This window comes from Carya illinoinensis, chromosome 11 (assembly GCF_018687715.1).
Source record: "Carya illinoinensis cultivar Pawnee chromosome 11, C.illinoinensisPawnee_v1, whole genome shotgun sequence".
Classification (NCBI taxonomy): domain Eukaryota; kingdom Viridiplantae; phylum Streptophyta; class Magnoliopsida; order Fagales; family Juglandaceae; genus Carya; species Carya illinoinensis.
The window spans coordinates 8356062-8428150 of NC_056762.1; the positions used below are offsets into that span (position 1 = coordinate 8356062).

The following is a 72089-nucleotide window of genomic DNA, read 5'->3' on the forward strand; positions in this document are numbered from 1 at the left end:
AAGAGAGATGTGATGACAAAAACTATCAATCCAATTATGAGAATGTCTTTCACAAGAAAATAATTTTTGATCTTTTAAGAAGAGTAATTTAATAGCCAATGATACAAGGCCTCTAAAACTTGAGAGGAAAAATGAATAAAAATATATTTGGTGATACCTAATGGGAAAGAAAGTCTGGCATATGAAGTCATACTTGAAATATCAATGCACAATGTTTCTTGTACATGTTGCATATTTGAGTTTATTGATTTTTTTGCAAGCACAACCTATATATTTCGGGAAAAAATCTAAAAGAAATAACAAGTTACAATCCTATGTTTTAAGGAGGTAGACAATAAATACAAAAAATAGCATAATACATGGGATATGCAGTGATGAGGCACTAGTGAAGACAAAAAATTTAGCAATCATAATAAAACATTGATTGGCAATGCAGTCTTATGGAGTTTCCAAGAGGGGGTAACATTCTATATAGAAATATCATCATGTTTATGCTAGCATAGAGAATATCTAGCAAGAGTTTCTTTTGATGAATGTTGTTTTAGAGCAAGAGAGGATTTCTATTGATGTGAGAAATACTAAGAGACATATGGTAAATAGCTAAATACTCTCGAACTTTTCATTTCAAGATCCTACTCGAGTTCCATCTAAAGGAATGGCAAAATTGTTAAGACAAAAGAACCTAAATGAAAGTGGACCGATGAAAAATTGGTGATGTAGCATTTTTAAGAAAGATGAGAATGTTAGAAGGAATTGTCCATCACATATGTATTTAGAATTTCAAGATTAATTTTCTAATTATATAAGCCTTTTAAATGTACATTTGAACTTTCTGAAGGATATTGTTTTATGAATATTGGGGATACTAGCTCAACTATATTTGACATATCTTCAGACTTAATTGCTCTCTCAACTACATTTGACATATTTGAATGTTATGCCACCATTTAACTATGATTGACATGTATTTTTATTTAAACATTTTGATTTAGTTATATTATTTGAAACATTTTTTCTCTTACTTTTAGGAATATGATGTGTTTGAACACAACTACACTTGACATGTCTTAAGACTTGGGTGCTTTATGAAATTTTCACATATATCAAAATTATTACTTATGAGCTGCTTCACATTTTAAGTTGAGAAGGCATTTTATAAATTTTGTTTTGTATGAAATGGTTGGTGTAATTGAAACAAAATTATGTCTATCATTACTTTCCATATTGCAAATAAATGAATTATGTAAGAACGGGTTGTGTATAAAATCATCAAGAAACTTTTTGTGAGATTTAACAGCATATAGAATAGTATTGTGCAAATGATCTACTAGCTCGTCTCAAATTTAAATTCTTAAATTGTTGCTTGAACATTATATGAAAAAATTATTACAAGTAATGACAAAGTTACTACTTGAACATGAAGGTCTTGCTTGGATGTTAAGATAAGTGAGATAAAAAAAATTGTAAATAGTAGTGAAAAATATGTGAATAGTAGTGAAATAGTTTGTGACTATTAGTGAAATGGTTTGAGTTATAACGTTTTATGAAGTTTTGGAAAATGAGAAATAAAAAGTTAAATAAAAATTTTATAAAGTTAAAATATGGTTATAATATGAATTTTTAATATTATTTTTTTGAAATATTTTTTGTGTTTTATTTAAAAATTTGAAAAAGTTATAATGATTAAATCGTGAAAAGTCCTATATATAAGAAGATTATGAAAACCAATATTTTTTAATTGGAGTTTCTAAATACATCCAATTATAGATATCCTAAAAGTGACAATGTCCCTCACCACAACCGCAGACAAAATATGTAACAATTAAGCAAGCAACTCATACATCAACAAGCATCATTGAAGCATTGTAATTGAAAAATTACAAATAATCGAAAATATAACTTATTAGATTAAGGAAGATTAGCAACTCGAAGGTCCCAAACTAAATAAGACTAAGCTTAAAATATGCAAGAAATATGAGGATATGTAGAATGTAATTGCATGAGGAGGTTGAGTAGAAAATAGAGAAATACATAGTCAAGGGTTTCAACCAAAGATTTGAATACAGTTTTGGTCGAGGCATTGAAACAAAATATTTTGATACCAATACCATTTCAATGAACCGTTTCGAAATAGTCTATATGGATAAACTAATTATATATATATATATATAAACTATATTCTAAAATAATGACAATATAAGAAGAAACCAAATAATACTTCTCAATACAAGTTATCAATAATTTTAATAGAATCAATTCAATCAACTACCAAGTTACAACTACCAATCTAGCATATTTTTAATGACTCATCAATCATTTTAATTTTTAATGACCCATACAGATTCTAAAATGTGAATATAATTTGAAAAAAATAAAAAATAAATCATCTCTTTTGTGTGCCTAATGGAACTGATACACAGTAGAGGAGAGATAGAGAGAGACTTGAGGAAGAATGAAGAAAACATGATTTGAGTGTTTGTCAACTTTACGAGGAAAACCTGTCAGGTTATATTTTGAAAAAATTAAAAATTAAAAAAGTCCCTCCTTTTGAGTTCAACTTTACGGAAAAACCTTTGTCAGCAAGTTTATTTACAAAATTGTCATGCCACTGATTCTTGCAACTGGGTTTTACATTCCGACTGAAATTCACATACCGGGTGAAAAATCGGAAACAGATCGGTATTAACCGAAATGGTTGATATTTGACTCGGTACGAAATGCAAACCTCCTACATGCTAGTTACTGTTTTAGCATGATAAATTTTGACTATTCCAGTCGATATGGTACGATTTTTAAAACTTTGGCTTTAACTAGAAAATAAGTCGTTCTATAGATGCAAGACAAAGTACATATTGCAAATTATTTCAATTTCAAAAGCCATGTATGACAACAACAAAAAAATCATTCCCAGCCACAAATAGAATACACCACACATGTGATAATACGAACAGCCAGATCGTGATAATTGCTCATGTATCCAAGCAAAATGTTCATTTTTCACAATTGTTTTTTAGTAATAGGGAAAAGTATTAGTCTATATGAAAAGTCTATGAATTTATAGTCTACCAACTTAGCTAAGTAGTTAATTCTACTTCTTGAAATTCTATTACCAGGATCAATCATCAAAACAAACCTAAGGTCCTCCACCCAAGTTTGTACTGTGTTAATTATTGGGATATGCTGAAAGTGAGACGATCCCTCACCAATCTATTGAGGCTCCATAGTGGGTTAGTTACAAATTCTAAATGTGATTTTTTGTCAAATGCTTAAGAAATTTAAACTCAACTTAGTGAATTGAAATTTTTTTCAAATGCTATTAATAGCTACTGAACATGAATTTGATAGTAATCAAGCAAATTTATTGAATACTCATTTTTTTAAAAGCATTATACTGGGATTATGAAGGAGAAACATCCATATAGCCAAATTATTTAAGGTACGTTACTATTAACAGACACGAGAGAGAGAGAGAGAGAGGTGCTAGATATCAATAGAGAGAGACAATTACATCGAATTTCAATAGAGTTGCACTGCGATAGAGATCAACTTGGTGAGTGACGGTGAGGATAGAGAGAGATCGATACACTTGATAGAAAGGAAAATGAATGGACTTAGTAAGAGAAAAAAAGACTTTTGTAACTTATATATGAATTTATGATAAGCATAATAGAACAATGATGTGTCACCCTCCATTTGAGGAGTGTAAAACTTAACAACGCACCGCGTCCAATTTTAAGGTTTTCCCTCCCATTTTTTATTGTATCCTCAAATTGCAACTATTCATCTATTAGTTGGACCACAATAAACTATTAACAATCACATCTTCATTAAGAAAAATTACTCCATATCATTTTACGCACTCCTTTTATTATTAGTATTAGTGTTTTTATAAGGTCCCTCGAAGGAGATGATGATATGCATCATCAGTTCACTTAGGGCTAGTTTGGGTAGTCAGAATACCTCAAAATTTTGAGATGAGTTCGTACAGTTGAAAGTAGCTAGGCTCCTAAATACGTTAGGGACATCTCAATGGGAACACTCCAAGTTAGAAATCATGTGACTTCATTACTGTAGGTCGAAATGACATTACTGAAATGAATAACTTCTCCTATCAACCTTTCTTCTCTCTCCCTCTCTATCTACGACCCGCAACTTGTTTTTATAATTTGTGAATTTTTAATTAAATAAGTTTCAGAGTGGCAAAAAATATTTTTTATGATAAAATATTTATTATCATTTGGAAATTTTTAATTAATAAAGTTTTGGAGTGAAAAAAATGTGAAATAACTCACTTGAGGGCTATGATCATAATATATAGCCAAAGTTTGGAACAAAATGGAGGCATGAGAATATTGTAGGAATAATTAGTAGATATTATATATTTTTACTAATTTTGATTTAAATAAATTTCTCTAAAAAAAAGCTTCTGCAAAATTTATTTTTAAAGGTGTTGGAAATCATTTATCATAATAATTGTGTTTATAACTACAACATATAAATAAAATCACTATTTCACCATCATTACTAATAAAATTAATCATTGATGGGACCCACACATTTTTTAACTTCCTACTCAAAAGTCAATGAAGAGGCTACCAAGTGTTAGACAAAATGACTCAAGGAAATAAAAGAAGTCTAGAGCAAGTTTGGAATACCATTTCTCTTATTCCATGCATATATCAGCATTACGCAAGTATTTATAGAGTATGAAAACTAGTCTTTTACATAAAACGATTATTTTAGAGAATTCGAGCATTTGGAATGTTGAATATTCGATTGACCTTGAGTAGGTGACGTGTCTTGAGCTCTTAGCTGGAGGTATCAACATAGTCGGTTATGGAGATGGGCTCCTCTGGTTGCACATGACCACTGTATACCTTAATATCCCCCCGTGATGCAAGCAACACTAGTAGAATACTGAGGCTTGATGGTAAGGTAGAAAACCTTACAATGGAAAAGGGTTTTGTAAGGATGTCGGCTAATTGGTCCTTGCTAGATACAAAGGCAACTTGAAGTGTCTTGTGGCACAAAATGATAATCAAGTTCAACATATTTAGTGCGAGAGGGTAAAACAAGATTTATTATTAAATATGTAGTTTCAATATTATCACACCATAATACAGGTGGATAAGCTAGAAAAATTACAAGTTCTTTCAACAACGATTGTAACTAAAGTAACTCACAAGCAGTATTTGCCATTGCTTTGTATTTGGCCTCAGTAGAGGACCGTGCAATCGTGGTTTGCTTTTTAGAACTCTAAGACACAAGGTGATTACCAAGATAAACACAAAAACCACCAATGAATTTTCTATCATCCAGGCATCCCTCCCAATTAGCATAAGAAAAAGCTTTAAGTATAAAAGATGAAGAGGCCAAAAAATGTAAACCATAATTGGAAGTAAGCTGAAGATAATGTAAAATCCTCTTGACAGCTTACAAATGAGGAATACGAGGACAATGTATGAATTGACAAACTTTATTAACAATAAGAGAAATATCTGGTCTAATAAAAGATAGGTGACGGAGGCTTCTTGCAGCACTATAGTAAAGTTGAGGATCTTCAAAAAAGTTACCACTCAAGGTAGTGAGTTTAGCTGAAGTGCACATGAGAGTGGAAACAAATTTGGACTAATGCATGTTTGTGCACAACAACAAATCAGAAATATATTTGTTTTGGAATATAAAAAAACTAGTAAATGTGCGAAGAACTTCAATTCCTAAAAAGTAATGCAAAGCACCAAGGTCTTTAATAAAAAATGATGAGCTAAGATCATTAACGAAAGCAGTGATGAGAATTGAGTGATTAGCAGTTACCACAATATCATCCACATATATGAAGACATAAACAAAAGCATGTGTAGTGGTAAAAACAAATAATGAAGAATCTAACTTGGAAGCTTGAAACCCTAGTGCTAGCATTTTAGTGCTAAGCTTAGAAAACCAAGCCTTAGGGTCTTGTTTCAAGCCATAAATTGATTTCCTCGGTTTACAAACATGAGTAGGAAAATTAGAATCAACAAACCCAATAGATTGTAGCATGTACACATCCTCTTCCAAATCTCCATGTAAGAAGACATTTTGGATATTGAGCTGGTGAAGTGGCCATCGGTTTTGTATTGTAATGGAGATGAGAAGTCAAATAGTGGCTGGTTTCACTACAGGACTGAAAATCTCTGTATAATCAAGTCCAGCTTTTTGATGGAATCATTGGCAACGAGGCGAGTCTTGCCCTACTCAAGGGACCCATCAACATGCATTTTGGTTTTAAGAACCCATTTAGAGCCTAAAACATTGAAGTTGGGAGAGGGAGGAACAAGGTCTCTGGTTTTATTATGGAGAAAAGCTTGAAATTCGAGATTCATGGCTTGATGCCATGCTTAGAATTTTGAGACTTGTGTCTAACAAGTAGGTTCCTCAAGAACACTAGATGAGACTGAAATAGTGAGGGAGGTTGAGGGTTTCGGGGGAGCCCATAGAATCGTGCCATCAGACCTCAAGATGGAGAAGTGTATATGGGATTTTGAATAGGTAATCATGGGATGTGAGGGTGCGGCAGGAGGTCAAGTTGAAGGTGATGCAGGGGAGGGAATAGAGAACGTCGGTGCAATGGGTGGAGAGTTAAGGTTAGGACCTAAGAGAGGATTTGTAATAAAGGAATTAGAGTTGGATGGCTTGGGTTGTGTAACATGTGAGTGCGATGGGGGGTAGGTCTCGAATATAGGTATGGACTGAGATGGATTGGGCCAAGTGACAAGTAAGGAGGGAATGTGAGGTCTTGAGTGGGACATGAGTGTAGCCGAAAGGTGTTGAGATGAGATGGGCCGTGTATTTAGAGAAGGAACAGAGAGGAGGGGGGGGGTGAGGCCTAGTGGACGAATCCGAGAGGGAGGTGGGTGTGGCAAAGGGAAAATGGGCCTCATTAAAATTGACATTACAGGAAATATAAGTCTGACTAGTGAGAATATGAAGACAATTGTATCCTTTGTGATCAAGAGTATAACCCATGAAAACACATAATTTTGAATGAAGATCCATTTTGTGATGATTAAAGGGACAAAGATTAGGCCAATATGCGGAGCCAAAAATGCGGAAAAAAAAAAGAATAATTAGGAGGATGACCAAAAAGTGCTTGGAAGGGGGAAATGTTTTTGAGAATTGGAGTAGGTATGCAGTTAATGAGAAAAAAGGCAATTTGCAAAGCCTCCATACAATATTTGAAGGGAACTAAAGCATGTGAGAGGAGAAAGACCAATCTTGACAATATGTCGATGGCATCTTTTGACACTTCCATTTTGAGCATATGAATATGGACATGTAATTCAGTTAGTGATGCAAAAAGACTTAAGAATGGAGGATAGGGACGGAATTCACCACCCCAATCTATTTGAATGGAAATGATATTGGAAGAAAAGGTGTTGCTAACATAACGTAAAAATGCTAATAAAATAATGGTGACATTATATTTTGCATGAAGAGGAAAATACCAAATAAACTTTATAAAAGTCATCAACAATAGAAATGTTAAATTTATGAATGAGGAGGATAGCACAGGCGTTGATCCCTAGACATCTAAAAACAATAATTGAAAAGTTTTAGTGGAGAGAGAAGGTGACGGTGGATAAGGAAGAGCATGTGACTTGGCTTGGCCACAGGCTAAGCATGGAGGTAACGCGGTATTTGTTGTGAGTGTAAGTTGATATTGATGAATGGTAAAGGAGGTAGTGTGCGAAGAGCGATGTCCAAGATGGGAGTGCCAGTTTTGTGAGAAGGTTTGTTCACCAATATATGCTGATGAAGAGATAGGCTTGGAATTAGTGGGGAGCTCATAGAGACCATTCCTAACGGGGCTTGGAGGAGCACCTGTTGTGTGTGTAGATCCTTCACAAGAAAACAAGAAGAGTGAAATTCAAAATAAGCTAAATTATCTAAACAAAATTGACGAATTGATAAAAGATTACGAGTAATTAAAGGAACATGTAAAAGCTTATGGAGAAAGAATTTGCCAGCAGATGTATGAAGTTGCGTTGTGCCAATATTGGAAATAGGTAGAGAGGACCCATCACCAATGTTGATATGATCTGGGCCTTGATAAGGAGTTGAGTCTAAATTAAAATTAGAAAAATCTGCATTAAAATGATTTGTAGTTGGAGTATCTAAAAACCATGAACTATGAGAGGTGGTGGATGGTGGAAGAGCTGTGTAGTGAGCAAAAAGAAAATGTGGGGGAGATGACTAATAGGACTGATTAAAATGATGGTAACATGAAATTGCAGTATGACCAATTTTTCGACAGACCTGAAATATGGGTCGTGTTCCAGAATGATTAGAAAAGAAATTGGGTAATTGAGAAGGGCCTTGACTCATGCCACATCCATGCCGAGGGGTGTGACCATGGCCACGACAAGGAGAAAAAGACATTTTGGTTAGAGTAGCATGTGCTTGAAGGGGACTTCCAGATAGAAGAGAATCAGTCTGGTGTGCTAACCTAGACTCATGGTTAAGAAAGTAGCCATAAACTTAGGAAGAAGAGAGGGGATTGGGTCTAGTGATGATCGAGGTTACAAGTTACTCATAATCGATGCCTAAACCAGCAAAAAGGTAAGTCATGAATTTTGATGATGAAAGTGGTTGGCTGGCGGCATTGAGAGAGGAAGTTAGAGAAGTGGTACGATGAAAATATTGAGAAATTGTTTCAGAACCTTTTTTTTAAAGTGGCCAATTTGTATTGTGTTTGCATAGTGTGTGTAGTGGTTTGGGCTGAAAACATAGAATGATGGGTAAACTAGATTTCTTTGGATGTAGAACACTCAAGAAATTGGGAAAGGATAGCATCGGTGAGGGAGGAGTTTATGGTGAAGATGATAAGCTGATCTTGTAAAATCTATTTAGTATACTTGGGATTGGGTTGGTTGTTAATGGTGGAAGGGGGGTTGGGATCGAGCCATCGACATATCCGAATAACTGGTGCCCTTTGAGAAATGGTAGGATTTGTGCTTTTCACAAGAGATAATTGTCAGTGAAAGGTTTTTGAGTAATGTAATGAGAAGCCAAGTAATAACAAATGGAGGTATGGTGGAATTGGTTTTGTTTGGTTCCATGATTCTATAACAAAGAAGACGAAGGGGTACAATAGTCCTTCAACCTTTCTGATACCATGAAGATGTTACCAAGTGTTTGACAAAATGATTCAAGGAAATAAAAGAAGACTAGTGCGATTTTGAAATACAATTTCTCTTCTTGCATGCATATATCAGCATTACACAAGTATTTATAGAGTATGAAAACTAGTCTTTTACAGGGAAAGATTGTTCTAGAGAATTCGAGCATTTGGAATTTTGAATATTCAGTTAGCCTTGAGTTGGTGACGTGTCTTGAGCTCTTAGCTGAAGGTATCAATGAAGTCGATTATGGAGATTTGCTCCTCTGGTTGTGCATGACCACTGTATGCCTTAATATTCTACAACTTAACATACTTCATACATCCAAATTAATTCCAATGAGACCTACAAACTCACTCAATCTCTACTCACGATTATTCACAACTCTTCTCCAACTATTTTCACTATCCAAACACAACTTTAGTATTTTCCCTTTTTATATGGGACAATCCATCCCTCCTTAGATCTCCTATTTTATTTAGAATTAGTTTGAGTCTAGTTTCTCATTGAAATCAAACCCGTTAAATTTAGCTCAAGTGCAAGAGTCTTGGACTTAATCTAGTGTCTTTTATTTAAAAATAATGCTATATACGGTTTTGGAATATGCAAGAGTTGTGTATTCTCTTTTTTAAAAAATTAATTTTTTATATAAGTTTTATATTTATAAATGTGCGGGATTTATACATCTAAATACAAATCATTTTAATTTTAATACTCGCTCGTTCACTTTTACAAAATTTTTTATCTCATCTCATCATTACAATTTTTTCAAATTTCACACAAAATAAAATAAACAATTTAACTTTTTCAAATCCTAAAACAAAAATAATATTAAAAAAATATATTCAAATAATATTTTATTCAACTTTTAATTTTTATCTCAACTCATTTTATCTCATCTGTAAAAACAAATGAAACTGAACTAATATCAACTTAGTTCAGTTTAATTTTAAGCTGAGTCTAACATCCAAACACTCAACTCTTAAATCATTAAACTCATATCAACTCAAAACCTCTTTACAAGTGTGACTAATAACCTTTTTTAATTCAATATCTCTTTACATATGGAATCCACAACCTTTTTTAACTTTTTATAAATACATCTAAACTCATTTTAAGTGGTCCCACAAAACTCACTTTACTATATTAACTAATTACTATTTATAAAAAATCTAACTTATTTCAACTTAGCCAATATCTAAACTCATATTAAGAATTAAAAGAAAATAATCTGCCGAGCCCATACAAAAAAACAAAAATAAAAAGGAAAGCAGACAACAACTTCAATTTCGATAGTTCAGATTTTGGACCTATAAATAGGGATGTAAAAAAAAAATATCAATAAACTGATAAACTGGACTGGACTGGACCAAACCGGTCCCAAGTTTAGTTTGGTCCGGTACCGATTTTATTTTTCTTAAAACTGGTCAAAATCAGTTCAGTTTCGATTTTTCTTTTTCTAAAACTGAACCGGTTTATATATATTGTAATTTTTTATATTGTATATAATATTTATATATAATATATAACTATATATAAAATAATTTTATATTATATGATAAATTAATAATTAATATAATATTAAATTTTAAAATATTATATCATTTTGTTTATTATATTAATAATTATACTAATATTATATAATACATATTAATAATTATATTAATATTATATCACTATATATTATAATTTAATATAATATATTATCATATTGTATATTATAATTATATTATAGATTATAATAATAAACTATAATAATATATTATAATATATAATATAATATATTAAAATCGAAATATCGATTTAAGAGAATAATTAATACGTAATTGATTTTAAAAAATACAAAATCGATACATATAGATTAAGTCTTAAATTTTGCCAAAAATCAGATAGAACCGGCCCGTTACACCCCTTCCTGTAACATAGCTTAGAGCCTTGAGTATAAAACTAAAACTAGGGTTTTTGAAGATAGTTAACTTCAGTCTCAAAACTAAAACTAGGGTTTTTGCGTATTTCAGTTCGCTCTATAGTTATGGCAGAAGAGACCGCACCTGAACTCGCCGAAGTCAACTCGGCTGCCCAAGAGATGGACCTCGAAACTGTTGGACCCGACCAGGACCTGAGGGACGACGACAAAAAGGGGGTCGAATCCGCGGAGACGAATGGCGACGCCCCGGGTTCGAAGCGTACGAGAGAAGAAGGGGCCGAAGAAGAAGTAGACAACGTCGTTTTGGAGAAGAAGCAGAGGGTGGAGAAGTCCGTGGAAGAAGAGCGGTTGGAGAAGCAGGGGGAAGAAGGGGAGGAGGAGGAGAAGGCGCCGGTTCGGGTCAGCTTGGGTCCAAAGATTTTCGAGTCGTCGCTGGAGATGTTCGACTACTTCTACAAGTTTCTCCATTACTGGCCACCGAATCTCAATATCAACAAGGTAATACCATTTTTTACACAATTTTTTTTTTTTTTTTTTTTTTAAATTTTGGTTGTAGAAAGTAATGCTCGGATCGGATGCTGATAAAGTGTAGGAAAAGGATAGAGAAGAGAAAATTGAATTTTTTTTCCCTTTCTATTTTTGCATAATTCCAATGCGTTACTGCAACCATTTTGATTGTTTGAGGTGAGTAAAACGATTTTTTAATTTTTTTTAAATATTGTTTGATTGCTTGAGTTATTTATTTATTTATTATTATTTTTTTTATCATAATCTCAAATAATGAGTAAATTCTTTTTCGAGATTCGTGTGTAATTATTTCAGGGTTCTTTTTAGCCCCCCTCCCCCCAATCTTCTTGTGGGAATGATACTCTCATCTTACGTTGGTCCAAAATTTTTATAGTTTTCAATATGCCTGATCCATTTTGTAATATTCTAAATTAAGTATAGGAAGATGGTGAATGAGATCCACATTGCTTGGGAGAGAGAAGTTCTTGCCCTCTTGATTCCAAGGGGCTCCAATTGTAACCTACTAGCCCTTTTGGGGTATGATCTTAGTTGTGGCTTTGGGCCTTCCTTGGGTCGTTACACATCTGTTGAGGAACAATGTATGTGTATCTACAAACGCCCTTAAGTTTACTTATACAAAATATATATATATATATATAAACCATTTGTTGAGCAACGATGTCTGTCTATGAAATTAATTGATTAATGAATATGGATTTGGTTTCATAATATTGATTAAAAGGCTTGACATTGACCTCTGGTTTCTTGTGGAGATAACGTAGGCCAAATCGACTTTTACCTTCTCCCCCTCTGGTGTGGGAGGGGGAGGATGATGCACAGATGTAAGTTTTGATGTACGTCTGGTCTGTGGAAAAAGTTGTCTAGTAGTTTGGCACTCAATTTTTCAGTAATTTCAGTTCTTTTGACAGATGGGGTTGGGGGGTATTACAACTTTGTTGGAGATCTTTGGCATGTTTAGCTGCTCTCGTTGATCGTAGGCTATTACCCCTGTAATGATTGCTAGTTTTGCATCAACTGCATTTTTAAACAAGATTCTATAGATATCACTTATCAATTGATGGAGCATCTTTTAGATTTTTACCATGTAGTCTTACCTGATTCTGATAGTTCGTTGAACTTCACTTCTTTCTTTTATTTGACATAGAGAAGCTAAAATAAGCGGTTTATGTTTGCCCTCAACTTCACAGAAAAGAAATTTTGTGTTTGGCCTCAAATATAATAATCTCACTGTTCTGAAATTTTTGTTTACGAAAAAAGATGAAAGTAAATTGTCTGCAACCTTACTTTACACATTGAATGTTGATTTCTGTACAGTAAGATTACTGTGCGTTTAAATAGGATATTTGGTTCTGATTCTTTGATTACTAGTCCTATACCAAACACTGAATTCCTGTTTCAGAACCACTGCATTGCATACATATATGACCATTAGCATGCTAGGCCCTTTAATTATTCCCCCTTCTCCCTTCTTTCTCTCCCTCTCTTCCCCATCTATTTATATTAACAAATTGCCACCTCAAGCCTGTTGCTTTGTATTCACGAATTAAATGTAAAGCAGGATTTTGATGGCCATACTTGAATTGTATAACACATTTGATTAGAACTGACTACTGTAAAACTCATATCCTTTCTAATCGTGTCACAGTATGAGCACATGGTGTTGATTGACCTACTTAGTAAGGGTCATCCAGAGCCAGGCACAAAGATTGGGGGAGGCATCAATTCTTTTCAAGTGCGATACCATCCATTATGGAAAAGTAGGTGCTTCTTCTTCATCAGAGAGGATGAATCTGTTGATGATTTTAGCTTCAGGAAGTGTGTGGATAATATACTTCCCCTACCAGAAGAGATGAAGATAAAGCCCAGTGTTGACAAGGCATTAAATGGTCGTGGTGGTAAGGGTCGCGGTGGCCATGGTGGAAGAGGTGGAGGCCGTGGACGTGGCCGTGGAAGAGGGGGTAAGCCGAGGAACTGAGGTATCATGTTTAATTTACTGGATTTGGGTTTTGTTGGTGGCATGAAGAGTTTTGTATTTCTTGGAGAAGAAACACCTTCTTTTTTTCAATTTTATCCTTCTGGCACGATTATACTTTTCTTTATAGTAGTTAATAATGATCTTAAAGTGGGTTTTGTTATATGTGGCTTTCACCCTAGGATGCTGAAAGGGCGCCTATAGAGAGTTGTGAAATTGCAAGATAGATTGCTGTGACACACTTGGGAACGTAACCAACTGTTATTAGGAGGTAACAAGTTGTCCCATGAAATGAGCCATTTTCTCTTCTACTGTTTGGCTAAGTTGAGCTTAATAATAAAAGAAACATATTCCTACCTTTCATCCTCAATAGGCTAATATTACGATTTGCACATTTGTTGGGAGGAATGCTAGGGTAGAAAAGAGTTATGAGATTGCATTGGGGGCCCTTGTAAAACGATTTTGAAGACAAAAGACTGAGTGGGGCGCTCAAGAGATATGTAGTTAATTAGTATTGTTTGTTTCAAATGTAAGGCTTAGAATTTACCCAATTGGGTGGTCTTCGACTGTTTTGGATGGTAAAATTGATAGGTTTTAACCTGTTGAGAATCGTGGTCTTGAAATCAAAATGTATCAGCACCGATAGAATCGTGGTCTTGAAATCAAAATGTATCAGCACCGATAAGTTGTTGGTCCTTACATAGCTTGTTTGGGTAATGAGATATTATCATGTATTCTCAAAACTTTTCACTATATCCTTTCTAAACCTCATTCAAATACAAAATGTTTTTCAATTTGAAATTTTCAACTTTTTCATCTAAGTGATGTTTGAGATTTGAAATTGAAAATTGTTTTGTGTCTGAGTAATGTTTGAGAAGTAAATTATAAGAAAGTTTGAGACATGATAATCTCATCTAACTTCCCAAACAATCCTCGTCACCTCATATTTCTAGTACAGGTGGTTCTAGGTACTCATTACAATCTAGAATGGTATCATATAATTTCAGATGATGTCCACAGTGTTTGCAAATATGTATAGAAAAGGTAAAGGTAGCTACAGTTTCTGAACAGGGCAAGCGTAGCTAGGAAATCGAGATTGAATAGAATAATAACACATTCTTGGGTAGGATAAGATTAGGAGGAATATAGACAATCTTGATGGTGCCAACGATGGAGGAAAGACGATGATGGTCAAAAACCCAGAGTGGTTATCGGAGGATGCCATCCTAGAGATATGAGGTAGGGATTGGGAGAATAAGGCTGAATACAAAATATGGACATGATCGTCAGTCATGCGTGTTGTTTATCAACTTTGAACCCTAATCGAGTTGCCTGTTACAAGGTTGTTGGATATTAACCCATATCAGTCGAATTTCACAAGGTACCGTTGGATCACGAATGGAGGTTTTCTCTAATTGTTTGACTACGCTGGTTTGAATTCAGGGATGAGAAATTAGATGTTCTAACTTTAGAATATATACGTTGTGTGGATCCTAAAGAATTTAATAGTGCTCACACAGGTTTCATGATAGAGTGAATTTTACGTTAGTATTTACTTTTAATAAATCCGTAAGCTGACATAGTTTATACTTTATATGATACACTGGCTCTAGTACTCTATGTTATGACAAAAGTAATTTTACAATCTAACGTATTATATCAAACTAAGTCCGTCTGTAAATTTATTTTTGTGATATCTTTTTGTGACTAAAACATTTATTAATGTTATCTTTTATCTGAATTGGAATTAGATTATCTAATTTTTGATAGATTGATTTTTTATAATTATTTTTTATTAAAAACACTTTCTATAATTTGGAGATGGGACTATAATTTTCTGATCCAACGAGTCATGCACTAGAATCCTGTGCAAATGCAAAACATGTACCATCTTTTAATAATATTGGGCGTCGATTCCACTACATCTAAATTCTTCCGTCATTTATAAGCGGCTAATAATTAATCATCCACCATTCGTTTGCATTGAGGACAAATAATCATTTTTGTGAAAGAGAAGAGTTTGAACTGTAAGACGTCCAAGTCAGTTTTCTTCAGCTCTAAAATTGAAAAGGCAAAAAAAGGTAAAAAAAAAAAAGAAAAAAAAGAAAAACAAAGGCCCCCCAAGTAATAATTAATTCAACAATCGGCCCACAATCTAGATATTTAAGAAGTTTGAGCCGCTGTGTCAAGACTGCTAGCTCTTCTACATCATCCAATAATGTTTTCTTCAACTCTAAGACATTAGAGGAAGCAATCTTTGATTGAGGAATTGAGGACAAGGCAGCGTGAATTAGAGGTTCAAGTAGGTATAGAGATGCGAATGGAACAATATGAACAATAACGAGAGGAGTTCTGAAAAGAGATGAAATTTTAAATGCAAATGCTTATGCAACAATTTAAACTTCCAAACAATTAATTTACATTATATATATATTTTATATCTGTTTCTGTATGATGAATACTAATATTATTTTATTTATTTTGTTTGCACTTATGACTTATGAGACTACTTTTATGTGTATTAACAAATTGTAATGTATTTTTTAAAATATTATGTGTATTTAGTTTTTTATTATTTGGTAAAATCAAATACCAACTATTCGAATGACCAATAATAATTCAAACAACAGCAATCAAACCATTTGAACAATGATATAGAACATTCGACCATAATCTGTAAAAGAAGTTTGAACAACACTCATAAACTGTTCAAACGTAACAATTGTTCGAATGCTTATTGATGACTTTGAACATGATATTAAATACGTTTAAACATATTTGTTTGTTCCACCACCAAAATTAACGTTTGAACAGTTTTCTGTCTGAACAAATTTATTTTGGTCAACTATTCACAAAGTATGCTTTTGGACATAATTCACAGTTGAACGTAATGGTTTTACAGTGTGACTGAAAATTTGGGACGAAACTAAATCGTCCCAAAAAATAATTTTTCGGACAAAATTAAAAATTTCATCCTAAAAAACTTTTTGGGATATTGATACTGGGATGACCTTAGGACATATATTTTTGTCACAATTCTTTAGGACGAAAATTTTCATTCCAAAAAACCTCTTCTGTTGTAGTGACTGAGCAAACCACACAGTTATTAAGAGTATCTTCTATAGATAAAAAAGTGTCTATGAAATGAAAAATTATTGTTTTAATAGAAAATCTTGTTTTCCATTAATTTCTATATTTCCCGTTAAGTCTCCGTTTAGTCTCCGTTTGTATTCTATTATAGTATGCTTTCTGCAAATTAAACTAGCTTCGTTTGAAGTCCCTACCGCCAGCAACCGTCACAAGCCTTTCTGTTTTGATGGAAATCATTTTGATGAAAATGAAGCGAAAATAAACCCTTTATGTTTTGATGGAAATCATTTTGATGAAAATGAAGCGAAAATAAACCCTTTATGTTCTGATTTAGGCATTAGTCAGAGTTAGAAGAGGAGAAAAATCAACTAGAAAAAGGAAAAAAGATGGTTAGAAACTTTGCAAGTGGAGTCCAGTGAAAGAACTTAGGCTAAACCTCACTTAGGACCCACAGATCTAATTTCTAAGAAAAAAAAAAAAAACACACACACACACACACACCCCTATCAAAACATGTATGAATGATTTTTTTTTTTTTAAAAAGATCATGAAGAAATACTAGAAGGAGACGAAGCCGGGTCTAGGTCTCACAAGGGGAATGAGTGATGGAAACAAGGGGGAGAGAGAGGCGTTGGGGTTGGGTCTCACAACTCCTGTAGTTTGGGTTTCAGCAAGACGAAGAGAAATCTAAGGTCGAGAGGTAGAGGGAGAGAGAAGAGAAGGGGTTTGAGTTGAGAGGGAGACGAAGCCGGGAATGAGAGATCGTATGGTCTAAAATTCTTTGGAGAAAATATCACTAATAAAATGTCATATCACAAGATATAAAGACTAAAATACTTGCACATAAACGGACACAAAATTGAAAACAGAAGGATATAGAAAACAAAACACACAAAATGCCCACGGTCAGACGAACGAAAAACAAGATTTATTATTATTATTTTCAAATATCAAGTGGACCAATAGAAGAATGCCAAGTGTCAGACTCAACAGTCGCCTATATTGCTATAATGCATCGATAAATATTAGAGAAATCCCCACCCTTCTTTTCATCAAGGCTTGCAAGGTGTTAATAAAGTTAGTTTCCTTAGCTGGTAAGCATTATTCCTCATTGTTATTGCAATGTTGCCCTTGTTCCTTTTTCAGTCCAGACTTTTGAATGATCCAATTTCAAAAATAAGGGTTCAATAAAATTAAAAAGCACAATAAAATAGATAAAAGATAAATAAAAACACTATAATTAAATATTAATAAAATAAAACTATAAAATCCAACAGTAAAATAATTTAAACTATAGAGCAATTTAAATAATAAAAAATGATTAATATAAATATATCTTCTATATATAAAAAATGTGTATGAAACGGAAAATCTTGTTTTAACGGTTTTTTTTGTTTTTTCGTTAAAGTTAACACCGTTTGTTTTAACGGTTTGGCACATAAAATAAAGACATAAATCTTAAGAGAGATAGCATTCAATGTTGTTATATGATTTATTAATCTTAATAATTATAATACTTAATAGTGTATATAATAATGAGTAATTAAAGATTAGTTATTATATTTTTCTCTTTCTCCTTAACATATACACGTGTATTAGGTGCATAAGACGTGAATCCCTAAATATAATATACGTGTATTATACGTTTCATTAACTCAAATTATTGAATATTCCAAATTTAAAAATCTCATATAATATATAATACAAGTGTGTTTAATTAAAATATTTTTTTTCCATGGTAGTAGGACGTAGCTTCCGCTAAGTTATATTCCATAAATGGGCTTGCTATGATAGGCACGTGACAAAGGCCGTGATCCTTGAGCTAATCAAGAAAGAGTAAATTCAGCCAACAATTTCAAAATATATTTTATGATTTATATATATGCTATATATAGAAAATATTATACCACAAATTTTATAAAAAGATTATGTTTTAACTTTATGTTGTCCCTGATCGACTCAACCAACAGCAAAATAAGAATTTCAATGTTGTCTCTATTGATTGTCTACATGATGACATAAATTGATGAATTATAATACAAATATCAAACGACACATATTTTGAACTACCGTTTGTGTTAGACTTTTATTAAATTTTTCGTATACATCTTTGTTAAAATTATAGATGTTATAAACATGTATTGGATTATATGATACTTTGAACTAAGTTTTTTATTTTCTCCAATATGCCTTAAATTATTAAGTGACATCAATAATTTTTATAAAATATATATTATTTTTTACAAATAATCATTTCATAAAATTAGACAAACGTGCTTTGCACGTTACTCCCACCTAGTATATATATATATATAGAGAGAGAGAGAGAGAGAGAGAGAGAGAGAGAGAGAGAGAGAGAGAGAGAGAGAGAGAGAGAGAGAGAGAGAGAGAGAGAGAGAGAGAGAGAGAGAGAGAGAGAGAGAGAGAGAGGGTGAAGAGGGCTGATTTCGGACATAGATGAATTGGGCAGTTTTTTTAGTGGTTTCAAATGAGAAAAAAACACATTGTTATTGGTTTGTGGACCTGGTTTCTAGCACATGGTTAATTTAATTTTTTTCACTTAGTATATGAATTGCACATAAAATTGTATTAAGAATTTAAAATATCAAAAAAATACAATTTACATTACACCCAAATATTTGCTAGAATTTATATATTTTTTTTCCCTATGCCTTCAAATATTCATTGAAATCAACCTTTGTTTATGAAATATATATTATTTTCTTAAAAATAATTATTTTACCTAACTAGATAAATATGCATTCCACGTTGATCCTGCCCTAGTATATATATATAATTAATTCTCATTAATTCCAATTATACTTTTATATTACCTAATTAAAGGGATTATAACTGTAGATCTTGAGTGGCCGCTTTATCGTAAACATCCCTAGGTGAGCGCTCTCTCTCTCTCTCTCTCTCTCTCTCTCTCTCTCTCACACACACACACACACATAAAAAGTCTCCATATCTGAGTTCCTCTTCCCCCTTTCTCCATCTACCCACTTTGCCTGTTAAGGTAGTTATCCTTTTTTTTTTTTTTTCCTTCTTCTTTCATTTGAGGTCGAGAGAGACAAAGCTACAATTTTTCGTTAACTCTCGTGACACACGCAGCATAAAAAGACTTCCAGGCTGCAACTTGTTAGGAGGATAGTGGCAATTTTGCAAAAATCACCACGTATGGTCCTCACGTGCCACCCCTTTCGGCTGATTTTCTCACCACACACACTAGATCATCGAAATCACCACCATAGGATTTTTCAAATCTAAATTTTGTGGCTTAAAAGAGATAAGCGTGGTGACTTCATGCGCAGTCATAGATTTTGAAGTCTACCAAAATTAGTCCAAACTGTAATTCATTTTTTTTGCATCTATTTTATTGCTTTCCTTATTGTTTAGCTAAAAAAAAAAAAAAGAGTTTGTCTTTTGGACGTTTGTTTATATAGGTTGAGTCCTCTCTTTATATTAAGGGTGAGGTTGAGTCTCTATTTAGGCAAAGTGCTATCTCTTAGATATTTGTTTATAGGGAATATCAACAGTAGTGAAAATTAAACTAGTCACAAAAAGAAATAGTGCACTGATGGAGCTCTACATGAATTAATTGATTTACAAGGTAATGGTTGATATGAGGATATCCATGTATATATTTGATCATGAATATAAATTTCTCTTATGAAGAAATTATGACAGCTTCCTTAAAAAAAATTAAAGAGATTATGAATCAAATTAACCAGTTAATTAAAAAACCATCTATATCAAAAGAATAATTGGATAAAAATAAAATTTTGTAGAATCTAAGTCCTATTTTAATATTTAACCCATGCAACTTTTTCTGTTTAAAATCCATTTTATTTTTTATTGAAAGGTTTTCAACCAATCATAATTAGGTTGGGTTAAATATTAAAAAATATGTACTTTTTTAGAAACCCATTATGCAATCATGAACTTTTCCCAAAGTTTGATATTCACCTTCTTAACGCCGTGTTTCATGTCTTTAGGCTCAGTTCTAACAATTCAGGTCTTGGCCTTTACATTTACACAATCAAGCAAACAATGGGGGATTGGGAGGGTAATGTAGTAGTTGGAGAGTCTTTGATGTTTAAATTAGTAAATCTTTTTAACAGTTTGTGTTATGGGTAGTGATAGGGTTATTATCTATCTACTACTCATCTATTACTCATGTATATTTTAATTTTTTTTTTTATTTTCTTTTAAGGATTTTTTTAACATCCTTAATTATTAATAAAAAATTAAAAAAAAATATAATTTTATTATTATCCACTTTTTTAATTATTAAGTAAAATAAAAAATAAAATAAAATAATAATAATAAAATAATAATGCTATCATTTTCCTTGTGCTATGATGTGAGAGGCTGAGAGCTTAAATGGCTTTTCTTACCCCTAGAGGGAGTATATATACCTAGTGGTGTGATCCCAAGTACTTGTTGGCAGTAGCGTGTTGGTGTCTAGGACGTGGCCTCAGCGGCAGGCAATTTTGTTATAGTCATGTTGCTTTGTACTCGGGTTGTGTTGGACTCCCAACTTTTTGTCAGGTGACAGGTGGGCCATGCTTGATAGTGGTCATCCAGATTGGTCTGTACCCATTCTCGTCATGGCGTGTTAACTTCTCCAGTCATTAAATGCAGCGTGCCTTTGCCCTGACGTGCCCTTCCTTGTCCTTCCTGCCATCAGTCATAAGAAGGTGGTAGTGGTTTTTTTTGACATTGGGTGCAAGGCTTGTCAACCATCAAACGTTCCAGGCCCTCCTGCTCGGAGCTCCCACGCTTTGTGTATATAACTTTGCCTTTTGCCCTCTGGGCCTCTCGGGCCGGGCCCATCTCTTAGGCTTGCCCATTCTATCCTTTATCTTTGTTCTCCTATTGTTGGGTTGTCCCGAGGCCCATCTCCATCCTGTGGGTGACTGAGAGTCTTGAGGTCCCACTGTGGGTTGGGATCTTGTGTTCCAGTCTTCTAGAGGGCATAACCTTCCTCGTAGTACCTTGTAAATTCCCACCACACATTATGACCACGCTGTGCTTGCAATATTCAATAGAAATGGGTGATAAAGTGGCGAGTCTCATCCGTCTCTATCATCTCTCCTTTCCAGGTGGGGTTTGTTTTAAGAATTGGTTTTACTTGCGGGCTGGGTATTCCAAGGAGGGGCACCCTCAAAGAAAGTTCCTAGGGTTGGGTTGGGCCGCTCGTGGGCCTGTCACATGGGCTTTGAGGAGGAAAAATGTCCCTACACACATAATTTGAATTTTGAACATGATATATTCATAAACTTCCATCAAGATCATGAGTAATATACAGTAGGATGGTAGGAGGAATTCAGTGTATTTTTTTCTTGATCAGTCATTAATTAAAGGAAATAATAGTCTTTAAAGCCGAATACTATATACTAATATTCAATCATTTCTACCACTCATTTGCATCGAGGAGAAATATTAAACATATATTAATGAGTTTCGTGGACTGTAGACAGTTTTCTTTATAATTAAGCTGATCTAATGAAATGACCCAAAAAAAAAGAAAAAGAAAAGTGATTTGAGCCATATATATATATATATATTCTCATGTGATAATTAATTCATCAATCCATAGGTACGTTATATATGCATGTATATATATATATTTATTTATATGATTAAACAAAGATTAAGGAAAGTAAAAAACCGAAATCTAATTTAATCATGCATGCATGTATATACATATATATTTATATAGGTACTAAGGAACGGTCCCGGATGCGTTGATACTTGGGTGCATTTGATATAATAATTTAAATAAAAAAATAAAAAAATTAGTAACTTATTTGTCTGGAAAAATAAAATAAAAAGTTAAAGAAAGGTAAAAAATTAAGATAAAAAAAATATAAACTTTGGCAAAGTATGAGTATTGGTCTGCATTATATTAAATTATCTATTTACTCTCTATATAATAAAACAATATTATTAATTTAATAATTTCTTTAATTTTAATTTTTATTACATTTTATAGTTCTACTAATTAAAATATTAATAATAATCATATTTAAATTAAATTAATAATTAATATTATATTTTGTGTGTTTTAAAGTATTTTATTAGTTAAATTTACTTAAAATTAAATTTTATAATGAGAATGTTCTAAAAAATTTCTGTTCTAAAGAGTAAAGTTATTTAAATTTTTTTATTTAAAAAATTGAAAAAAAAAGGAAAATAAATACACTATTAGAATAAAAAAGATATAAAAAAAAGATATCAAATTCATGATATAAGCCGCAGGCTAGGCTATTACGAGTCTTTAATTTGATAAAATATGATTATTTATTAAATTTTATAAGAAAGCTTCACGTTAAATGATAAAAAATTTTAAAGACTCTTTGATAAAATAACAGATTTAACAATAATAATAATAATAATAATAATAATAATAATAATAATTAGATAATCTTATTATAATAGGAGGGATATTATCGAAGTGCAATAATTAATGGAAAATTTTATGTGCAGTCATTTTTGCGGACTTCTTTGTACACTCCAGTGATATGATTAGTTGTGTATTAAAAAAAATTAATCCAGCCTATCATATCAGTGGAGTGTGCAAAAAATACGTAAAAATAACTGTATATAACATTACTCTTAATTAATTAAGCAGACCAGTCAGGAAAAGTCGGCTGCGGAGATAATCATTATGACTAGGAGGAGTCCGAGTTTAGTTTTTGTGGCTCAAAAAGATCAAATTGCAACTCCATTACGCGTATGTGTATCATCATATGTATGTATATGATCATCACGAATTTCGTTTCCAAGTAAGTTATATCTATCTATCCTAGAAGAAACGTACGTCATTAATAAACGTACGTGGCAGGCATGCAAGATTCTTGAAATTCTCACAATTAAAACACTTAAATATTATAATATCTCATCAGTTTATAAAACAGGTAATTAAGTGCATGGCCGGAAAATTAATTAGTACGTAGCCTCGTGTATTTTCTTATATATACATATATAAATGATATTTATAATCGTAACTATATAAATATCGTATAATATTTTAAAAAAATTAATACGAGATATATAAAAAAATTAAAATTTTTAATTATAAACTTTATTTTTTTAAATACTTGTGCGATATTTATATATTTTATAATTATATATAATATTACTCATATATAAAATGTAAGAAATCTGTCACCATGATTCATGCGTATATGCGCATGATCATTTATTTGTAATTCCCACTATGTTTTAACTCACACATGCGGTACTACGTACCACTGCACGTACATACAAGGCTACTACATCATGCATGGCCGGCGCACGTTCCTCAAATTCATTAATTATATAATCTTGCTTTTTATTAGTCATTATTATATATACATGAGTTCGTGATGATGCATGTATATAAGCTCCTGGCGGCCACAACGTTTCTGCATCTCATCCCATGCATGCAAGCATGCAAATCAATTAAGTTTCCAAACTGATATATAGATGCCATTACTCTCGCATCGAATATCCCATCTGAGAAACAAGAAAATCAAATTCCCTCGATCCGTCATTCTTTACCCTGTATTTTGCTTTCTGATCTCCTACTCTTTCGAAAATGGGGAGTCAGAGTAGTCCCAATGGTTGGTGGTCGAAGAATGAAATGGTCTATGGAGATGATCACGACCCTTTCCTATTTCAAAATCAAATGCCTTCAGTAGAGTACTTAAGGCAAGTACATATATATCAGGTTTGATCAGTGTATTATTCATCGATTTCTCCTCCCAGTACATGCGTTGTCTTCTCAAAAGAGTAATCAAATTGCAGAAGATTCATAATATATAAACTACTTCATTAGTTTCCTTTTTATATGACTAGCTATTTCATGTACGTTAATGCAGTACTGGGTATTCTCTATTAATGGATTGGCAGTATGAATTGCCTATGGTAGAGAGCTTTCTAGATGCCGTTCCCTTGACGAAGAGATTCCCTACTGATGATCCTCTGTATACACCTTTGGAACTTGAACCAATTGCCACAAGAATAATTCAAGGTGATCATAACCATATATATATATTATATGTATGTATATGTCAATGCATGCTTGAATACCTCAGATGCTTTTTTCATTCGAGTTTGAACTTTGATCAAAAGGTCCTCACTTATAATGCAGATGATGTTTGCTATGGTTATGGGAGTCGGTTAGGAGTTTGGCATGAGATGGATACTAAGATTGAACCTGAGAACCAAGATTTAATTTTGTGCGAAAATGATAAAAAGGACACGGACCGGAGTGAAGGGGAGGGGAAGATGAAGAGATATTGCAGGGAAGAGATATGCAGCAGTGGTTCAAGATTGTTGTCCAGAAAAACCATTTCTCAGTTCTTTTACATGCCCATAATGCAGGCAGCCAAAGAGCTTAACGTGGGTCTCACACTTTTGAAGAAAAGGTGTAGGGAGTTGGGTATTCGTAGGTGGCCCCATCGGAAGCTGGTGAGCCTTCAAACCCTAATAAAAAACATAGAGGTACTCTCTCTCTCTCTCTCTCTCTCTCTCTCTCTCTCTCTCTCTATATATATATATACATGTATGTATGTATGTATATATGTTATGATTTTTTATTAATTTCGGTTTATGTGTTCTGATTAAATTAGTGTGTGGGATCGATATCATGCAGGTGTTGGGTAAAGAGGAAGGAGAAGAGAGTGAATCAAAGTTGAGAAATGCAATAGAGATATTAGAGAGTGAGAAGAAGTGGTTGGAGGAAATCCCAGATATGCAACTTGAGGACAACACGAAGCGGCTAAGGCAAGCTTGTTTTAAAACTAGCTATAAGAAGAGAAAGCTCGGAAGGGATCGATGATGTAATTTCACAGTACTCTTGCTCTTCTGGCAGCACTTGTGGAAATGTGGATGCACGGTATCATGAGTAACGAGAGAAGGGAAGAAGAAGAAGAAGACGATGATGAAGATCGAATGAAAGATCTCTCTTTTTAAGATTCCTAGCTTTTCCATCCAGTTGCATCAATATGTTCTAACTATAACAAGGCTAATGTAAATTTCCTTCCAGAAACAAAACGAAAAAGGTCAATCCGAATTTTTTTCTTTCTTTTGTGTGACCAATCTTGGATTAGTTTCATGCAAAGAAAACAAAACTCATGCAAGTTAACTCTACAGCTTAATGGTTTAATGCCACTTTATTATTTGCTTGGTATTAGGTTATGACTCAAGTCTGTCTTGAGGGAGTGTCTGTAGCTCCTTGCCTTTCGAGTTCCAGCTTCCCAAGAATTCCCAAAATATAATATGACATACAAGAGATATGCTACTGTCTTCTCACCCAAGTTGAAATTATTATCTTTTCCTAATTAAGTACCCTATTTCCTCATCAAAAAGTAAACTTTGGTATTACATGTTTATCACTTCCTAATTAGTGACTCATGAACCTTCCTATTGATAGTAAAGGACGTGATAAGTGGTATAATAACATTATAAAAGTGAAAAGTGGTATAATAAGGTAGGTGATGACTGCTGTGTAGATGCATTACAATTAGCAGCAACCAGATTGAGTAGGACTATGAAATCACCCTCACTGAAAACCAATTACCATCCATTCATGAAACCAATTATCATCGATCACTACAATACCTTGATCAAGGCCTAGTCTATGAGGAATTCATCTCTGGAGGTTGGGGTTTTACATTTAACAGGAAATGAAACCGTGAGGCGTGCGTTTGAACCCTTTGTCGTCTTCGTTTGCTATTATGTTTTGTGTTAAGCTTTCTTCATTGTTAGGGGGAGTCCAGGTTCACACTAGGATTTTGAGAGATGGGCAACGATCGAACAGCCTATTGCTCACTACTTTGTGAGCTTGTACTCGTTTTGTGAGAGGCGTGGAGCATGTAAGGTGTTTGATGAGATAGGTGACAGAAATAATACGTTGGAATTTGGTGAAAGGATTCGTGGTTTCATTGAAGAGCATAATTATTTGAGTCAGTCTCTTATGGTGATTTACTCACACTGTGGGTGTTTGGATAAGGCTTATGGGGTATACAAGGGAATGCCTGACAAGAATACGGTTTCGTGGAGTACAATGATTTCTGGTTGAGCGATGAACCATTGAAACATTTTGTGGGATGCAATAAAAAAGAAAAAGAAAAAGAAAGATTTCTGGTTGAGTTATCAGACCTCTATTAGATTTCTTGCTCATTGTGGGATGGTTGACGAGGGAATGACTTTTTTGATCATATGAGCAGAGTTTGGGATAACACTAAACATTCATAATTATGGGGTGCATGGTAAATCTCTTGGGTTGTGCTGATTTGGAGGACTTTACGTGGGGCTTACAGAATTCATGGTCATGCTACCCTTGGGGAAAGAGTGATTGGACATTTTATTGAACTTGAAGATCAATAAGCAGGGGACTATGTTCTTTTCAACATTTATTCCTCGGATGGCATGCAAGGGGGACAAGCTGTGGAAGTGAGGAAAATAAGGCAGCAGACAGCATCCCACATGACCAACACTCACGACACCTGGCTATGGCACAATTGTTTTGAAAGGAGTACCACATGAGTTTGTTATGGATGATGGACGTTTCACATCTACCGTAAGGGTGAGATACATGAGATGCTGGATGAGATCAGTAAGTAACTGAAGACGTATAGTTGGTTATATTGCTGAAATCTACTCTGAATTGCACAATTTGTGAAGAAAAAAGGAATGTACTCTTTTACACAGTAAGAAATTTGCTATTGCTTTTGTGGTTCTTGGGCACAACAATCAGAATGGCCAAGAATATCCGTACCTGAGTTGATTGCCACAATTTTGCAAAGTTTCTTTCAGGGGTTTGTAGCCAAGAGGTGACTATTTGAGATCGGACCCGGTCTCACTGTTTCAAAAGATGCTGCTCCGGCAAAGACCATTGGTAAGAACCTTTGGGTTGGAGAATCACTTTATGCAAAGCTACCACAAATGAGTTTAATGTGTTTGCTACAGACGAAAGGGCAGGCTTGTGTTACACTAGTCCTATTGCGTGAGAATGAGACAGAAGGATTTCCCACTGCCGAAGCACACTGATCATTTATTCATTTAACATTTCAAGTACCAAAATGGCAATAATAGGTCGATCCATTCTCGCATACACACATTCTAACATTTGAATTAGATCATATCCTTCATCACTAATTGCATATATTTCATCCTATTCCGGGTCTGGAGTTCAAGTCACAGTTTGAGAGAAGCAGAACAGGATCCTGCACGGCAAAATGAATTCAACATGAATGGAGCGTATAACAGTTATATTATACAATTCGAGTGTGCCATCTTTCTCATTTCGAGGAAATGGTGAGGGAGTAAAAGAAAACCGACAGATCCGAATCGGACCTAAAAGAGTTCCTGGTTTAATCCGAATTAACTGAGGTGCTGGTGATAAACTTCAATATAGAGCACCATCTATGTTATTTCAAACTGTCAACCATTAAGTGGTGCCAGTACGTACGATTACATTCATATAGAGTCTACAACATCACAGTACCCACCTTTAAGCTTTTCAACACCTCAAAATATTGAAGAGAGACAACAAATCTACAAAACTGGAAGTCCTGATGCAACTATAAATCCCGCAAAAAGACCAGACACTGTCACAGACTCTCAGTCTCTAAAGCAGACGTTATAACGACGAGGTATGGGCTTCAAAACACCCAGAATTCTTATGCAGTCACTGTTTGCTTCTGAGCAAACGCAAGCCCCTTCTCAATGCTGGCCTTCAATTCTGGCTTAAGGGTTTCCAGAGCCTTCTGCTCGTATTCAGTCAGACCTTGGAGGTCGGAGGTAATCAAAGCTTCCACACCTTGCCTTCCAAGCTTAACCCTCGATGCAAGGAATGGAAGCTCGGTCAGATCTGACTGAACATAGCAGCACTCGTATACATCCCCATCTCCGTCAAGTGCACGAAGAGACGACTCAACAAATCTCGCTGCTGCATATGCCATTGATAATGTAGCAGACCCAGCACCTGCTTTTGCCTCCACAACTTCTGTCCCAGCATTTTGGATCCTTACAGTCAGCTCTTGAATTTCTTCATCCGTAAAGCTAACTGAGGGTTTTGTCTTTGATAGCAGGGGTAGAATAGTTATCCCCGCATGTCCTCCCACAACTGGGACATCAACATCAATCAGCTTTAGGTTCTTCTTCTGAGCAACAAATGTGTTTGCCCTCACAACATCCAGTGTAGTGACACCAAAGAGCTTCTTTGGGTCATATACACCCTTCTGCTTCAGAACTTCTGCCGCAATTGGCACTGTTGAGTTAACTGGATTACTAATAACGTGGATGAAGGCATCAGGGCAGTTATCAGCAACAGCCTCAATTAAGTTCCTAACTATGCCAGCATTGATGTTGAAGAGGTCATCACGAGTCATACCGGGTTTCCTTGGAACCCCAGCAGGTATGACAACGACATTTGCACCTTTCAAGCAATTGGCTAATTCCGAAGGTCCAGTGAAATCCAGAACTTGCGAAGGAGTGTTGCAGTGACTGAGATCAGCTGCAACCCCCTTGACATTTGCTATATCATAAAGGTTCAAGGCAGAAACCAATGGAGACATTTTGATAAGAAGTGCCAAGGGCTGACCTATCCCTCCAGCAGCTCCAAGAACTGCCACTTTGAAAGTTGCATGGGGCTGCAGGTGATACTGAGAACTCTGATTTTCCTTCTGGACCTTCAGGGCAAAAGAGCCTCGAAGAGCAGCACTGGTTTCCCTGCTTAAGAAGGAGGACTCCGACTCACATGTCACAGATATTGCAGCCTTGAGGCCACTGAAACTCTTTAGCGGGTTCTGGGAGTTAAACCTCACACCAAAAGGTTTTGATTGAGGAAGTGAGCCTGCTTTGCGGCCAAAGGAGACATTTGTTCCAATTGAAAAGGTAGCTGCTGATGTTGCTGCCATTTCAAACTGTGTAAAACAGCAAGAGTATAAGGGCCTTATCCATTGACAATATGCAAGAGCACTTAATAATCAGTTGAGCCTCATAAATACTATCCATTTTGCTTTCAAACTGATCTAATCTAAGAACTTAAGCTGCGGTACTTCCTACTAGGTTGAAATACATTAGAATCTTCAAATTAAAAAATGAAAGGAATTTATATAAAAAAAAAAAAAAACTAAACCCAATGAGCATGTAATCCTGTTTCCACAAATTCTTTCAACCAGCATCATTCCAATGTTCAACATATAAGTGTTGTCAATTAAAAATTACTGATCTTAAACAGAAACTCCACAGACGATGTACTTTAAGTTCACTGAGAAGAGTTTAGAAATTGATATATAGCTTCTGCTTTCTCAAGAACATTAAGTTCACAAGAAATCTATATGAGCTGGTATACACTTTCAAATAGATTTATTCTTCAAACAAAGAAAAATATATAAATCCCTGCTATGAGAAGACTTAGGAAGTTAGGTTCAATTCTGAATTTCATTACATAGAAAATCTACCAAGCAATAAGCATTATGCTATCACTATGAACCTACAAGTATCGGATTTCATAAATTCACAAAAAACAGTGAATTGGAAAAATTATACTGAACTCACAGTCAAGCTGAAATTCTTGTTGCAAAAGCTTCAAAATCTGGAAGGAAAACCTATCCTAGAATAGCGTTGCTTCAAAAGGATTGCAAATCACACAATAACGTCAATACTTCCTAATATGATAAGTCAAGAAACCCATCGCATTTTTCGTTTTTCTTTTGTTCTCATTATCTTGCGATAAGCTTTAGATTAAAAATAATTGTAAATCTTGCATCCAGAAACAAGAGACTGACTCAAAAACGTAAACCAAAAAAATCGCCGCAACTAGCATCCCCAGATCCGGAAATTCTCAGATTCAAACAAACCCATATATACGACATACAAATAAACATGATAATTAGCAACTGAATAAACAGAAAACCAAATGAATCAGACAATAAATCTTAGGGAAAAGAAAATGGAAGGGGAAAGTGAAAGAGTAGTAGGGAGGGACAGGGAACCTGGAGATGAGGAACGGATGCCGAAGGAAGAAATGAAATGAGAGGTGGTGGGTGGGAGACGGAGTCGGTACGAGCTGCGTAAGTTATAAGGGTTTTAGTTCGGGAAGTCCGCCCGTGGCTTTGGAGGAATCACTGCCTTTTTGACAACGCTAAAATCTTCAAACCGAATATCCATTCTTGGCTGGTAATAAGATTCTTTATTATTATAATTATTTATCTCCAATTTATTTTTTTATTAATCTAGCTAAATATTAAAAAAATAAAAATTGGCTCTCTCTATGATCACGGTATGAGAACAAAAAATTACAATAAAAAAAAAAATTATTATTAAAAATAGTTATATTTTCTTTGAGAGTGGTGCAAGCGTATCATCTAGCTTTGATAGCTGGACGTGGTCACTAGTATAAAGTTCTTTTTTTTTTTTTTAATATATTTTTAATATTTTTAAAAAATAAAAAATATAGTAATATATTAAAATTATTTCCTTAGTTATTAAATAAAAAAATTAAAAAAATTTAAAATATATAAACAATCAAAATAAAATATTAAATTCAGGCAGCATATTAACATTTCTTTTCTTTGATTAATCGATCAATTTATTTGATCCCGCAAATGTGTACTTTACTCTTTTGTCCCACAAGTATCATCATGTTTGAGACGGAATTTCTTTAGGCCTTGTTTGACAACATAAATCATTTCCTTTTATCTCAAAATTTTATATAGCTTCTTTTTCAAACATTATTTAAATATAAATATTTTTTAAATTTTAATTTTTCACTTTTTTATTTAATCATTAGATAAAAAAGTTGAAAATTAAAAATTATAAAATATTTATATTTATAATGTTTGAAAATTGAGATAAGAGTATCTGCTATCCAAACCAGGGTTTAGTCTCAATTCAAACAATTTTAGACCAAATAAAAAACTAAAAACACTTTCATAGATGTTTTTAATAAAAAAAAAAATCTGAAATAATTTGTTTTCATCCTAATACTACCTCCATAACCTTTTCAAACCCGTAATAAAAACATTTCTAAAAAGGTTTTTCAATCCAAGCATAAAGAAATGGAAAATAATTTACACACAATATTTTTTACAATATATTTTATAATAATGTGTTAAATAAAGAATATTTTTATAAAATATCTTATAAAAGTAATATTATTTTACAAAAATACCATCATCTTACAATATTCTCGTGAAGAACCGTGCTAGGGCAACCGCTCCCACCTAGGGGTGTACAAGAAATCGAAGAACCGCCTGTGACCGACTCAGACCGGCCGCAACCGCCAAGGAACCGGTCGGCGGGCGGCAACGATTTAGAGAAACCGCCTATCGTCGGTTCGGTCGCGGTTTGAGGCCGGTTCAAACCGCTGAACCGGCCGATGTAATAACACTCTTTTTTTTTTTTTTTAAATTTTCTCAATATGAAACGACGCCGTTCCACTTAAGTTTAAGTGGAACGGCGTCGTTTTACCCTAGGTGTTTGTCTCTCACACAGATTAAACGACGCCGTTTGTTATTAAACCAAACGGCGTCGTTTTGTCTATAAGGTGAGAAAAAAAATTAGAATGGCGTCGTCTGGTATTAAACCAAACGACGCCGTTTCAAAATTACACAGTCGTCGTCTTCCTTCTTCCCCGTTTCTACGTTTCAGTAACCCTCTCTCTCTCTCTCTTCTGCAACTCTCTCTCTCTACTCTCTCAGATGAACGACGCCGTCGGAGGGGAACCGAGAACTGACCGTAAACCGCCAGAGAACCGCCGGAGTCAATACGGCCGGTTGTCCTCCCTCCCGTCGACCGGTTACGGTCGGTTCGTCCACCGTTTTCCCCCTCATCGGTCGGCGGCGGTTCTGCCCAAAAACCGCGCCGAAGGGGTCGGTTTTCACCCCTACTCTCACCTACCGTTAGTATAAGTGGGGATTTTATTTTTTATTTTTTTAGTGTTTTTTACATGTATTTTTTAATACTTTTAAATACTTTTTTAAAAAAAAAATTCACAATATTGTTAAAAAATATTTCTTTAATTACAAAGTTAAAAAAATAAATTAATTAAAAATTAAAAAATGTAAGCGATAGCTTCCAACAGTAGCTTGGAGTAGTAACTCTATCATGTTTCTTATTATAAAATGTGTTGTGAAAATATATTTCATTACTTCAAAGAAATATAATCAGGAAACAATGCCTATACTACAAAATTCCATCACACAGGCTGCATTTATCCCCTCCTTTCCAAAAGACTTTAGAAGGCAAGCGAGGAAGAAAATAATCAAATTTAAAGCTCATAACAAACTAATTACTAATTTTTAAGTGAGAAAAAGTCAAAATAAGAAAATAAAAAAGAAAAAACAGGATGCCACCTAACCTAACCTACCTCTCCCTATCCTTTTACTTTTCTCACAGACTAATTTAAAGATTAAGGAAAAGTAGTATGTGGCATGAGCTTGATTCTTTTTTCTTTAGTCAATGATCGAAGGATTTTAAATGTATTGGTATATTTTTTTAATTTTTAAAAATATTAAATAATATTAATAAAAATAAAAATTGTTTACTGTGCACACCCAGCAATTAAAATTAGGTGGCACACTAACATCACCTAAAGAGTAATGATATAAATAACACCCACATTCTACTATATAAAATGTATTATTTTTATATAATTTTTTATTCTTTTTAATTTTTTTAAAAAAAATTCAAACGTAATGAACAATATCTACTCGTCATAATAGGATAAAATATGAGATATAAGTGTGGTATGTAAAATTTTCCACCTGGAAATAGAATTTGCAGCCTCCCTTCATGCCTCTTTTCTTAACCAATACTACCTTGCCCCTGTGGGCTTTTGATATTTGAGTAGAAGATGTAGGTATAAACACAAATAAATTATGGCTAATAAAAAAGGACAACTAAATCGCTGACCAATGCCATCATGCTTCCATACTTTTTCTATTTAGTAGACATGTAGCATCATTCCAATTTCTAAGGGATCCTGTTGATCAAAGGAGAGGCTTAATATAGACACCTGTCTATCATAAAAGCTACTAACAAATAACAAAAATTGCCCTCCGGGTAATTTTGTTTTTTTGTTTTTGTTTTTGTTGAAAGTATCAAAAGTACAGTTTTCTAATCATGTCACGTAAAAGGATCCCAAATGGATGATAGCAAAGGAAAGGGCAAGATACGGTTAAAGATAGTCAGCATATGCAAGGCATTCTGCATTCATTGACTGCATGTTGCCTAAAGTTCTATAGAACATCATTACAGGCATGGTATTACATCGATGCACTGTCTATATAACAATCACATCATAACTGGAGAACATCTGATCAACTAAACTTGAAATGCAGATTGAATTCCTGGGTACTAAGAAACTGTCCCCATGCTGAAGTACTAACAAATTTAAAAACAGATATATCACTAAAATTGATTTCTTTCATACGCTAAGCTTGTCCATCTCCCTCCTAAGTGCATTAGCCCTCACCAAGCTCCCAATGGTATTCACAGCCAACTTCAAGTCCTGCAGAGGATTCCCAGGCGCCACTGTCTTGTACAGGTAGCTATCAAAAGTCATCTTCTGCACATATTCATCTGCACACATCTCCACGAAGGCTTCCCTTGCCGGGTTCGACCTGTAGAACACCTTCTGCAACACATCCAACACCTTGTATGTTGGCCAGTAAGTCTTGTCCCACTTCTCCAAATACTTCCTCAAGTCGCCCTCATCCACCATCCTCTTCCCATTCTCCGAACCTTCGATGATAGCCTCAGCACACATCCTCCCACTCTTCGCAGCAAAATAGATACCTTCGCCAGAGCATTTAGTAACGTACCCGGCCGCATCTCCTACCAAAGCCACTCTTCCTAATAACCTGCGCGGGCGGGGGTGTTCCGGGATTGGGTGTGCCTCAACTCGTATTATCTTACCACCCAAAATCTTGTCCTTGGCTCTCTTCCTTGTTGCAAGTTGGAACTTTTTGATGTCTCCTTTGTGGGTTACAGTGCCGGTGCCAACAGCCACATGATCGCACTTGGGGAAGACCCAACCATAGAAGTCGGGTGAAACATCATCTCCCACATACATTTCGGCAAGGTTCTCATAGTATACCATTTTATCATCAGGGATTTTGATCCTCTCCTGCAGTCACAGAGACAGAATCTAGAATTCAGTGACGCGTTACAACGCAAGTACTTGGAATTTCACGAGGAAGAAACAAACAAAAATTACCCAAACTTCCCATTTCTAAAACTCCCATCTAAAGCATTACCATGTTAAAATTTTTCGAATGTCCTAACATCCAATAATTTCTTAGCACACATTCATTTATCTATGACTATGATGCTGCCATTGACCCAAACAAATCAAACAACTTTTAACATTGGACAACACAAATCCTAAAATATCATTCAGACAGAAACATAAACTATATTATCCCAAACAAATTTACAAATCTTAAATTAACAAACTTTGTTTTTTTTTTTCATAACATTAGTCATGCATTACCTGAAATGCGATGGCGTAGTCGTAATCACCAGCACCAATGCCCTTGGCGACACGAGAATTAGCCCCATCGGCGCCGATCACCGCGTCCACCTCCAAGGTCTGCTTCTCCCCAACCCCACCGGCTTTCCCGTCGTACCCTGTATAATGCAGCACGTACGGAGAAACTCCATCTTTCGGCACGTCCATCTTTAGAAACAACCCGTTGATGATCTCGGCGCCGCTCGCCTTGGCCCGGTCCCGTAGATACGAGTCCAGGACCTCACGCCGTACCATCCCTATGTACTCGTGGGGCTTCAGGGTCTGGCCGATGTCAACGGCAACATTCGAGGGAGATATCATCTTCATTCGGGTGACGCGGCGGTCAATGATGTCCAAAGGGAGGTCGAATTCCCCTACCATGCAAAGAGGGATGGCTCCGCCACAGGGCTTGCAGTTGTCCATCTTACGCTCGATTAGGTACGTCTCCACACCGCCTTTGGCGAGGGTATCGGCAGCAGCCCCTCCGGCTGGTCCGCCACCGATAACGGCCACCCGGAGGTTTCGATTGGTTAGCTTCGGAGCGGACTTGGAGGCAATGACACGTAGTTTTCTGGGATTTATCGAGCTGGGTTTCGCTTGGGAAGTCAAATGGGGCTTCTCCAAAGAGGTTTGGCGGAGGCCAACGAAGGATTTCAGAGCAATGGAAGTCATTTTCGCCGGAGTTGGAGCCGAAACAATGAGAGTGATTCAGTGAAGAGTTGGATTTTTGTTGGGAGTGATGGATATGGTTGGGGATATGAGACTGTTTGGGCCGTTGGATGGTGGAAATGGACGGTTGCAAAATTGATGAGGATAATGAGATAGATTTTTTGCTTGTTCTTGTCATTGCCACGTTGAAGGAATAAATGCTTGGTCCGATTAGAGGTTGCGTGAAGCAGAGCGTTAGCTGTGTTACGTCTCGTATGGTTGTCAGAACTAATTGATATCAATTTCTAATTTCAAATTAAATTTAATATTTAAATACGTAATTTTTAAATTATTAAATATATTTCAATTCAAAATTTCTTTATAAACGAAATCTATCATATATTTTAATTTAACACATTTTTATATATAAGATTTATAATTTTTTCAACTTTTTAGAACACTTTCAATGATTTATGTAATATTCTTTAAAATACATTATCAAAATTCATTATTTCTATTTTATATACTAATTTTTATAATATATTATTCTATTAGCTTATTTATTTTTTTCTATATCATTTAAATATTATATTATTAAATAATTTGTTGAAAAAAATATACAAAGAGAGAGAAACTATTATGGGAGACAAAAGAGAGAGAAATAATAAAAAATTATTTAGATGAATGAATAGTAACCTCTACAAGTAGGAGATTTACGTCAGCTAAATATAAAATAGAAATAGAATAGACAATCTTGTTATAAACTATCTTGAATTGTATGACCACATTTATCTAATCGTCAAGTGCATAGTGCCAGCATAGTACTGCATAGTAACTGGCATAGTAAATGGCTGACATAACACAGTGCATAGTGCCAACATAGTAACTGACATAGTGAATGGCCGACATAGCATAATGCATAGTATCAGCATAGTACTGTATAGTAATTAGCATAGTGAATGGCCGACATATGCACAGTGCCAGCATAGTACTGCATAGTAAGCTAGCATAGTTCCCTTTGTACGCCTATATATATTGTTGAATTTTTTAAGAAATTCATAAGTTTCATAACTTCTATGAGTTCTATTTCTCTCTCTCATTTTAGAAAGTTTTATAATAAATTTATCTCTCTATTTACTTTTCGATAGTTTCATAACACGTTATCAGCACGAAAGTTCTGACGATTTTGAAGCTAGTAGTCCTCTACTTCAAGTAAGTTTTTCAATATATTTTTATATTCCTGATTTATATATGTAAAAAATGTCAAATCTTACAAAATTGGAATTCGTTGCTCTTGACATTTCTGGAAAAAATTATTTATCTTGGATCCTTGATACTGAGATCCATCTGGAAGCGATGAACCTGGGAAATACAATTAAAGAAGGAAATCAAGGGTCCCTGCAGGACCGTGCTAAGGCAATAATTTTCTTTCGGCACCATCTTCATGAAGAATTAAAAACTGAGTATCTAACGGTGAAAGATTCACTTATTTTGTGGAATGATTTAAGGGAGAGATATGAACACCAGAAAACTGTAATCCTCCCAAAAGCTCGTCATGATTGGATGCACCTGAGGTTGCAAGACTTCAAGAGTGTTAGTGAGTATAACTCTGCACTCTTTAAAATTAGCTCGCTATTGAAATTATGTGGTGAAAAAGTCACTGATGATGACTTGTTAGAGAAGACATATCCTACTTTTCATGCCTCGAATGTGCTCCTGCAGCAGCAGTATCGAGAGCGAAAGTTCAAAAAATATTCTGAACTTATATCTTGTCTTCTATTAGCTGAGCAAAATAATGAGCTTTTGTTAAAAAATCACCAATCACGTCCTACTGGTTCTATATCATTTCCTGAAGTGAATGGTACTAGATTTACATCATTCCCATAAGCGAATGATGCATCTTTTCAAAGAAAACGAGGGTGTGGACGTGGTAGGAAAAACTATGGAAGTGGAGGTCCTAGAAGTGACCACACTAAAAGGGACAATAATAGATATACACCGTACCACCAGAAGTGGTTCAACTCAGAGAAGGGCAAAGGTCCCCAAAACAAATTTTTAAAGAAAGATGAAGATGGATGCCATAGATGTGGTATGACTGGACATTGGGCTCGTATCTGTCGTACAGATAAGCACTTGGTTGACTTATACCAATCTTCTATAAAAGAAAAAACAAAGAAATTTGAAACAAATTTTACTGAACCATCATATGCTTTAGATTCTATAGATGGAGAAGATATTACAAGTCTTGATGTTTCTGATTTTTTTGAGGATTCTAGTGGAAGAGTTGATCATGAAAGTGTTCCTTTTTAATTAATGTATTTCCTTTATCTTATTATAAAATATTTTTATATTCTACAATGTTTTGTAGTAATGAAAGTTTTATTTATTTATACTTGTTATAAATTATTGATGATATGATTTATCTGAGAATGGAAATGGAGCATCCCTGAAGGATCGTCCTAAATCAATAATTTTATTGAGTATCTCATATGAGTGATACTTGTACCAAAATCTCATTATGATTTATGTACCTGAAGTTGCATAATTGAAATTGTGGAAAGAATATATATTTGAATGAACGTCTCGAATGTGCTCCTGAAGTAACAATATTGAGTATGCTCCTGAAGTAACAATATAAAATGTAAACGTTCACAATATATTATAAATTTGTATCAGGTCTTTCAGTGACTGAACAAAATAATGAGCTTTTAATAAGAATCATTATTCACGTCTTACTAGATCTACATCATTCCCTGAAATGAATAATAATGAATTTATATCATTCTATTCCCTGAAGTGAAAAGAATAATGCGTTTCATTCAAAGAAACTAAGTGATTGGACGTGATAATGAATATATTTTCGGGCCAGAAGCTCGTATTGGAAAAGCTGTAAGCTTTCTCTTTGAGATGATATTATACAAATTATTGAATCAAATATTATGATGCATCAAAAGGTGATATGATTCAAAATATTTATATTTTTTCATGGTTATCTTGATCATCCAAAATCAATTACGATAAGTCGAATGATTTTCATATGGACGTCCATAAAAGAACCAGAAGATTCTTTTACTATAAAGTCTTACCACCAGAAGTGGAAAGAAAAATTTGCTTGAAGCAAATAAGATGAAATTATTCAACGTTATCTTGATTATCATATGTGAACCAGAAGTTCAGATGATAATTAAATTTTGGATGCAATAAGATAAAAATGTCTCATATTCTAGCTGCTAAAATTTCAGCGAGGATTGAAGTCCTTGTAGGACAATTAAGAAATTCAGCAGTCTAAAAGCATGTATAAAGGCATGTGAGACTTATCGATACAAAAGATATAGTATCTCAAAAGAGAAAGGCACAAATAATTTGGTGCTCCTGAAGAGGCCATACCCACAAAACAAGCAATAAAGTCCATCCAAATTCTCTGTATAAAATTCTCCTATATAAACTCTTGAAGAGTGCCTCCTGAAGAGGTTTTTTATGAAAATGTATTCCCTTGAAGAGGGACAGGTACCTGAAAATAACGAGATCTCGTTACATTTCATGAATAATGGAGAAATTATGGATAGAAATAAAATCGTTGTCGACAACGTATTTCCATATGAGATGACAATTGACATTACCAGAAGTAATGGAGAAAGTGAATTAAGAACCGTCTAAAAATACCGACGTAAAATATTGGCCAATATTTGAAAGAAACAATTCCTGCAAAATTGATTCAATAGTAAAATATGATGCATCGGGACTTATAGTCCAAACACCTAAATCGAAGGGGGAGGCAGATCGAAGGGGGAGGCGGAACTGGTTTTAGTTTTCCGTCTGCCACTCTAAGGTCGTTGACGGACGAGCTCGGCCGCTAGCTAAGGGGAGGGCGAAGAATCGAGGGGGGTGGCGGCAGATCGAAGGGAGGGGCAGAGCTGTTGGTGTAGATCGGAGATACGGAGTCACTGAGCTTGGCTTTGAGCTCACCGTGACCTTCGTTAGATCGTATACCAGTTCTCTTACTCTTCTCAGATCGGGGAGCTCGGACGGGAAGAGGATCGAGGGGGGGGGGGGCAGGGGATAGAGGGGGGGGCGGAGCTTTCAGTTTGTTGGGGGCGATGGGGGGTACCTGACTGTTTTGGGCTGGCCGGTGGTACGGGATAAGGGGGAAGCTTCCTTTCCTCGGCACTTTGGCCGGAGACAGTGGTTCAGTTTTGAACCAGGGCGGCGCGTATGGCTGCCGCTGGGGGTCCTGGGCCAACAGCGAATGCTGGACGGCAGATAAATTTTGCGGATATGGTGGCACAATCCCCTCAGCCATTACCGGAGGTTGAAATTCCATTTCGTCCGGCCAAGGTTGTTGATGGAGAAATTTGTGTGTTTTTTTCCAAAGAAGAAATTGAGAGGTCTGCTGTACCTTTCAAATATTCCATGGTTTTGAAGTTTCTCAAGCAAAGGCCATCACTAGATGTCATCCGTGCCTTCATTCGGAATAGATGGGGCTTAGAGTTTCAACCTGTGATTTCGGCTATGAGAAGAGCTAGAAACGTGTTCATTCGGTTCTCAAATGAATCAGATTTTGTCAAGGCTTTTTCGAGGGAAGCAACGGACGTTAATGGAGCTCCATACCGAGGCTTCCACTGGCACCCAGACTTTGATGAGGAGGCCGAACCATCCCTTGTCCCGGTGTGGGTTTTCCTTCCAGGTTTGCCTCCTAACTTTTACCATGAATCTATGTTGAAAAATATTACTTCTCCTCTTGGGCGGTTTTTACGCCGTGACAATGCCACAAGATGCGCCACCAAGATAGACGGAGCGAGGGTTTGTTTGGAGATGGATGCTGCTGTAGAACCAATCCGAGGAATCTGGATTGGCACGCCCAATCATTGCTCCAGATTGTATGTGAAGATAGAGTGTGAAACACTCCCTGCTTATTGCTCAAATTGTAGAGTCCAAGGCCACAATTTTCAGAAGTGTAAACGGAAAGAGGGGGCCAGGAACATTGGAGTTAAAAAGGGAAAAGAAAGGGAGGAAAATAAAAAAATTAGTCAGCCTCAGAATTTAATAAATGAAGAAGAAGAAGGTAAAGAAACAGAGTTCTTACCGCAGATGAAATGGGTTGAAATTGGAGGTGCTGGCCCGAGTGGCTTAAAGAGGAATAACACTGTGAGGTTACAAAAGGAAGCAGGAAATTGTATGATGGAAATGGATGTGGAAAAACCAATTATACAGGCGGAAGACGTAGAGGCCGAAACAGGGGCTAACGAATTAGTGGTGTGGTCGGAAATGGGGGAAGTAGCTTACGGGGAAAATGGTGAAAATAATGAACCAGTTATCATTGACTTGTCGAATTGCCGAACGGAAATGGGGGAGGTAGCCAACCGGAAAAATGGAGAGAATAACTACCCAATAATTACTGAATTGCTGAACTGCCGAAATACTGAATCAAGAAATGCTGAACCAACCCAAGAGACAGAAACTGAAATTCCGAGAATGGGGACCAACTCGGCTACAGGGAAGAAACCAATAACAGAAAAGCCTTTGACGGAAAGAGAAGAGATACAAGATCATGCTAACGGGGAGGTAAATACAGTGGAACTGTGGTCGTATGAAAGGGAACAGGAAGTAGTGATGAGAAACACTGAAAAGCAAGTAACGAAAGCTCAAGGCAATTCTCGTGAAATTCCGGAACTCTCACCGATAGGGGAATAGACTGCAAATTTGCTCATTCGATTAAATGGGGATGCCATTGTGGGTAGTGATGAAATAAGTGTGGAAATGGTGCCGGAAACCAGGCCAGAGGAAATGTTTGTACAAGAGTCGCAAGATACCAGACAAGGGGACCTATATAATCTCGGAAACATGCAAGACGGTAGGGCCGAAGAAAGTTACTCGGAACCAGAAAATGAAATTGCGGAACACCTGAGTAAAAATAAACAATACCCATCGGACAGTGATGAAACAAAAGAGAAAAATCAAGGAAAGGGTAGGAAAAAACTCAGAAGCTCAACTCGGGTTCCTCGCAAGCCCGTATGCCTGAATCTATGAATTGTAGTCCATTATATTGGAATATCCGGGGACTCAAAACATCTCGGATAAGATTGGGTAAGTTGGTTAGAAAGTTGAAATTAAATTTAATTATGCTTGCTGAACCTTTTGCAGATGAGAATAGTTTGGATATGTTGAAAAATACACTGAAGTTTGAACACAGTTTCTCCAATCAGTGTGCTGGTGGGAAACTTTGGGTGCTTTGGGGAGGTGGCTTACATATCACAGTCACTAGTTTCAGCTCCCAACACATCACCATTTCTTTGGCTATAAATTCTCAACATTATGTCATATCAGTAGTTTATGCCAGATGTAGTTATTTGGAAAGGCGAGAACTCTGGAGGTTATTACATTTGGATGCCGTGCAAGATATTCCTTGGCTATGCCTTGGAGATTTCAACATTACTCGCAGGGAGGAGGAGAGAAGAGGTGGGAGACCTCGTTTGAGGATTGCTATGGATGATTTTAATGAGTTTATTGATACTTGTGGACTCATGGAAATGAAGTCAGTAGGAAGTAAATTCTCTTGGTGCAATGGTCAGAGGGGTCCCTCTAGAAGTTGGTCGAAGATTGATAGATGTATGATGAACTCATTGGCTGTCACCTCTTTACCAGATGCTTTTTGTAGGTACTTGGCTCGCACGACTTCGGACCACGCCCCAATGTCGTTTGTCCTAAAATCCCTTCATACTCGGTATGGCCCCACCCCCTTTAAGTTCCAACAAATGTGGGCCTCTCATGAGAACTTCATAGATGTGGTAAAGAATGCGTGGAACGAGCCAATTTTGCCCAGGGGTATTTTCAGTTTGACTACCAAATTGAAGAAAATGAAAGGGATCTTAAAGGAGTGGAATAGGCGGGTTTTCGGGCACACTGAAACCAACATACAGAATCTAGAGAAGCGGATCGAGGATTTAGAAAACCAACTACAGATTGGTTTTTCGGAATCTGTAGAATCAGAATTGGTAGTTGCTAGATAAAATCTTGATACATGGCTTCAGAGAGAAGAGATTAGACTAAACCAACAGGCAAAGATTAACTGGACAGAAAAAGGGGAGGCATGGACACAATTCTTCAGGACCTATGTTTCACGATCCAAGCCTGTAGTTCAGGAGATGCGATGTCGGGATGGTTCACATTTGACCACCTCGGAATCCATTCATTCAGGTGCGGTGGACTTCTTTAGCACATTCCTACAAGCGAGACCTCATAGAGATCTTCCAGATTTGTCGACCTATGTTCAGATAACTATTCTAGAAGAGGAGAATGATAGCCTCCTGAAGCTTCCTTCGATCCAAGAGGTAAAAGAGGCTATGTTTTCCATCCCTGTGGACAGTAGTCCTGGCCCTGATGGGTTTGGATCAGGATTCTATAGAGTATGTTGGGATGTGGTTGAAGCTGATGTGGTGGCAGCAGTCAGAGACATGTATAGTGGGGTCCCAATGCCAAGATTCTACTCAGCTTCGTACATCGCTCTCATTCCGAAAATGCAACAACCCACAGGTTTTGATAAGTTTCGACCCAGAAGTTTGTGCTCGGTCATATACAAGGTATTTGCAAAAATTCTTGTGCGACGGATGTCCCCTATTCTAAGCAGAATTATATCTCCTGAACAAGGGGCTTTCTTGCCAGGGAGAAGCATCTTTGAAAACATCACTTTGGCCCAAGAAATGATCCATATGATAAACAGAAAGGTCCGTGGGGGAAATGTTCTCATCAAAGTCGACATAGCCAAAGCGTACGATAGTCTTGACTGGGATTTCTTATTACATGTTATGACATCTTTTGGTTTCTTAACCCGGTTCTGTGAATTAATCAGACAATGCATTTCGACTCCATGGTTCTCAGTGGTCATGAATGGGTCGGCTAAAGGTTTCTTTCCCAGTGGTCGTGGTTTGCGCCAAGGTGACCCTTTGTCCCCTTACTTGTTCATACTAGTTCAGGAAACCTTGTCTCGTTTGATAAAACATAATTTTGAGATGGAGAAAATTGCACCTTATTCCCACCCTTGGGGCACACCCCTGATCTCCCATTTATTTTATGCTGATGATATAGTGGTCTTTGCAAACGGGGGTAGAGCTTCCCTGCAAGCCATCTCTGACGTATTTGCCTTGTATGAAAGCTGGTCGGGTCAAGTGGTTAGTAAGGAAAAGTCTTCCATTTTTTTCCCCAAGTATGTCAACTCGGTCCGAAAAAGAAATATCCTTCAGTTGACCTCTTTCTCGGAAGGCCAATTTCCGGTTAAATACCTAGGTGTCCCTCTATTTAGTGGAAGGTTAAAGGTGTCTTATTTTGAGGATTTAATTAACCGTATCCGTGATCGTCTAGAGGGGTGGCAAAATAGGCTACTATCAGCAGGTGCTCGTCTCCTTTTACTACGCCATGTGGTATCAAGCATCCCGGTCCATCTACTCTCAGTGTTACATACTCCCAAGAAAGTGGTATCTTCGCTAAACAGGATTATGAGTAATTTCTTCTGGGGTATCTTAAATGGTAAACAGAAACGTAAGTGGGTAGCCTGGCAAAAGGTTTGTATGCTGACCAAGGAAGGGGGATTGGGCTTAAGAAAATTTGAAGAAGTTCAGTCTTCACTATTTATGAAGCTTGCTTGGAATCTGTTATCCAGTGATTCTCTATGGGCAAATTTTTTCAGGAAGAAATACTGTAAAGGAGAGCATGTGACATTAGTTGATAACACTAAAGGATCACCTCTTTGGAAGTGTATTATGACCATGGTTCCGAATATACTTAATAATGCTTGGTGGCGGATTAAGGAAGGACATGTTTCCTTTTGGCGGGATCCTTGGTTAAAGACTGGCCCTTTGGTAGAGTCTTGCGAGATGACTGCACAACCGTCTTTAAGGGTAAGGGAGTGCAGAATACAGAATGGCTGGGATGTGAATTTGCTAATAAATCTGGTGGGGGAAACAAAAGCAGAAGAAATTCTAAATAGCCTAGGGGCACACAAGGAAGGCACTGATGTGCTAGTTTGGAAACCGGCTTTGAATGGGGTCTTTTCATCTAAGTCGGCTTGGGAGTGTATTCGGGTTCACGTGCCAAAATCGGAATGGGCAAACTGGATATGGCATCCCGCCCTTCCCAAGAAGTATTCGATTACAATCTGGAAAGCTTTGAATCATAGCCTTAGTGTGGATGTTCGCATTCGACACCTGGGAATTCCCCTAGCTTCTAGATGCGAGTGTTGTGAGCATAGGTGTATAGAAGATCAAGACCATGTCCTTGCTACAGGGAAGGTTGCTTCAGACATATGGAGACGCGCTTCTATACTTATGGGCATGCCGTATGATCAAAGGAGACCGTGGAAGGCAAATATGGAACTGTGGTTTCGCAAAGCATCACTTTCAACCCAAAAAGGTACGCTTCTAGGCATTGTTCCTGTTATTATAACCTGGTCTCTTTGGGTTTGGAGATGTAAAGCTCGTATGGAAGGGAAGATGCAAAATGGAGATCGATTGTGGGGGACCATAAAAGCTGCCTTAGCTTGGGTTGGTTTAAGGCTACGCACTAGCAAAAGGTTTAGTGATGGGGATGACAAAGTTTTACATAACCTTGGTATCCCGATGAAAGTGGGACATAGTCCATCACCTTGTTTGGTGAAATGGAACAAGCCAAGTGTGGGGTGGGCTAAACTTAATGTGGATGGGAGCTCCTTGGGCAATCCGGGTCAGATGGGCGCTGGTGGCATAATTCGTGATGATAAGGGTCGTATGATGTGGGCCTACGCAAAAGAGATGGAGGTTGGGACTAATAATGAAGCCGAACTACGAGCGTTGTATTATGGGCTAAAATATTGTAAGGATCTAGCACTTGAGAAAATAGAGATTGAAGTGGACTCTTTGTTAGTTGCAAATTGGTTGAGAGGAGGGAGATGTAGCATATGGTACCTTGAAGACTACTGGGAAGAAATACAGGACATTCTAAAAACATTGGTTTTTAAGGTGATGCATGTCTTTAGAGAAGGTAATGCTGGGGCAGATTTTCTGGCCCGATTGGCTTCGGAAAAGAAATCTGGAACTTGGACTAATTTCAACGATGTTCCTCACATACTAAAAGGAATATTAAAAGTGGACAAAATGGGTCTGTATGCCCTCAGAAAGTAAAACACGGATCTTATTTTGGCTTCTTTGTTGTTTGGTTCTGGCTTTTGCTTAGTATATCTTTTTTTACACTTGGGTTTTGGGTGATTCTTGTAGCCCCAAGTGTTTGCTTTGTTCTACGGTTTTCCTCCGCCATACGTGAGGGTTTTTTGTATAAAATTGGGGCGGGGTCACTCTTGGACATGTGGCCCATCCTCTTTATAAAAAAAAAAAAAAGAAAAAAAAAAGAAAAAAAAAATAAGTGAGGATTTTTAAAAAAAAAAAAAAAAAAAAGTCCAAACACCTAAAGAGGTGATGCTTGTTGAATGTCAGTGGGTATTTATGGAAAGGAAATAAAAATGTGATATATAAATCACGAGTCAATTTCTCAATTCCTGCATAATTGATATCACTAAGTAAAATGTGATAAATATGGACTTGAAGTCCAAACACTTAAAGATGTGATTTTTGTTAAATATCAGTGGATATTTATATACATGATATAAAAAGCCTGAAACTTTTAATATAAAAATGTGATATAGAAATCACAAGTTAGTTTCTCGAAGAAACAATATTGATATGATTTTAAAGTGGTTGAAATCATATTGAGATTTTTATTAGCTTGAAAGTTACCGAGAGTTTGGATATGCATGTTTAACTGCATATTTAGAGCATTCACATTGGCTTGGCCAAATGAGATGCTTGGTCAAATTTTACATAATTTGACTCAAAAATCCTTCACATTGGATTGGGCAAGTCTAAAATAATTTGGACTTTTGTTACAGTGGTTGGCTAAAGATGGAAGACCACTACTCATTTATCAAACATTAAAATATTAATTTATCATTCCAAACAAATAAATTAAATTAATTAGAATATAATTAACATTTAATATTTAGAATATAATTATTATTAACATTTAATAATATTTTTTTAATATTAATTTAATTAGAATATAATTATTATTAACATTTAATAATACTTTTTTAAATATTAATTTAATTAGAATATAATTACTATTAACATTTAATAATACTTTTTTAATATTAATTTGATTAGAATATAATTACTATTAACATTTAATAATACTTTTTTGTAATATTAATTTAATACAATATAATTATTATTAACATTTAATAATACTCTGTCTAATATTAATTTAATTAGAATATAATTATTATTAACATTTAATAATACTTTTTTAATATTAATTTAATTATAATATAATAATATTAATGTAATATAATATAATTATTATTATTAACATTTAATAATACTTTTTTTAATATTAATCTAATTAGAATATAATTATTATTAACATTTAATTGGTAGAATTACAAAATGTGAGAAAATAAATTAAATAAAAAATTTATTAATTTAATAATATTTTATTATTATATAGAGAATAAATGGCTAATCCAATGTGGGGATTGAATTTTGATGGAGTAGGCAAATGTAAAAAAGTATTGATATTGGCCAAATTTGAAGATAAATTTGGCCAAACCAATGCTAATGTTCTTATATGGATCATTGGATCATGATATATATATAAAAATCCCTGAAGGATAGAAAATGTCTGAAGCTTCTAATATAAATACATTTGGAAATATGTATTCTATCAAGTTTCAAAGATTCTTATATGACCTAAAGCAATCCAAACACAAATGGAAACAAGCTATTATTGCAGTTTATATATATGATTTAAATGTCATTGAGGCTCCAGAAGAGCTCATGAAAACTGCACATATTTGAAATATAGATCTAAAACCCTTGCGGCTTCAAGGGGAAGATGGATGATGTTATTAGTCATGAAATACCATCTTTTAATACAATTAATATTTCAGATTCATATTATGGGTTTGATATGAAGTGTGCATTATTAAAGAAGAAATGAAATGGAGTACACAGAACATCTACCAAAAGATAGAAACACAAATATGAATATTTGTGAAATATTATTTTATTATCTTGAAGCAAGAATTACAGAAAGTTAAGGCACTTTGCCTCATTCTTCAAATGCTCTTATTCTTCAAGAATCTGCATGGCATCCCTATCTAAAGGGGTGGGCAATCGAAAAGAAGATTTAAGCAAGGATTTTAAATTCCTATTCTCTTGCTTTATTGATTCTATCTTCATGTTGGACTCCAGAAGAAGTCGCTGAAGTATAGCAATATTCTCATGGAGATTGTCAACTCCACAAGTTCTGGATTGCAGTCGCTGAGAAAATGCGACAATGGATGATGAGTATCGGGTACCGAGACTCACAAGCTCATAGATAGCTTCATTATCTGACCTATGAGTCAGATCATTATATTGTATGATAGCACCTGTGGTAGAAGCAGGAACAGCTGATGAACGAGGTGCAGAGTACCTCATATATTGGCCACGAGAAGATCGCTGAGCCATTATAGGATAAGAATGCAGAAAGAGATTGCAGAGTAAATGTGACGCCCCCAAATTCCGTTTGGGATCGGACGGACATTTGAAGTGTCGAGACATGCAACACAAGGTTACCTGCCCCCGTTCATGACATATAAGATGCAATGTTCCTAACATGCATCTAACATTATGCAATATTCGCAGTGGATAATTTTTTTCTTTAGCAATACTATGCACCAAATTGAAAATATCCCAATTGCTTAAAACATACTTCATACATAAAGACCCATTGAGTAGATCACAATACTAGTCCAAAATGGTTATGATCCAAAAAATACTAAAGATGCAACTCCATTGTACAAGTAGTAATTTACGTTAACTACTATATTAACATTGACGTCGCACCATCGCTTAGTCAACTGTGTCTAGTTGATCAGCTCCTGATTCTCCTTCAGGTCCTGTAACAAGATCTACCATTCGGGGGGAATGGTAGTTGGGACTACCAAAGTGATATTTGATTACAAATCTCAGTAAGTTAACAAAAAACTTCCACACAAGCTAATTATGCATGCATGACAGTAAAAACATAAATGCATAATCAAATTCATAAGTAATTAAAGCATAACTTGGCGTACAACATAGCATAATTTACATAACTTAAATTGAAACATGAACTGAACTTGACTTGACATGAACTTGATCTGAAACTTGACTTAACATGAAAAATACATACTCCACAGTTGTTGTGGCCCCATGTATTCTACGTGTAAATACATACTCCACAGTTATTGTGGCCCCATGTATTCTACACAAACTGAATGTATTCAAGATGAAACGTGACTGGAAAACGAAAGGACTGGAGCCCTGACGTAACATAACGTGATTTGAACATAACTTGAAATACATGACCAACTTGAGATAGAAACATTTCGTAACATAGCATAACATATAATAGACAACATATTTAACATGACATACTTGCAATTTACAGTAATACATGACAGAATATATTATGTAACAGATAAAAATTGATGACAGAATAAATTCTGTATAATAGACAATTACGTGATAACTTGGCATGGCATGACATATATGATAACATACATACATACATTGTAGTTCCTTTACTTAGCACACTTACACAGTAGACTGCTAGTAAGTTAAAGGCTAACTTACCTCGATCTCCGCGTTTCTTATAAAACTTCAAGTGCGATCACGAGGAACTGTAATTAGTGATTCTAAAAGTTAGAACTAAATCACTAATAATTTGAAATATGGAAAATACTAACTTAAAGAGTAAAATTTTCATTTTACTCTCTACATGTGGAAAAATGACCGTTTTACCCATAACTTAAGGATTTTGTATACTAACTCCAAAAGTTTTCAAAATTTACATTCCTCATGTAAATTTTGTCCTAAACTTAAATATCAACTCAGAAAAATTTAAAACAAAACATAACTATGAAGAACACATTATGGCCGAAACATCCATAGGCCATTTCCCTTGATTTTTGTTGCAATTCCTTCCAATTTCAAAACTCATGCTTAAACCAAAATTTTGCAACAAACATCTTCCAATCCTAAGTTCAAAATCATACTTAAAACATCCATTTAGAAAAAGCTAATAATTAACACCAAACTTTTTTGTAAAAAGATCCAAGCACTTGAATCACAAGTTTTGACCTTAAATCAAAACATCTCCAAGAATTTCAAAAATCAAATCTTACTTCTAACATATTCATAATATCATCCTAACATCAACAATGCTTTAAATCATCAAACTAAAGTCACCAAAATCACAAAATAACATTTGGAGTTTTTGGTTTTACACTTAGTCCAAAAACAGAAACTTTTTCCTCAACTAGTTTTGATAAATCTCTTGATCTATGACTTATAAATATATGATCTTCAAACCAAACCATCACATGGTTTAAAAAGATGTCCTAAAACATATATAAGTTTCTAATTCAAGATCACATGGTTAGAAATTAACCAAAACATAAATTTAGCCAAGAATATCCACACTTTGGCTTATTTGAATATCTCTTTGCATAAAATTTCATATCTTTGAAACTAACATCAAATATCTTCAAAATAATAATATAACATGTATATAAGATACTTAGGATCCTCCAATAAAATTATTAAAGTCATTAGAATAGGTTTAGATCACCAAAGAGTTAAACTTTCTCAAAACAGAAACTGTTTTTCCTCTTCTAGTTTCTAAGTTTCTAAATCTAAGAAAATCTTTCATCAAAACCTTTAATCATGCAAAAATCCTCAACCAATAGTCATATATACATGTTAACAATACTCCATAAAAATTTCGGACCAATATCTATCCATTGGCTTGGTCAAAAACTCCAAACTATAACATATTCTCCAGTTTATCTCCCAGAATGACCTTTCTATAGTTTACATAATATTGGACTGACCAAATGATCTTCAAATGGGGCAACTAAGATATCCATGTAAACTAGACTAAAAAAGGAACAACTTATATGAAGGAGATTTTATGATAAAACACTTACAACAACTTCGAAATGGGTGTGCAAAAGACCTCCTAAAAGCTGTCCGAGAGAGAGTGTTTGATATTCTTTCAATGGAAAGTGTAAATGAAGATAATTTCGTGGGGAGAGGTGGCTGGAGATAATTATGGATAAGATATGGAAGAGATGAGGCTGGAGTTGAGAGTTGAGTGTAGTTTTCTCCTACCCAAAATATCTATAAAAGATTATCTCATAATATTCTATCCAATAGTATTTACAAAAAATCAACTTAAGATATTTTTATCTAATAATATCTATAAAAATCAACTCAAAATATTTTTACCCAATAATATTCTTGAAAATTACCTCAAGATATTTCTTTTTATCCAATAATATCTACAGTTTTGAACAGACGTTTTGTCCGAAAATATGAAAAAATGTTATTGCGCCATAAGACTTTAAATAGCCCTCCGAGTCTAATGGCACAAACCATAATACATTTTGACACTTCTAACTATCTCCAATAATCAAAAACACATTTATGATAACATAGTAAATAATAACACTAACTATGTAGTTAGACAAAAACCTATACGATTAATGGATTCGTGAAAACTTATGGGGTTTTCACGAGGTTCCTAAAGTTAATAGAAATTTCACAATTAAATTTTTAGCGGGCTGTTACAGTAAAAATGCAGTATGATTACATAAAAGTGAAGAAGATGAGATGCGAATGAAGATGAGCTGAATATCTCTTTTATAGAGAAAATTATGATACAGCATCTCTCGTGAAGCAAGAGAAAAGAGACGAAATATAGTTTCATAGCTCTGCGGCGCCTGACAGCACGACTGACAGCTGCGGTGCCTGACAGCACGCCTGACACCTACAGAGGAGTTGAAAATCTGCGGTGCTTGTCTGATCTTAAAAGGCTGGCCACCGTTTTTATTAAAAAATGAGGTTAGCGGTTTAATATTGATGAATTCTCCACTAACTGTGTTATTTACAAGAACTCCAAAAGAGTACAACTCCAGAAGAGTAGTGATGAGCAGAAAGATCCATTGTGATTATTTTATCAACATGGATCAAGTCCACAGTTAGTTGGATGTACAGATGCGAGTTATCTTTCAGATACACACAAGAAGATCATTGCAATTCATGAGAAGAAAGTTGAAATTGATATCAAGAATGTACAGTCAAGTAAAAATCTGGCAGATTTATTCACTAAAGCACTACCAACTGCAACATTTAAAAAGATTATGCAGAACATTGGAATGCGGAGGTTTGAAGACCTGTTATCATGCACTACCAACTGTAACATTTAAGAAGATTATGTAGAACATTGGAATGCGGAGGTTTGAAGAGCTGTTATCATGCACTTTTCAGGGGAAGTAATGTCTTGAAGACTTGTGCTGATTGTACTCTTTTTCCTTCGCTAAGGTTTTATCCCACTGGGTTTTCCTTTGCAAGGTTTTAATGAGGCAATCCTAAAGCACTCGGCGATACACATGAATACTGTATTCTTTTTCCTTCGCCATTGGTTTTTTCCCACAGGGTTTTTCCTTGGCAAGGTTTTAACGAGGTATATTCTTTAAATATAGTCATCCAAAGGGAAAGTGTTATAAACTATCTTGAATTGTATGACCACATTTATCTAGTCGTCAAGTGCATAGTGCTAGTATAGTGCCAGCATAGTACTGCATAGTAACTGGCATAGTAAATGGCTGACATAGCACAGTGCATAGTGCCAGCATAGTACTGCATAGTAACTGGCATAGTGAATGACCGACATAGCACAGTGCATAGTACTAACATAGTACTGAATAGTAACTAGCATAGTGAATGGCCGACATATGCACAGTGCCATCATAGTACTGCATAGTAAGCTAGCATAGTTCCCTTTGTACGCCTATATATATCGTTGAATTATTTAAGAAATTCATAAGTTTCATAAATTCTCTGAGTTTTATCTCTCTCTCTCCTTTTAGAAAGTTTTATAATAAATTTATCTCTCTCTTTACTTTTCGATAGTTTCATAACAGATCTATTAAAATAGACTTTTGGCCATTTTCTTTTATATTTTAAAGAAAAATGTATTTTACAAGAATCATTAAGAGTGTTCTTATAAATATCTCTAAACTCATTTTAAATGAATTCCAAATAACTCATTCTATCAACTTAACTTACTATTATTCATAAAAACATTTAACTCAACTTAGTTTAACATCCAAATATTGCCTTAGTTATAGTGTTAAGCAGTTACTGATAAGCGAATCTGACATAAATCTAACAAGTTTGTATATCATTATTCGAAGGATTTGAGAGGAATTAAATAAATATGATGAATTAGTGTTACAAATCTCATTTTCATACTGCTCCAACTTGACAAAAAGTTTATAATTTTTTTATCATATTTGAATATTAAGATGAGTTTAAACATATTTATAAAAAATTAAAAAAAAATGAGTCCTACAAATAAAAATACTGCTCACTTAAGTTAATGGGATCAATTTGTCGTAAGAAATAGAATAGCTTTAAATAAATATATATTTTATTAACAATGAAAAAAATATATATTCGATTAGGAGCATGCTACGGCCACCGTTAGGAGTTTTCGTTAGGTTAAATTTTTTTTACATTATTTTTTAATATTTTTAAATATTTAAAAAAATATAAAAAAATTCATAATAATATTAAATAATTTTTCTTTAATCACTAAGGAAAAAAAAAATTGGGAGCTACTGCTCCCAGCGGGATACCCTTAGCATTATTTATTTGATTAACACTAATCAAAGGACGAAGCTGATGCCTGATGGGATCAATTCAATGGTGCAATACGTCCCTGACTCGTTACCAAAGCAAATTCATCAAGGCCTACAAGTCCTGTCAAGAAGTATAGCTGATGGTGCTATACATGTAACAGCCCGCTAGAAATTCAATTGTGAAATTTTTATTAACTTTAGGAATCTCGTGAAAACCCCATAAGTTTTCACGAATCCATTAATCGTATAGGTTTTTGTCTAACTACATAGTTAGTGTTATTATTTACTATGGTATCAGAAGTGTATTTTTGATTATTGGAGATAGTTAGAAGTGTCAAAATGTATTATGGTTTGTGCCATTAGACTCGGAGGGTTATTTAAAGTCTTATGGCGCAATAACTTTTTTTCATATTTTTGGACAAAACGTCTGTTCAAAACTGTAGATATTATTGGATAAAAAGAAATATCTTGAGGTAATTTTCATGAATATTATTGGGTAAAAATATTTTGAATTGATTTTTATAGATATTATTAGATAAAAACAGCTTAAGTTGATTTTTTGTAGATACTATTGGATAGAATATTATGAGATAATCTTTTATAGATATTTTGGGTAGGAGAAAACTACACTCAACTCTCAACTCCAGCCTCATCTCTTCCATATCTCATCCATAAGTATCTCCAGCCACCTCTCTCCACAAAATTATCTTCATTTACACTTTCCATTGAAAGAATATCAAACACTCTCTCTCGGACAGCTTTTAAGAGGTCTTTTGCACACCCATTTCGAAGCTTTTTTAAGTATTTTATCATAAAGTCTCCTTCATATAAGTTGTTCCTTTTTGAGTTTAGTTTACGTGGATATCTTATTTGTCCTATTTGAAGATCATTTGGTCAGTCAAATATTATATAAACTATAGAAAAGTCATTCTGGGAGATAAACTGGAGAATATGTTATAGTTTGGAGTTTTTGACCAAGCTAATGGATAGATATTGGTCTGAAATTTTTATGGAGTATTGTTAACATGTGTATATAATTATTGGTTGAGGATTTTTGCATGATTAAAGGTTTTGATGAAAGATTTTTTTAGATTTAGAAACTTAGAAAGTGGAAGAGGAAAAACAGTTTCTGTTTTGAGAAAGTTTAACTCTTTGGTGGTCTAAACCTATTCTAATGACTTTGATAATTTTATTGGAGGATCCTAAGCATCTTATATACATGTTATATTATTATTTTGAAGATATTTGATATTAGTTTCAAAGATATGAAATTTTATGCAAAGAGATATTCAGATAAGTCAAAGTGTGGATATTCTTGACTAAATTTATGTTTTGATTAATTTCTAACCATGTGATCTTGAATTAGAAGCTTATATATATTTTAGGACATCTTTTTAAACCATGTGATGGTTTGGTTTGAAGATCATATATTTATAAGTCATAGATCAAGAGATTTATCAAAACTAGTTGAGGAAAAAGTTTCTGTTTTTGGACTAAGTGTAAAACCAAAAACTCCAAATGTTATTTGGTGATTTTGGTGACTTTAGTTTGATGATTTAAAGCATGGTTTATGTTAGGATGATATTATGAATATGTTAGAAGTAAGATTTGATTTTTGAAATTCTTGGAGATGTTTTGATTTAAGGTCAAAACTTGGGATTCAAGTGCTTGGATCTTTTTACAAAAAAGTTTGGTGTTGATTATTAGCTTTTTCTAAATGGATATTTTAAGTATGGTTTTGAACTTAGGATTGGAAGATGTTTGTTGCAAAATTTTGGTTTAAGCATGAGTTTTGAAGTTGGAAGGAATTGCAACAAAAATCAAGAGAAATGACCTATGGATGTTTCGGTCATAGTGTGTTTTCCATAGTTGTATTTTGTTTTAAATTTTTCTGAATTGATATTTAAGTTTAGGAGAAAATTTACATGAAAAATGTAAATTTTGGAAACTTTTGGAGTTAGTATGCAAAATCCTTAAGTTATGGGTAAAACAGTCATTTTTCCACATGTAGAGAGTAAAATGAAAATTTTACTCTTTAAGTTAGTATTTTCCATATTTCAAATTATTAGTGATTTAGTTCTAACTTTTAGAATCACTAATTACAGTTCCTCATGGTCACACTTGAAGTTTTATAAGAAACGCGGAGATCGAGGTAAGTTAGTTTTTAACTTACTAACAGTCTACTATGTATGTGTGCTAAGTAAAAGAATTACAGTGTATGTATGTGTGTTATCATATATGTCATGCCATGCCAAGTTATCATGTAATTGTCTATTATACAGAATTTATTCTGTCGTCAATTTTTATATGTTACATAATATATTCTGTCATGTATTACTATACCTTACAAGTACGTCATGCTAAGTATGCCATCTATTACATGTATGTCAAGTCATGTAATATTCACTGTTGCAAGTATGTCATGTTAAATATGTTGTCTATTATATGTTATGCAATGTTACGAAATATTTCTATCTCAAGTTGGTCATGTATTTCAAGTTATATTCAAGTCACGTTATGTCACGTCAGGGCGTCAGTCATTTCGTATTCCAGTCACATTTCATCTTGATTACTTATGTATGGGGTCACAGCAATTGTGACGCATACATTACGTGAGACACAGCAATTGTGACACGTAGAATACATGGGGCCACAACAATTGTGGAGTATGTATTTAAGCAGTTAAAGAATAAGTTTCTGTAGAATACATGGGGCCACAACAACTGTGGAGTATGTATTTAAGCAGTTAAAAAGTAAGTTTATGTAGAATACATGGGGCCACAACAACTGTGGAGTATGTATTTACACGTAGAATACATGGGGCCACAACAACTATGGAGTATGTATTTTTCATGTTAAGTCAAGTTTCAGATCAAGTTCATGTCAAGTCAAGTTCAGTTCATGTTTCAATTTAAGTTATGTCAATTATGTTATGTTGTACGCCAAGTTATGCTTTAATTACTTATGAATTTGATTATGCATTTATGCTTTTACTGTCATGCATGCATCATTAGCTTGTGTGGAAGTTTTTTTGTTAACTTACTGAGATTTGTAATCAAATCTCACTTTGGTAGTCTCAACTACCATCCCCCTGAATGGTAGATCTTGTTACAGGATCTGAAGGAGAATCAAGAGCTGATCAACTAGACACAGTTGACTAAGCGATGGTGCGACGTCAATGTTAATATAGTAGTTAACGTAAATTATTACTTGTACAATGGAGTTGTATCTTTAGTACTTTTTGGATCATAACCATTTTGGGCTAGTGTTGTGATCTATTCAATGGGTCTTTATGTATGATGTATGTTTTAAACATTTGGGATATTTTCAATTTGGTGCATAGTATTGCTAAAAAAAAAAATTATCCGCTGCGAATATTGCATAATGTTAGATGCATGTTAGGAACATTGCATCTTATATGTCATGAACGGGGGCAGGTAACCTTGTGTTGCATGTCTCGACATTTCAAATGTCCGTCCGATCCCAAACAGAATTTGGGGGCGTCGCAGGGTGGTATCAGAGCAAATACGTCTCTGGGTAGTAAATCCACATGTCCTTAGGAAATGCACCAAACATTAGGCTTGAAATTTTAGTCGTCAGTAGGCTTGAATTTCTTAAGGTATGAAAGGTAGTATGTGGTTTTTATACATATACTCGTGTGTTTCAAGAAGGGACACATGACTCGTGATAGAATACCTCGGAATCCTAAGGGAGATAATAATCAAGAGGATCAGAATTTCCCGATGGATGAAGGATTAGTTGAGGTGAACATAGTTAACATTAATCTGATTGCAATTGATGGTAGTATTGCATTATTGTTATTTTGGAGTAGGTCAAGTCTTTGGGGTTGGTAAATTGTACATTGTTTGATTCAAACGAGTCATTGTTTCTATTAATTGTGGTAGTGCTTGAGAATTCAGCTTGGAAGCTGAATTGTTACCCTAGTGGTCAGAGTAATAATTTTCATTAGAAGTATTATTGTTCATACCAATGTAGATATAAAATACCTTTTAGTAATATGATAAAGGATATGTAGGATTGATGAATGGTATTCCACATATTTGGAGGATTGTTTTGATTCTGAGAATACGATAAAAATTGTGTTTGGAAGAGTAATTTGATTAGGAGAAGCTTTAGCCTTAGTAGAATTCATTTATGATAATAGTATTACCACGTCGCCAATAAATGATTTTTGGCAAAGCACTATCTTTATGGATACATAGATGGATCTTCTTTTGAAGACTATTATATGAGGAGTAAAATCTTGGTCTTGAAGATTTATGTGAACATTAGGAACAAATCATTTAGAGTTAGAATAATTGATAACTCATGATGGATAGAAGAGTTATGACAATCATAAGAGAGAAAGTCTCAAGTTTAAGTTATTAACTGGTCAGTTATCGAAGTACCACCTAGGAAGATGACTGATTGTTGCGATTATAAAGAAGTAAGTTAGTCCTAGACCAGTAGAACTCCTTGAGGTTTTTATTAACTTGAAGATTACTGAGAGTTTGGATATGCATGATTAAATGCATATTTATATGAGTCATTGGATCATGTCATATATATGAAAATCACTTAAAGAAATAAAATGGAGCACATAAAACATCTACCAGAAGATAGAAACACAAATATGAATATTTGTGAAGTATTATTTTATTATCATAAAGTAAAATTACAAAAATTTGAGGTTCTTTGCCTTAATCTTTAAACGCTCTTGCTCTTCAAAAATCTGCATGCCTTTCCTATCTAAAGGAGTAGCCACTCGAAAAGAAGAGTTAAGCAAAGATTTTAAATCTTTGTTCTCTCGCTTTACTGCTTCTATCTTCATGTTGGATTCCATAAGAAGCCTCTGAAGGATAGAAATTTTCTCATGGAGTTTGTCAACCCCACCAGTCCTGGATTGCAGTCGCTGAGAATATGCGACAATGGCTGATGAGTATCGAGTACCGAGACTCACAAGCTCGTAGATAAGTTCATTATCTGACTTATTAGTCAGATCATTATTGGATTGCATTATAACACCTACGGAAGAAGCATAAACAACTGGTGAACGATGTGCAGAATACCTCATGTTTTGGTAATGAGAAGATTGCTGAGCCATTGCAAAGTGAGTAAGCAGAAAGAGATTGCAGAGTAAGAATGCAGACTAATTTCAGAAAAGTGAAGAAGATGAGATGAGAAAGAAGATGAACTGAATAATTCTTTTATAGAGAAAATTATGACGAATCATCTCTCATGAATCATTTCTCTACAAGAGACAAGAGCAATGTAGTATCATAGCTGCGGTGCCTGACAATTACAGAAGAACAAAGTAGTGTCGTAGCTATGCGGCGCCTGACAACTACATTAGACCTATAAAAATCATGCGCATCAGAGTTATCTGGTCTAAAACAGAGGGCCACCGATTTAAAAAAAAAACAGAGAGAGAGAGGATATCGGCTTAATTTTGATGAATTCTCTACTAACTTTGGTATTTACAAGAACACTTAAAGTATATCGCCTATGTTTTTCTAAAGAAAAGTTTCGGAAGATTATTTACTTGAAATTTTAGGTTTGGAGAGTGTGTCGATACAACTTGGCCAACCTTGTAAAAAGAAGTATAATATAATTGTTGATTAAAATAAGAGAGTTAAGGAATGACATAATCTCAAAGGAAAATATATACGGGATAGACATCAGGTTGGTAAGCAACACATATTCCTTAACTTGTTATTTCTTACTTATTTCGATTTCGAGGACGAAATCTTTTTTTTAGGAGGGGAGATTGTAACAGCCTGCTAGAAATTCAATTGTGAAATTTCTATTAACTTTAGGAAACTCGTGAAAACCCCATAAGTTTTCACGAATCCATTAATCGTATAGGTTTTTGTCTAACTACATAGTTAGTGTTATTATTTACTATGGTATCAGAAGTGTGTTTTTGATTATTGGAGATAGTTAGAAGTGTCAAAATTTATTATGGTTTGTGCCATTAGACTAGGAGGGTTATTTAAAGTCTTATGGCGCAATAACTTTTTTTCATATTTTTGGACAAAACGTCTGTTCAAAACAGTAGATATTATTGGATAAAAAAAAATATCTTGAGGTAATTTTCATGAATATTATTGGGTAAAAATATTTTGAATTGATTTTTATAGATATTATTAGATAAAAATATCTTAAGTTGATTTTTTGTAGATACTATTGGATAGAATATTATGAGAGAATCTTTTATAGATATTTTGGGTAGGAGAAAACTACACTCAACTCTCAACTCCAGCCTCATCTCTTCTGTATCTCATCCATAAGTATCTCCAGCCACCTCTCTTTACGAAATTATCTTCATTTACACTTTCCATTGAAAGAATATCAAACACTCTCTCTCGGACAACTTTTAATAGGTCTTTTGCACACTCATTTCGAAACTTTTGTAAGTATTTTATCATAAAGTCTCCTTCATATAAGTTGTTCCTTTTTTAGTTTAGTTTACGTGGATATCTTATTTGTTCCATTTGAAAATCATTTGGTCAGTTAAATATTGTATAAACTATAGAAAGGTTATTCTGGGAGATAAACTGGAGAATATATTATAGTTTGGAGTTTTTGACCAAGCTAATGGATAGATTTTGGTCCGAAATTTTTATGGAGTATTGTTAACATGTGTATATGATTATTGGTTGAGGATTTTTGCATGATTAAAGGTTTTGATAAAAAATTTTCTTAGATTTAGAAACTTAGAAACTGGAAGAGGAAAAACAGTTTCTGTTTTGAGAAAGTTTAACTCTTTGGTGGTCTAAACCTATTCCAATGACTTTGATAATTTTATTGGAGGAGACTAAGCATCTTATATACATGTTATATTATTATTTTGAAGATATTTGATGTTAGTTTCAAAGATATGAAATTTTATGCAAAGAGATATTCAGATAAGTCAAAGTGTGCATATTCTTGGCTAAATTTATGTTTTGATTAATTTCTAACCATGTGATCTTGAATTAGAAGCTTATATATATTTTAGGACATCTTTTTAAACCATGTGATGGTTTGGTTTGAAGATCATATATTTATAAGTCATAGATCAAGAGATTTATCAAAACTAGTTGAGGAAAAAGTTTCTGTTTTTGGACTAAGTGTAAAACCAAAAACTCCAAATGTTATTTGGTGATTTTGGTGACTTTAGTTTGATGATTTAAAGCATGGTTTATGTTAGGATGATATTATGAATATGTTAGAAGTAAGATTTGATTTTTGAAATTCTTGGAGATGTTTTGATTTAAGGTCAAAACTTGTGATTCAAGTGCTTGGATCTTTTTACAAAAAAGTTTGGTGTTGATTATTAGCTTTTTCTAAATGGATGTTTTAAGTATGGTTTTGAACTTAGGATTGGAAGATGTTTGTTGCAAAATTTTGGTTTAAGCATGAGTTTTGAAGTTGGAAGGAATTGCAACAAAAATCAAGAGAAATGGCGTATGGATGTTTCGGCCATAGTGTGTTTTCCATAGTTGTGTTTTGTTTTAAATTTTTCTGAGTTGATATTTAAGTTTAGGACAAAATTTACATGAGGAATGTAAATTTTGAAAACTTTTGGAGTTAGTATGCAAAATCCTTAAGTTATGGGTAAAACGGTCATTTTCCCACATGTAGAAAGTAAAATGAAAATTTTATTCTTTAAGTTAGTATTTTCCATATTTCAAATTATTAGTGATTTAGTTCTAACTTTTAGAATCACTAATTACAGTTCCTCGTGGTCACACTTGAAGGTTTATAAGAAACGCGGAGATCGAGGTAAGTTAGTTTTTAACTTACTAACAGTCTACTGTGTTTGTGTGCTAAGTAAAGGAACTACAGTGTATGTATGTGTGTTATCATATATGTCATGTCATGCCAAGTTATCATGTAATTGTCTATTATACAGAATTTATTCTGTCGTCAATTTTTATCTGTTACATAATATATTCTGTCATGTATTACTGTACCTTACAAGTACGTCATACTAAGTATGCCATCTATTACATGTATGTCAAGTCATGTAATATTCACTGTTACAAGTATGTCATGTTAAATATGTTGTGTATTATATGTTATGCAATGTTACGAAATATTTCTATCTCAAGTTGGTCATGTATTTCAAGTTATATTCAAGTCACGTTATGTTACATCAGGGCTTCAGTCATTTCGTATTCCAGTCACGTTTCATCTTGATTACTTATGTATGGGGTCACAGCAATTGTGACGCATACACTACGTGAGACACAGCAATTGTGACACGTAGAATACATGGGGCCACAACAATTGTGGAGTATGTATTTAAGCAGTTAAAGAATAAGTTTCCGTAGAATACATGAGGCCACAACAACTGTGGAGTATGTATTTTTCATGTTAAGTCAAGTTTCAGATCAAGTTCATTTCAAGTTAAGTTCAGTTCATGTTTCAATTTAAGTTATGTCAATTATGCTATGTTGTACGCCAAGTTGTGCTTTAATTACGTTTGAATTTGATTATGCATTTATGTTTTTACTGTCATGCATGTATCATTAGCTTGTGTGGAAGTTTTTTTGTTAACTTACTGAGATTTGTAATCAAATCTCACTTTGGTAGTCCCAATTACCATTCCCCCCGAATAGTAGATCTTGTTACAGGACCTGAAGGAGAATCAGAAGCTGATCAACTAGACACAGTTGACTAAGCGACGGTGCGACGTCAATGTTAATATAGTAGTTAACGTAAATTACTACTTGTACAATGGAGTTGCATCTTTAGTATTTTTTGGATCATAACCATTTTGGGCTAGTGTTGTGATCTATTCAATGGGTCTTTATGTATGAAGTATGTTTTAAGCATTTGGGATATTTTCAATTTGGTGCATAGTATTGCTAAAAAAAAAATTATTCGCTGCGAATATTGCATAATGTTAGATCCATGTTAGGAACATTGCATCTTATATGTCATGAACGGGGGCAGGTAACCTTGTGTTGCATATCTTGACGCTTCAAATGTCCGTCCAATCCCAAACGGAATTTGGGGGCGTCACAATACGCGTCTGATGTGATCAGTTCTATCCATGTCAGGGACGCTGTACTGTTTAGCTACAATGTTAAAATCATGTGAGTTGAACCAAACAAACTCTTAGGGCATCCGCAATGGTCTAGCCATTGCCAAGTGTAAATTTTGGCTAAAATTGCAAATTTTAGCTAGAACTAAAACTTTTAGATAAGTCTGTTCACATTGAACTAGCCATTTTGAAGTAAAAATAATAATATAATATTTATATATTTAAATAACAGTTTTAAATACACAAACACAAAACACTAGACCGAGCAGCAGACTTGCATGAATTACTATAAAACAAAAATGAAAACAGAGACTTGCATGATAGGCATGCGACGGAGCTGGGCGGCCCACAAGTGGCGACGGAGTTGGGAGGCCCACAAGTAGCTGGACGGAGGTCAGCTGCGCCAGAAGAAAACGCCGTCGATCCCCCGTGACTGAGAGAGAGATAGAGTGATCATCAGAGAGAGAATTGAGATGAATTTAGAAAACAGTGAGCACGACGTTGAGGGAAAGAACCTCACTGTCAGACGCGGCCGTTAGTGCTGCTGACGTGCAGTACTCGGCGGCATCTTCTGAGGCGATGTGGAGGTGCAGCCGCGTAAGGGAGGCTCTGATTGGTAGCCCTGTTTTTATTTCCTAAAAACAGAGGTCATTAGTCAATGACAGTGAGGTTCTCCAAAACTGAAAACGAAGTCACTGATGTGCGACGGAGATGGGCGGCTGGACGGAGGTCAGCTGCGCCAGAAGAAATAGAAAATGAAGAGACGGGAGACGGGAGAACGAAAATGAAAATGAAAGCACTCTGTTTTGAGGTTGACCAATTATTGAAAACGAAAACACTTCGGGACAGTTTGGACGACATAGACGACAGAGAGACGGGAGAAGCTTGGGTCGAAGAAGGGAATGCCGTTTCGGGAGGGAGAAACGATTTATGGAAAAATGGTTTCTGGAAAAATGGTTTCTGAAAAAAGGAAGAAGAGAAAGAGGAAGTATGGAGGGAACGGTTCGAGATGAAGAAAGAAAATAAAACGAGTGAACTTAACCGAAAGAAAAATAATATAAAATATTAGATGGCACCGTAATAGTACCTCGCCAAGTCTGGTGAGGACTTAACATTTACTGTGTATAAATCTCAAACTTTCAGAATTATACCGAGGCCAATGCAGTTGTTTTATTTCATTTTTACGTTTAACTTAGACTTGCATTGGCAAATGGTTAGGCCATTGCCAATGCTCTTAAAGCATCTACAATGGAGTCTGCATGTCAGACTTATCCCTATATTTTAGGAAATATTTTAGAGATTTGGCCAAAAGTTCATCCACATTCCAATCCTTATTTTATGAAAATATTTTACGGTTTACACAGAAGTTTTTCATATTTAAAAAATGACTGTACATCCCCATCGTTCTTTGGCCCCAGTGAAGTCCCCTTCTGTCCCGTGTCTTCTTCTCTCATGCTAGGATAAACGGTTGGCCCCTCCCTCGTAATGCTCTACCATAGATTGCAGCTCTCTATCGGCAATTTCCGTAAGTGAAAATTTTCATCATTACTTTCTCTTTTCACTCATTTTCTTTTATTTTTTTCCTTTCTCTCTCATTCTTTGTTTCTCTCTGCCCTCAACTCTGTGAGAGATCTTTGCCTACAACTCTCTCTGTCTTGGTATGAATTTCTTTGACTCTTTCATCTTCATTGAGACCGTTTGGTTGTCGAGAAAGTTGAGATGCTTTCTCACGGATTTTCTTTTTTTTTTAAATTTGTCTATCATGTTTTACCATTTTTCTTTATTGATTCATTCATTGAGTGAGAAGAGAAAAGAGAGGATTGAGATTGTAGCTTTTTGAGGATTTGGTGTGTTGGGCTTTTAGTTTTGAGGAGAATTTGGTGGAGTTTGTGGTTACAGAATGGATTTTGAATTCTTTTATAGTTTTTAGCTGTGTTGGGTGTTATAGTGCGGGTCCAAATTCTAAACATTCTAGATTCTTCATATCAAATTTTCTTTGGTAGCAAGTTTTAGTGTTGATGTAGTTCTTGGTTGTATATAATTGAATGGGTGGATTCTTTATTAACTTTTCATTGATTATGTTGGGAAGAGCATTATTTAAGGACCCCCTCTCAATGAAATGGAGCCATGGTTTTCATTGGTAAGCTTTGTAATTTGTATGCCTGATTAGGAGAAATGTAGGACTTCTGACTCTTGTTGGTTAATCCCAAAAATATTGTTTTTTTACAAGATAATCACCAAACTTTGTTTGACTCAACATTAAAAATTATGTTTCAATTCACATATGTTGGGATTCTATTCTCAATATCACTTCTGATATTCTTTAATTAAGCTGTTAATTCTTAGGTTCGTCATCTTCAATATTTCTATTTCCTTTAAATCTACCAAACAAGCATGTATTTTTTGATATTTGGCCAACTACTTCCTGTATCAATCTCAAGAAAAGTTGATTTAGTTGAGTGCAATTCACTGGATATTTTGTTTACTGGCCATGGTGCTTATGGTAACTTTTAGATTATAGTTAGTTGTTTAAAAATGGGTGGTTCTTAGTTGCCATTAAATGTGCAAGCTTTTAGTTCCTTTTGCTGTTGTAGTTTTCTTAGTTGGTACTGGAAAGAAATAGAGGTTCCATCGTCTTCCCTATAAACTTATGATGTTGGCAATTGCCATGATGCCTCGATAGCTGTTCATCCGCCTCGTCATTAAGAACAACATCGCTATCATCTTCAGAGAATTCATATGTAAGCAATTTGTGAAATAAGGTATGAGTCATTTGATGAAGCGAGTGGGAGATCATGAGAGACTATTGAATTTCGGTTCTATAGATCAAATGAGACTTGAGTTTGTGAGAATGTGAATGCTAGCAATATGCATATTTATAGAGAAAAAAGTTACCGTTTCACATAGGAGAAAAAATGTTACCGTTTGAAAGAAGATAAAAAAAGTTATTATTGAAAAAAAGACAAAAAATGTTACCATTAGAGAAATAACAAAAAATATTACATTTATAGATAGGACTGTTCAACCGGGCCGGATTTTATCCGGCCCGGTCCGGAATCCGGTTTTACTGGATTCCAGTTCCGGGTTCCGGCCCGGATTTAATCCGGGCCGAAATCTGGATTGCAAAACCCAGACCTATGCAGTCCGGGTACGGATTTAAAATCCGGGTACCGGATTAAAAACCCGGTACCCGGTTTCAATTCCCCCCCCCAGGCGCTAAATTCCCCCCTTTTGGCTCTCTCTCTCTCTCTCTCTCTCTCTCTCTCTCTCTCTCTCTCTCTCTCTCTCTCTCTCAGAAAACCCTAGTTGCCGCCGCTCTCATTCTCTGCCTGCTAATGCGAAAATGCCCAAAACGATCTCATTTTCATCGGCTTTCTCTCTCGTTTTTATTTTATTTTCTCACTCTCTCTCCCCCGCTCTCTTATCTCTACGCCGAAAGCCCTCTCTCAGTCACTCCGAAACCCTAGGCGTCGTCCCTCTTTCAATCTCAGCCTCTCCGAAACCCTATCTTTAATTTTTCCCTCTCAAGAGCCCAAGGTTTGTTCTTTGCTTACCCTCTACTTTATCGTTAATCTTCAATTACTTGGGTCTTCACTGAATGATGCTTAATTGCTGTAATCTTATGCAAGATGAAGTAGCTAAGGTCTTTTGGTTTTATATTGAAGTGGGTTTTCAGTTCTCTGTTTTCTAGTCTTTTGGTTTTATATTGAAGTGGGTTGTCTATTCTCTATTTTCTGTCGTCTATTTGATCTGTTGGATAACTTCAGAGTTGATCTGTTTTCTGTTGTCTATTTCCATGAGCGTGTGAATATCTAGTGGTTTGATGATTGGATTGTTGGTTTTGAGCATATGAACTTCACTTTCCATATAGGGAGATAATTGTGGTCTAGCTATGACTGTATATATTTTTATTTGTAATACATGTTATTTCTCTAGATGAAGCATGTTCTAATTAGCTAGCTAGTATTGTTCAACCCATTCACAAATTACCTATTAGAATCCCTGTAAATTCTAGGACTTGTCCAGAAACCATGTCAATTGGTAACCCAATATATGTGTTTATCTTGGGCTGTGAAGATGGTTTGTTAATCCTACTCTATTAGTTATTGTTGGGTTGTCTTATTTCCTAGTTGGTTGTTAGGTTCAATGATCAAACTAGTTATTTGTTGATACACTAGGATGAAACTTGGAGGCCATGTTTGAAAGGGATCCACCTTGCTTGGCTGCTGGCATTCAGAGTTGGTGCTTTCTTTGTGCTCTTAGTATTGCTTATTGTCACTGCTTTGGCAGATGGAGGAGGCATATTTTACTTCTATACTCAGTAAGCTATTCTTTCTTTATGCACATTTAGACATTTTGTAAGTTTTAAAGCAAAGAAAATTAATCGCATAATGTTTATCAAACATTCAAAATTAGAGTTGGTTGAGGCCAGAGTCCAGACAATCATATACTGTAATATAATTCAAGATTAGAGGGATGTGGTTAAGGGCGCAAAGGGCATCTTGAAATGTTTAAAATGGAGGTAGTTTCCGGACTTTGTACTCGCATATTCTTTATCCTTTTGTTTGAAGCAAATTGGAACTTGCAAGTATTTGTCCAAATTTGAATATTTTATATTGGAACTGCTACCTAAATTGGCCGGGGGACTTGAAATAAATTTGACTTCTTCTAAAAGCAGGGATTCTAAAAGGATTCATAAAGAATTGCTCTAGTATTCATAAAATTGTAGATTATCATACATGAACGTTCTTAAGGGTTTACTAAGTTTAGAAATCTACAAGAAGTGAGAAATGTACACTGTTTATGCTTTATTGTTACAAGCTGGTAATACCTCTTATACATCATACTTCAAAATTAAAACTCTTGGCACAAGAACTGAGTTTTCTGCATGAATATGAAAATGTCTAGGACTCTAGGCACCATGTTCTTCCAACCCAATATCTTCTAAGATTTTTTTGGATTTAGAATACCAACTCATTTTGGTTACAAGATGATGGCTAGTTGGGAAGTGCTGCAGGTTGTGGAGCACTGGAGGCAATAAAGCTGAGTGGAGGATGATTCCTTTGTGTTTGTTTTGGTGTTTATGGATTGAGAGAAAAGGGAGGTGCTTCCAAGATATCCGCACATTTTTGTCGATTATATCTCAATGGCATCATTTTTATAGACTTCATATCTCATAAAAATATCTTGTAATTTTATATTTTGTAATGTAATATGTAGTGGATTGCATGCATTTTAGTTTTTTATTTTTATATATTTTATTATTCTGGACAATGGTATGCTTTTTAACATTACCTCTTAGAAAAATTTTCACAAAATATAAGCGTTAAAAAAAAAGGGATGATTTTCAACATTATTTAAAAAATTTCTATAATAAATATAGGTTTTTACATAAAGAGAATTATGCTTTTTAACAATGATTTTTCTTAAAAGATCTTTAATATAATAGAGGTTTTTATTAAAAAAAAATATTATACTTTTAAAGCCCAAACACAGTAGGAAAAAAAAACCCGGGTTTCAATCCGGAATTCGGGTTTTACAAAACCCGGATTCATCCGGGTTCCGGCCCGGATCTGACCCGGGTTAACCCGGTCCTGGTTCCGGCCCGGATTTCAAATCCAGATTCCAGGTTGGGTATACCCGGATGAACAGCCTTATTTACAGAAATGAGAAAATTTTTTTATTATCAATACGTGGCTAGGTATTACCATTAGAAAAATTGATAAAGAGTACTAAATAAAAAAAAAAAATTGGCCATCACGTTAGAAAATGTACATATTAATAAAAAATTACTATTTTTATAATACGAATTTAGGTTTGAAAAATAATACCGTATTAGATAGTCAAAATCGTATAAATATTTAGTTGAAAGTGATATTTGAAAAGAATATAATAAGATAGAAGAGTTAGTAGTTAAGATTGTAAATGGAAATGAGAGAAAAGAGTAATAAAAAAATAATAAATAAATATTATTTAATAGAATAGAGATAGGGATGGAGAATGAGGTGTAAGAGGTTTTTAGAAGATGAATAAAATTTAGAGATAAATTTGAGAGAATGTGATTTTAAGTTAAATTATAAGAAATTTTATGGGGATTCGGATGGGATGCTCTTATAGCACTCTCATCGATTAGCTAAATGTTAAATCCATCTCATATTTAGACTTTAACTACAGTAACTTCCAAAAATATTTCCAAACTTGGAAGTCACTATACATACATCAAATACATATTTTATGATTTATTTCTCTTTCTTCTGTCTCACAACCATTTTCATGTCTACTCAAGTTGGATGAGAAATAGTAAAATATGATAAAATAAAATAAATTAATAATTAAAATAAATAAATATTTTTTAATTATTAATTATTTTATTACTATATAATAAATAAATAGATAATCCAATGTGAAAATTTGATATGAATAGCCAAAGTCAAATCTATCTCATATTATTTTATTATTATATAAGAAAAAAATAGCTAATCTAATGTGGAGGTTAATAAAAGAATAGTTAAAAGCTAAACTTATCTCACATTCATCAAAAGTGTCATTTGACTTTAGCTAATCCAATAAAAGTGCTCTTAATCTAGCTTGGTACAACATAGCAGCCCATAGGTTTATGAAACCCAAATGTAGGGATGAAAAATAAAAAAATAAAAAAATGGGTATGGTTCGATTTGCTTCCGAACCAATCCGATATCAATTTCTATTTAGTAAAACTAGTTAAAAATTGATCCGGTTTCAATTTTGGATTTTAGAACAATTTACATTATATATACATATATTATTTTTTAAAGTTTTTATATGATTTATTTGTATTATATATAATTTTGTATATTATATTATATATATTATATGCTAAATTTTTAATTAATATAAAATGAAAATTTAAGATTTTATTACTTATGTCTATTAATTGGATATTAATAACATTTGATATAGCATATAAATCTTAAAATAACGTAAATTTTAATCTTAAACATGAATAATAATATTAAGTTATTAATATAAACCTACTTTTGATATATATATTTAAATACATTTTTGGCATAATAAATTATAATATATATTTTTTTATAAATATATTTCTACACATTTAATCATATATACTCATAGAAAAAATCTACAGTCTAACTTATATAGACTATTGTTAACGTCATGTTTTGCATGCCTTTGATTGGGTTCTTAGTAACTCAGATTTTCGGTCTTAGCCCTGTGGACACAAAGAATATACCATAAGACAGGGGCTGTAGTGGTGGCCAGGGAATCTTTGATACTAAAGTCAGTATTGTCTTAGAGTTTATTGCAAATGTGTAGAGAGTTCAGAGAGAGTTCTTAGTACTTTGAGATCACCTTTTATACCCAATCTCTAGGGTTTGGTGTCCATGTCTTGTGTCAGGGGATGTGTCACTTCAGCAGTTCCTATAATCAGGCTCCTTTAATGTGGCATGGCCTCAAGGGTGGTGCATTTAATGTGACGTGACTCTCTACCCCGTTAGAGGATCAAGGGCTCTCTGCAATCTACGCCCACCTGTCTACTTAAGGCTGTCTGGGATTGAACTTCGTTGAGATGGCGTGCCCCTTCCTCCTTTGCATTATGGTGAATTTCCCACGTGTTCAATGTCATAGACCGACTCCTATTCCAAGACCTAAGACCCTTTGATTGGGCTGATGAGTCATTTGGTTGTCCTAGGCCCCTCATGATATTGGGCCCATGCTCTTGGCCCCCGGGAGGAAAACCCCATTACAACTATAGTTAAACTCAATACTATATTAGTATATGTTAATTATTATAAAATAATATACATTTACTAGAATATAAATAAACTAATAGTTTTAGTATATGTAAGTTTATAACAGGCCGATGGCATGACGGCATAGCACTCCAGTCTCTAAAATGGACGCCTTCGATTTGACTCACCTTCCCAAATGTATCAAAAGAAAAAGTTTATAACCATCATATTATCACTAATATTCATAATCAAATTTAAAATAGGACTTTTGACTGGTTTGAATTTAGAAATAAGATGAAATGATTTTAGATGAAAGATAAAAGTTAAATAAAATATTATTAAAATATTAATTTTTAATATTATTATTGTTTTGAGATTTGAAAAAGTTAAATTGTTTATTATATTTTGTGTAGAAATTTAAAAAAATTATAATTATGAAATAAAATAAAATGAATCACTTTACGAATCCAAATGTGGCCAAGTTTGCTTAATAGGGATGGATGAAAATATAAATTATGGTTTGCTTGATGGGGATTTTTGATGTGCCGGATTCTTTTATGTGCCAGACTCTTGGTTCTAAGGTTTTGTTGAACTCTACCTTTGGATTTCGTTTGGTGGTATTGTTGGTTCAAGTGATCAGCAAAATTTGGTGATTCCTAGTACTTTCAGTAAAATAATTTGGTGATACTCAAAAACCTAAATTGGTTTAAAATAGAAAAAAAAAAAAGGGAGTATTGCCATATTCATTAATTACACCGAAAATGCATTAACAAATAAAGGAGACAAGAGTTTCTTTCAAATTAATTGAGATACCCTATTGCCGGTGCTAATTATGCCGAAGAAATAGACTCTACTGCCGGTGCTAATTATGCCGAAGAAATAGGCTCACCTTCACAAAATATTTCATTTTATCTTATCTTATCTCATTTAATTATTATAATTTTATTAAATTTTAATATAAAAAAAAATAATTCAATTTTTTCAAATTTAAATATAAAAATAATATTTTAATAATATTTTATTTAACTTTTAATTTTAATATTAACTCATCTCATCTCATCTTATTTATGAAAACAAACGAAATTAAAATTAGTAAAATCGGTTTGATATTGATTCTTTAATTTTTAGAGTGGGGCTATTGTGCCGATCAACTCTTACCGCTGGGCATGTCGCCCAGTTCACAACTATTTTTCAAATTTTTTCACATTTTTTTAAATATATTTAAATATTTTTAAAATTAAATATATTTAATATATATATACCAATACACTTAAAATTACTTACTTAATCAATAAGTAAATATAAAAAAATAAAAAAATTTGACCAGCAATCAAGTAGGGCGATCAACTCCAAGCAGCAAACAAGTTTTATCCTTTTAAAATTAGTGTATATTTGATTCAATTATAAAATATGTTTAAAACCAGATTGAAATGGAATGATAACACTTCTACCCAAACAGTGTCCGAAACTTGTGCATTAATTTAGCTTATATAGACCTAAATTATTTAATTTCGTCATTATAATTTTTTCAAATCCTCGTATGAAATATAATAAGTAATTCAATTTTTTTAAATTTTAAAATAAAATTAATATTAAAAAATTATATTATAATAATATTTTATTTAACTTTCAATAAAACGTCTTATCTGATCTTATATGAAAGGCGTAACCAAACGGGTTAAGATAAATTCCTCCATACTCAAAGAATTATGGGTCCCTCTGCCGGGACCAAA

General features: G+C 34.3%; 4 protein-coding genes and 1 long non-coding RNA gene across 5 annotated transcripts; 3 read left to right on the forward strand and 2 right to left on the reverse strand.

Moving 5' to 3' along the window:
• The first annotated feature begins 11090 nt into the window (after positions 1-11090).
• LOC122282958 (protein EMBRYO DEFECTIVE 514) lies at positions 11091-13748 on the forward strand. Its single transcript, XM_043095050.1, has 2 exons — positions 11091-11583; positions 13259-13748. Exons 1-2 carry the CDS (start codon positions 11191-11193, stop codon positions 13586-13588), a joined length of 723 nt encoding a protein of 240 aa, XP_042950984.1. The 5' UTR covers positions 11091-11190; the 3' UTR covers positions 13589-13748.
• On the forward strand, positions 11592-12555 carry LOC122282959. Its single transcript, XR_006230507.1, has 2 exons — positions 11592-12191; positions 12375-12555. It is a non-coding gene; the product is annotated as an uncharacterized LOC122282959 (long non-coding RNA).
• Positions 13749-24263: 10515 nt separating the features above from the next.
• On the forward strand, positions 24264-25807 carry LOC122282186 (protein RKD1-like). Its single transcript, XM_043094137.1, has 4 exons — positions 24264-24376; positions 24547-24698; positions 24819-25171; positions 25323-25807. The coding sequence occupies exons 1-4, from the start codon at positions 24264-24266 to the stop codon at positions 25506-25508; spliced, it is 804 nt and encodes a 267-aa protein (XP_042950071.1). The 3' UTR covers positions 25509-25807.
• Positions 25808-28073: 2266 nt separating this feature from the next.
• Positions 28074-30832, reverse strand: LOC122281637 (malate dehydrogenase, chloroplastic). The gene is made up of 2 exons (XM_043093326.1): positions 30673-30832; positions 28074-29598 (listed from the first exon to the last, which is right to left on the reverse strand). Exon 2 carries the CDS (start codon positions 29590-29592, stop codon positions 28354-28356), a length of 1239 nt encoding a protein of 412 aa, XP_042949260.1. The 5' UTR covers positions 29593-29598; positions 30673-30832; the 3' UTR covers positions 28074-28353.
• A 3025-nt stretch (positions 30833-33857) lies between these two features.
• On the reverse strand, positions 33858-35974 carry LOC122281679 (geranylgeranyl diphosphate reductase, chloroplastic). The gene is made up of 2 exons (XM_043093412.1): positions 35175-35974; positions 33858-34808 (listed from the first exon to the last, which is right to left on the reverse strand). Exons 1-2 carry the CDS (start codon positions 35862-35864, stop codon positions 34107-34109), a joined length of 1392 nt encoding a protein of 463 aa, XP_042949346.1. The 5' UTR covers positions 35865-35974; the 3' UTR covers positions 33858-34106.
• Between the last annotated feature and the right edge of the window lie 36115 nt (positions 35975-72089).

Coding starts and splice junctions, on each gene's coding strand:
- LOC122281637 (XM_043093326.1), bottom strand. CDS start 29,592: ATGGCAGCAACATCAGCAGCTACCTTTTCAATTGGAACAAATGTCTCC.
- LOC122281679 (XM_043093412.1), bottom strand. CDS start 35,864: ATGACTTCCATTGCTCTGAAATCCTTCGTTGGCCTCCGCCAAACCTCT. Junction 34,809..35,174: donor ACTACGCCATCGCATTTCAG/GTAATGCATGAC, acceptor CTGTGACTGCAG/GAGAGGATCAAAATCCCTGA.
- LOC122282958 (XM_043095050.1), top strand. CDS start 11,191: ATGGCAGAAGAGACCGCACCTGAACTCGCCGAAGTCAACTCGGCTGCC. Junction 11,584..13,258: donor CGAATCTCAATATCAACAAG/GTAATACCATTT, acceptor ATCGTGTCACAG/TATGAGCACATGGTGTTGAT.
- LOC122282186 (XM_043094137.1), top strand. CDS start 24,264: ATGGGGAGTCAGAGTAGTCCCAATGGTTGGTGGTCGAAGAATGAAATG. Junction 24,377..24,546: donor CCTTCAGTAGAGTACTTAAG/GCAAGTACATAT, acceptor ACGTTAATGCAG/TACTGGGTATTCTCTATTAA. Junction 24,699..24,818: donor TGCCACAAGAATAATTCAAG/GTGATCATAACC, acceptor CTTATAATGCAG/ATGATGTTTGCTATGGTTAT.